General features: G+C 52.9%; 1 protein-coding gene across 1 annotated transcript; it reads left to right on the top strand.

Moving 5' to 3' along the window:
- Positions 1–37,173: 37,173 nt before the first annotated feature.
- PADI1 (peptidyl arginine deiminase 1) lies at positions 37,174–68,556 on the top strand. Its single transcript, XM_084787957.1, has 16 exons — positions 37,174–37,404; positions 50,432–50,612; positions 51,508–51,580; positions 52,185–52,246; positions 53,508–53,625; positions 53,715–53,840; positions 54,726–54,898; positions 54,993–55,096; positions 56,062–56,185; positions 56,501–56,608; positions 57,478–57,629; positions 61,478–61,622; positions 62,464–62,557; positions 63,161–63,240; positions 64,335–64,460; positions 66,673–68,556. The coding sequence occupies exons 1-16, from the start codon at positions 37,313–37,315 to the stop codon at positions 66,904–66,906; spliced, it is 1,992 nt and encodes a 663-aa protein (XP_084644083.1). The 5' UTR covers positions 37,174–37,312; the 3' UTR covers positions 66,907–68,556.
- Positions 68,557–70,500: the final 1,944 nt, after the last annotated feature.

The raw sequence follows: 70,500 nt of genomic DNA, 5'->3' as shown, positions 1-70,500 counted from the left end.
GTCCCAGGCTCTGGCCTTCTGACTCCTGCTGGGTTACTCTGAGCTCCACCAGGGTGTGGCTTCCTTCTCTGGAAAGTAGAAACCAACAATAGTGCATATATATATATATATATATATATATATATATATATATATATATATATATATATATATGTGTGCGCGCGCGCGCGCGCGCGCATATATGCATATATTATATGGGGCCATGGCGAACTGATAGGCTAATACAACCTAAAAATGGAAAAACTATAAACAGAGTGTTGTATCCAAAGTAGAGACTTTACAAATAACTCTGGGACCAAGGGAACCCCGGGTCACCCAGTTCCGTTTGCCCTGCTCGGCTCTTTCCTGGGAAGTAGGCCCCTGTCCTCCCCTCCCCTCTCCCTGTTTGACAAGCTCAATGCTAGGGCTTTTACATGATACCCAGGAGTGGTCAGAGGGGCGACAGTGTGCAGCTGGGGCTCCAGGAGCTGACGGCTGCCTTCCTGGAGCACTCAGTACACTTCTGCTGTGCTAACCCTAGATAACTATTTCCTTTTTGGTTTGTTTGTTTGTTTGTTTGTTTGTTTGAGACATTAAAACATTTTTACCTTTGTTGTATTATCACTAGCAATATTGCTTTTCTTCTCTCTCTCTCTCTTTCTCTCTCTCTCTCTCTCTCTCTTGAGACAGGGCTTCTCTTTGTAGACCAGGCTGGCCTCGAACTCATGTAGATCCATCTGCCTCTTCCTCCCAAGTGCTGGGACTAAAGGCGTGCGCCACTGCCGGCCCTTCATAACTATTTTATGGGATTGTTCACTCGGTGTTTCAGAAACAGCTCTGGGAAGCATGAAGCCCTTTCCTTTATCCTTAGCTCAGCCATAGGGAAGCAGGGGAGGGAGGGGAGGGGGAAGAGTGGGGAGGAAGGGAGGGAGGGAAGGAAGGAGGGAGAGAGCACACATACTGTGATACCATCAGCAACGGTTTCCCCAACTCTGCAGGTTAATAATGGAAGCTGAGCCCATGGGTCACTGTACCCATGGGACCCACAGCCGAAAGCAGATAGTACCCCCTCGAAGCGTTCATTTCTCTCCCCGAGCGGAACTGACCCGGAAGGAATGAAAATACAATTGTCCCCAAGGACTTCAAATTTCCCCTGGCAGTTTCTCTGCTGGAAGAAGGAAAAGGCTGAAGGCTCCTGGGAGGAGATTCTGCACCCTCTGAGAGTTTGTCAGAACACCTTACAGGACTGACAAACTGACCTAAGGATGGGTGGTGCAGGGCCACACCTTGACCAGGACTTTTAGAGACACACTCTGACCACCCACTGTGCACGAGTGAGGGTCAGAGGAGAACTTGCAGGGGTTGGTTCTCTGGTACTGTGAGGGTCCCAGAAATCAGACTCAAGTTGTCTGGATTGCTGGCGAGGGCCTTAACTGCTGGGCCATCTCTCTGCCCTCCACCCCATTTATACCTCATCTTAAGAACCAGAAATGGGCTGGGGCAGTGGGGAGGCAGAGGCAGGCAGATCACTTTGAGTTCAAGGCCAGCCTGGTCTACACAGAGAAACCCTGTCTTGAAAAACCAAAAAAGAAAAAAAAATGCTGGTGAGGATGTAGAGAAAGAGGAACACTCCTCCATTGCTGGTGGGAATGCAAACTTGTACAATCACTTTGGAAATCTATCTGGTGCTTTCTCAGAAAACTGGGAATAGTGCTTCCTCAAGACCCAGCTATTCCACTCCTTGGAATATACCCAGGAAATGCTCCACCACACAACAAGGACATATGCTCAACCATGTTCATAGCAGCCTTACTCATAATAGCCAGAACCTGGAAACAGCCTAAGTGTCCCTCAGTTGAAGAATGGATAAAGAAACTGTGGTACATTTACACTATGGAATACTACTCAGCTATTAAAAACAAGGAAATCCCAAAATTTATGGACAAATGGACGGGACTAGAAATGATCATACTGAGTGAGTTAACCCCGAGGCAGAAAGACTCACATGGTATATACTCACTTATAATTGGACACTAGCCCAAAAGGCATGTCCCACTAAAGTCTTCACTTACCAGAAGATTGCGATAGATGTGAGGGCATCCTACTGAGACTCTAGGTAAGAGAAATATAGGAGATGGGGAAATAGAAAGACCCAGAGGGTCCTAGAAACCTACCAGAAGAACATCGTGATTGGGGCCCAGGGGAGTCTGCTCAAACTATTGCACTAACCAAGGAAAATTGAACTCCTGCTCTGATCTAGCCAATGGACAGGACATTCTCTACAGTTGTGTGGAGAGCAGGGACTGACTCTGACATGAACTCTGGTGCTCCATATTTGACCATCTCCTCTTGGTGGGGAGGCCTGGTGGCACTCAAAGAAAGAATAAGCAGGCTACCAAGATAAGACTTGATAGCTTATGACCATATAGTGGGGGAGGAGGTCTCCCCCCCACCATCTTAGACCTAGGGGAGGGGAATAGGGTGAAAGCGGGAGGAAGGGAGGGAGGAATGGGAGGATACAAGTAATGGGATAACAATTGAGTTGTAATCTGAATAAATTAATAAAATTAAAGGTAAAGAAAGAAAGAAAGAAAGAAAGAAAGAAAAAGAAAACCAGAACTAGACTTCTTAATTCCTCTGCCCAAAGTAGCAAACAGAATAAATCTCCTTTCCCTTTTTTGCTCTGCCATGTCTATGCTTAATTAGCATATTGGGGACAAATGGCTGAGCCCAGCTTGTTAGGGCAGCTGGATTCAGGCTCTCACCCTGACAGATCCAGTTACCCCAGCAGTCTGGCGGCAGCTGGCAGCTGGCCTGGCCCTCAGTTCCTTTCAGTAAGAGCTCTCTCTTAATCCTCACTGTTTCTGCCTGGCCCAAGATCAAGGTCCAAAGGAAGAATGAGGCAGCGCTGGCCTCCAATGGCTGGTCCAGGCAGAGACCGCACCCTTGGGCCCGCCTGGCAGCAAGTGCCTGCTGGAAGCCTGGGTTTGAACTTCAGGCTCGGTGGAGTGGGGCTGAGCTCACGTGGGCCCTGTAGGATTCCCCGTAAGGGTCTCCTCTTTCCCAAGTGAGGAAGGGGACCCTGGGTACCCGTGCCAGTTTCCGTGGCCGCTGTAATAAATAGCCACATATTTGGGGGCTCCGCAGTGGTCCTGGAGGTCAGAATTCCAACCTGGGTCTCTCGCTGAGCTTAAAAAATCAGCATCGCCTCTTGTCTGCTCCCAGAGACCCCTCCTCCCCTGGTATGGAGCCTCCCTCTGCGAACAAACGCAGCGAAGTCACACTGGTACCTGACTTGCGGTCGCTCTCTCTACCACACCCTGAAAGGGACTCTACTTTTAAAACCTCCTGTGGTTGGACTGGGCCCATTTGGTGCTCTCTCCTGCATCAAGGTACTGAGTCTTTTTGTTTGTTTGGTTGTTTTTTTTTTTTTCCTTTCCTGTTTTGTTTTGGTTTTTTGTTTTTGAGACAGAGTATCCTTGGCTGTCCTGGACTCGCTCTGTAGACCAGGCTGGCTTAGAACTCGCTTGCTTCTGCCTCCGGAGGGCTGGGATTAAAGGCGTGTGCCACCACTGCCAGGCAAAGGTACTGAGGCTTAATCCCAATCCCAAAATCCCCTGAGTTGGCTTCAACGATTCTAGGAACTAGGAGGTAGACATCTTTTTGGGGGCGGGGCAGGGCGGGCGAAAGTAGGATCACGGGTAGCCCAGGCTGGCCTTGAATTCCATAAGGAACCAAGGATGATCTTGAGCTTCTGACTCCCCCCCTCCGCCCCGTCCCCCGCCCCCGCCAACCCCTGTCTCCCTTCCCCTAACTCCCCCCTCCCCCAACCCCCCCAGCCCCCCCCACCCCCCACCCCCCACCCCCGCGCACTGGCACCTCCGAAGCTCTGACGTTTGTGGTTTGCGCTCAGATCCAGCGGAAGTGCAGCTAGGGTTCGAACCCTGGGCTTCATTTAGGCTAGGCAAGGAGTCTACCAACTTAGCTGGGGGTGGGCCTCTTTGGGGCTATTGTTCTGCCTAGGACAGGGAGATCAACCAATCCGCCCTCCTCTCACCCTCCCATGGATACCCTCACACGGACAGCCCAGAAAGCGGTGCAGCCAGCGGGCCCCTTTCCCCAGGTTCTTCCATTCTGCCTCTGATAGCTACAGACTGGGTCGGCCTCACCGGGAAGTGCTCACAGGAGTTGTCTTACTTGACAGTTAACTTCCCCAAACTCACACACCATCATAGATGTCCTAGAGATAGGAGATCAGTGGAGAGACATGCTGAAGACAGGTTGGCTGTCCTGGGCTTTGGGCATTGGTTGCCCTGAGCCAAGGAGGGAGGTGGCAGTGGAGGAAAACAGGGTCCCCTCCTGTTATTTTACCTTGTATTCAGACAGGAAGAGGAGTCTTGAAGTCAGGCAGTGGTGGTGGCACACACCTTACATCCCAGCAGGTGCATCTCTGAATTCAAGGCCAGGCTGGTCTATGAGTGAATTCCAGGACAGCCAGGGCTACACAGAGAAAGCCTACCTTGAAAAACAACAACAATAACAACAACAAAATCAACAACAACAACAACAAAAAAGAGAAACCTTGAGACCCGTTGAGACAGTCATCATGTTTGGTGCAGAGTCAGGCTTGAAGTCACTTAGGTTTGTTAGGTGCGTTCATCAGGAGCTGAGTTTAGAAAATGCTGCTCAACTTCGGAGGGGGTATTTATTGTCTCCCAGGACTGAAAAGCCAGACTCTGAGGCACAGCTCATGCATACCCAGTTTTATGACTTTAATGTCAGCTTTTTTGTTTTGTTTGGTTTTGTTTTTTGTTTTTGTTTTTTGAGACAAGGTTTCTCTGTGTAGCCTTGGCTGTCCTGGACTCGCTTTGTAGACCAGGCTGGCCTTGAACTCACAACGATCCACCTGCCTCTGTCTCTGGAGTGCTGGGATTAAAGGCGTGTGCCACTACCGTCCGGCTAATGTCAGCTTTTTCCTTAGGCAGCTTTTCCTCTTGTATTCCTAAAACAAGAAGCCCTGACCAAGACTCTGCCTCTATACTCAAAAACAAAAACAAAACCAACCAAACAAAAAACTTTACCTCATTGGTGGCTCAAAAAATTTTGGAATGAGACCATGTTGGTCCCACTTAGCCTTTGCCCTGCCTCAAGACATCTGTCCATTTCCCAGAGGGACTGGGCTATGTGGCCTGATCAGAGTCACTCAGCACTGGGCTGAGGTTGAGGGGGTGGGTCCGTTCCTTACAAAATACCAAGCTGGTGAGTTTAGGATCTGCTTGGTAAGACAGAAGTGGTAGCCTTGCGTCCTTCCATCCGTCACTTCCCGCTGGGAAGTCACCCCAGCTCTGATGGCTCCTTCTGAGCATGAAAGTTCTGGGTGTTTAATGTCACATAAGATTAACAGCTTGGTTTCTGGGGCAACATTGTTGGGACAGATGAGTTTTTGTTTTGTTTTGTTTTGTTTTTGTTTTTGTTTTTTGAGATAGGATTTCTCTGTGTAGCCTTGGCTGTGCTGTCCTGGACTCACTTTGTAGACCAGGCTAGCCTCAAACACACAGCAATCTGTCTGCCTCTGCCTCCCGAGTGCTGGAACTAAAGGTGTGCACCACCACGCCATGGGAGGCCCTTCCTCTTTACAAGTGGGTTTCTTGGTTTCTCGGTTATAAGAAGGAAACCTGACTGGCCCTACCTGTTGACAGTGACGTGTGAGTTCAGACAGTAAGGACATGGGGAGGGGACAGGGAGGTTGGGAGGATAAAACCCAGGACAGCCAGCTCACGGTTAAGTAGTGCATGTGCGTGACTTGACTGAGCCGGCTCCCTCATCTATTAGGGATGAGAAGTCAAATCTCTGGAGTGAAATCAAGGCTAGAGGTTCCTAAAAGTAAACAAAAGGGGACAGCTGCCCACGCAGCACCCTTTCTTAAGTGCCTACTGTGTGCCAGGCCTCATCCTGGGGACCCAGTGATGGGCCAGGCAGATACTGGTCTTTGTATCTGGGGACCTAAAGGGATTTTCACAGTACCTGAAGGACACTGGTATCATAGGAACATCTGAGGCTGCCACAGACGGCCTTCGCAAAGCTGCTTAAAGGCGGAGGACCTGGGACCTGAACCCAGAAGCCCCGGGGGTTCTTGGGTGGGTCCCACAGCCTCTCCCATCACACACGGCAGCATAGCACAGTAGCTGCTGCGCTTGCCTGTGGTTTTTGTTTGAAGTTGCCTCTTCCGGGCTCCGAGAGAGACAAGCCCTTCCCAAATTGCTCCTGGTGACCAGGGCGGAGAGTGAGTCAGGCCTCTGTGGTTCTGCTTTCCCCTGCCAGCTGCCCCGAGTGCCTTCCAAGGAGGCAGGTGAGGGCCTCATAATGGTTTTGGGATGAGGCCACAGGGACAGGCAAGGCCAGCTCTGCTTGTGGCTGAGTCCTTCTGAGATGTGCCATGTGGGCAGGTGTGTGTAGAAGGTCTGTGAGGGACCGTGTCACTGGACAGGGACAGGGCCCACTATAAGAGACACCTGAGTCTAGATTTCACCTCAGTAAGGCTGAGCTCCCTCCTCTCTGGGCCTCAGTTTCCCTCCCTGTAAATGGGGGACTGACTGCTCCTTGCCCCATCCATTCTTTGACTTCCTGCATGAGGGAGATGTTCGCTAGTACTTAACGGTGAACTGGCACTGCTCGGGGGTTGAAGAAAGACAGAGCAGGACACTCCAGGGGCAGGTGGCCTTGAGGTTGGGTGATGGTGGCCATGTTGAGGTCCCAGTCTCCTGTCCCCAGTTCAGGGTGTATGACTGTAAGGATGGTGTGAGAATCCAGCTGTGACCCTTCCCCTCTCACAGACACCTACTGAGACACCGTCTGTGCGTCCCCAGCTAACAGACTCCCAGGGGCCAGGATCTCTCTTTGGAGAGGTCAGTTTACATCACCCTGCTCCCTACCCCCCCCCCTTCTCTGCCTCCTATCTGGGAACCAGAGAGCATGGCTACAGACTTGTGCTATAAAAACCTCTCCTAAAAAACAAACAAACAAACAAACAAACAAACTCAATAATCACAATTTGATTGGCCCCAGGGGAAAACAAAAACAAAAACAAAAAAACCTCTCCTATCCTCAGGAGAGACCCGCCGCCACCCTCCCCACCACAGTCGACAGACAAGCACTATTGTGAGTACTACAAATAAGGATGCTGGACAAGGAACGCAGCTCAGTTGGTAGAAAGACTGCCTAGCATGCACAAGGACCGGGGTTCAAGCCCAGGTGGTGGTGCTTGTCTGCGATCCCTTCACTCAGAGGTGGAAGCCAGAAGATCAGCTGATCAAGACCATCCTTGGCTGTGTAGTGAGTTTGGGCTAGCCTGGGCTACGTGAGACTGGTTGGGTTTTGTTTGTTTGTTTGTTTGTTTGTTTGTGAGGCAGGTCACAAACCACATGCCATGGGCCTCTGAGTCCATTTGGCTACAGATGTCCCCAGATCCATTCGGTGACACTGTGAAGTCACTAACTCGAACCTGGAAGCTTCGCTGAATTGAGGAAGGAGCTGAGGACAGGAGTACCCTCCTCCCTCCGGCCACAATGGTTTCCTCAAAGGCAAACGCACCCAGAGGAAACAAGGGCTCGACCTATACCTGCACGCGTCCTTTCTCCCAAACCGGAGATCGTGTCCTGGGAAACCCAAGCCCACCACACATTATTATCTGCTGTGCTAACAATGATTTTGGTTGGTGACAGACTGTAAGTAGGATGGCAATGCCCCCCCAGATTAGACTTCCTGGTTGTGCCATTGCTGGCTAATGCTTTTCCACATGGACATAATAGCCTAACACTGTGGGTTTTTTTTATACCCACATCTGTCAGGAAGTGATGTAGAGCAGAAGACGGGTGAATGGGTGGGCACCGGTGTGGGTGCCCGGGTGGAGCCCTGCCTTCATCTCCATGGGAGATATCTTGTAGCCATACTACAAACACTGAGACACAAACAGGTGGCTTCCTTTGTGAAACACTGTCATTCGTGCCTTGGGTTTAGCCCTCAAACATCCCTGTGAAGACTGAAGACGATAAGGTATCTTGTCTTAGTCAGGGTTACTATTGCTATGTGAAACACCATAACCCAAAAGCAAGTTGAGGTATGGGGGAAGGGTTCATTTGGCTTATGCTTCCACATTGTAGTCCATCACTGAAGGAAGTCAGGACAGGAACTCAAACAGGGCAGGAACCTGGAGGCAGGAGCTGATGCAGAGGCCATGGAAGGATGCTGCTTACTGGCTTGCTCCTCATGGCTTGCTCAGCCTGCTTTCTTATAGAAGCCGGGACCACCAGGCCAGGGATGACCCCCCACCCTACAGTGGGCAGGGCCCTCCCACAACCATCACTCATCAAGAAAACGCTCTACCATCTTGCCTATAGCCTGATCTTATGGGGATATTTTCTCAATGGAGGCTCCTCGCTCTCAAACAGACTCGTTTGTGTAAAGTTGACATAAATCTGGCCAACACACATCTCTAGATGGTTTAGGCTACCAAGCACAGGGTGGACTCTGTGGGGAGAGCTGCTGCACTGCACTGCTTAGGGAATACAAGAAAAACCTGTACATGTCCAGCACAGATACTTCCCCCCCCCCCCCCGACCTAAGGAGAAGCAGCAAGTCATCCTTCCAAATGGGTTGTCAGTCATCTGTAAGTGCTTTCACAAAGATCAGAAAGGAAATGGCTTTAGTAAGAGAGAACACAACGGAGTGGGACATGTGTTGTCTAGAACTACAAGGGACCTGATTGATGTGCTAGGGACCCAGGCTCCTTCTCTCTTGTTGCTCCTCCCACCTAGTACGTGGCTCCTACCTCAGGATCTAAAGTGGATGCCTAGGTCCCTTTGTCACATCTGCATCCTAGCTAATGAGGAGGGAGAAAAGAGGGAAGGTGACATGACTTCCTTCCTTCCTTTGTTCCTTCCTTCCTTCCTTTCCTCTCTCCTTCCTTTCTTCCTTTCTTGGACACAAAGGAGACACCATACTTGTCACTTCCTCTCATACATCTTGGGTATACCCTGGTTATACCAGTTGTCACAGATGTGGAAAGGGGGATTCTCAATGGGACAGCCATGTGCATTCCTTCCTGCAGGCCACTCTAGGGGAAGGCAGCCCCAGTGTGACTGAGGCCTCTGTTGGAGTCCCCAGTGCCGGCTTCCTCCCACACACACCCAAGCTGTTCCCCCTGTCTCCTGCGTGAGGATTCTGAGTACACCTACCAATTACTGTCCTTTTCATCTTCTTCCCAGGAACCCAGGCTGAAACGTGGCTCCCTCCGTCTGTGACAATATCATCACAGGCGGAAACATGACAGATTCAGTCAAACACGCAGCACAGACCAGTCGCTCAGCAAACAACGATTCCGTGAGCACCTTCCGTGGAAGGCAAGGCGGAATGGGTCTGGCTCCGCCCATCACCTGCCCTGTGGTGAGAGCTGTTCTCTCCCTTGACAGATGAGGTGGGGGTAAGGTGTTCCAGGTACAGCACAGACCTGTCACCTGCCGGCTTGGGAGCCGGACACTATGCCAGGCCAGAAGTGTGTGTGTCTGGGAGTCTGCAGAAAGCCTCCATCCCTGTCACTTCCCAGGCCTCCTCAAGGCTCCCATGCTCTACGCTGTTCTTTGTAAACTAGAGCTCTGGGCACCTCTGAGGTGTGGCCCTCTCTCATGATTCCTTTTTAATGATAATAACAGCTCCCATTTGAGGTCCACTCACCAGGGGCTGGCCTGACTTAAACATTCCACAAACACAGCAGCCAGTCCCTTAAGGCAGGTGGTGGTAATAGGCTCTGGGGGGGAGGGGGGGTGTGAGGAGGATGGTAGCAGAGTGCCTGGGGTCCCATGGCTGAATGTCAGAGTTTGTCTCTGGCCTTGTGCCCTATAGCTGTACTCGGGTCCCCACGGTGACTCCGAACAGGAGAAGCTTAGCTTAGAAGTCTCAGGGCAGGAGCCTGGAACATTCCTGGGGCTATTGGGGGCAGGACTTCCCTGCTCACTTCTGCCTACGCAGAGTTCTGGGGTGCCAGTATAAAGGAAGGGATCGCTCCTGCCTGAGGGTGGACCCCTCTAACCACAGAGACTGGGCCCTGTTCTAGTGAGGAAAGAAGAAATGACAATGGGGGAGGTAGCTGAGGCAGAGTTGCCTTTGAGGGGGGATGATGGAGGGCAGCAAGGTCAAAGCTACCTCCACTGCTGTGGGGGGGGGCAGCCTCTAACTAGATGATGAGTCACTGCTTAGTGGCTAAGTGGCTAGTCACGAGGATGTGATGGGGCCTCATAAGGAAGCTGCAAGGGGCCCCTGGCAGGGGCTGACTCAACACTACCCAGCAGGGCTGTGCCTGGGGCTGGAGGGTCTTTCACCAGCTGCTGGAGCTATCCCAGATGCTGTGTGGTCCAGGCCACTCCTTCCCAGCCCCCTGGAGGATGTCCTTGCTGTCAAAAGCCAAAGCGCCCTCCCTCCATGAGGCTTTGACCTGTGTTCTTCCTGGGTTAGCGGTGTTACAGGATGCCCAAACGCCACCTTCTTCATGTTGGCAGGGTCAGGGCTGGGGGGGGAGGGGTCAGGACTGGGGGGGGAGCGGGCGGGGGGGGGCAGGCACTAGGCTGGACTCACCTGTCTCTCTTAGCCACTCATCGACTTTGCCTCTGGCCTCTCTCATTCCAAATATCTACCAGGACAAGTCATCCAGATGTGGTGGGTTGATTTGTTTAGGTCCAGACCCACATCCCATCGTGACCGAAGCCTTTTGAGTGTCTCTACCCAAGGAGGCCCATGGCCAGGCACCTCTGGGATACTGTGCTAAGGACCTAGTATTGTGTGTATCTCATAGGCCTGTCCAGACATGGCATGTTCTAGGTCTTCAGTAAATATCTATGGACTGTAGGTGCCTGCATGACAGAATCAGTGCCTTGGGCATCTTCATGTATACAGAGGGCCCATGGGGAGGAGAGGAGAGAAGTTCTGCGTGGGTTGGGACCAAATGTTGCCTATTACGCTGTTGTCTGCGTTGACTGTAGTCTGGCAGGGAAGAGTGGCAGAGACTCTTGGGACCTTGATTTAGACGTGGCCTTGAGGATGAGTCTGGACTAGGATCTGCCAGACCCACTAGTTCCCTGAAAACTCATGGGCCACACAGGCCGCAGGGCTGTCAGGTAGTGTTCACCGCAGTCATGGAAAGGACCCTAGCGCCCCTGTTACAAGACCCCCGTCCTAAAGAACAGAGCTGCACAGGACTGTCCCTAGTGGTGAGTCCTGAGCCCTGGCGGTGTCTGGGTTTCTACCAAGCAGCTGCTGTTTGCTGCCTGGGAGGGGTTTCTGGTCAGCTGAGAGAAACGACTACCTGTGTGAACCAGAATCTGTCAGACTTGATGCCAGCTCCAGACCTGATGACTGTGGAGAAATCTCTTCAAACTACAGATCCTCAGGCTTGCCAAGTGGCAAGGTGCCCATGAGGAGAGGGTGAGGGGATGCCTCCATGTTCCTGAGACTGGCCCATCTCTGCAGTGCCCAGCCCTACTTTTAATTATAAGGTTTGGTTTTGGCCCTGAAGGAACTCACGGGACACCTGAGAGCTGGGCCAGCAGGAAGAGAGCAGGGTCCGTCACTCCCACTATGATGTATGAGAGCAACAGGGAGTAGCTATGCTAGCAGCTCATCGGGGTGGGCCTGACGTGGGAGATAAGTGAGTGTGAGGAGGGGTGTTCCTGGAAGCCAGTGTCTCTGAGAGGATCCCTGGGGAAGGGAGGAGCTGGGGACAAGTTGACCGGGAACTGAGAGCCCATGGGGAGAGCAATGAAGGGCATGGCCATGGGAGAAGGGACACTCTGAGCCTGGGAGCAGTGTGAGGGGTGGCAGTGGGAAGGTCTTGGGGTGTGACAAGAGTTGAGATGAGAGCCTCGTGTGCCACCTGGAAAATTTCAAGTCCCTAAGCCTAGGCTGGTATAGCCTCCGTCCTGATGTGTTTCCCAGTCTATGCAGAAGGTAGACAATCCTATTCCTCAGAGTTCCTGGCAACTCCTATCTACAGCCAGCAGAGTGTACGAGCTCAAATAACTGGCTGGGAGACCTCAGGTGAGCTGTTAAATTTCCCTGTTTCCTCACCTGTAATCCAGAGTGTCTAATGGCTCTTGCCTTCAATGGGTTGACACTTGTAAGCTCTTCTGAGAATGCCTGCTATGCACTAAGTGGTAAACATTACCCATTATTAACACAATTACTCTTACCTCATACGGCTGGCATGGGGATTGGTGTCAAAGGGCTTAGTGCTGCACTAAGGATGGTGGCAAGCCCTCACAAAGGCAGCGTGATCCCTCCCTCATCACTGTCACCATCCCCCCCACCCCCCACTCCCCCACCCCCGCTCTCGTATTCGTATCCTCATCAACCCACCTGTGTCATTACCCTCACCCCCCACCTCCACCCCTACCACCATTACAGTTCATCGATCCCCTTTTCTTCTTCTTCTTCTTCTTCTTCTTCTTCTTCTTCTTCTTCTTCTTCTTCTTCTTCTTCTTCTTCTTCTTCTTCTTCTTCTTCTTCTTCTTCTTTTTGTGACAGGGTTTCTCTGTGTAGCCTTGACTGTCCTGGACTTGCTTTGTAGACCAGGCTGGCCTCGAACTCACAGCGAACCACCTGCTTCTGCCCTCCAAGTGCTGGGATTAAAGGCGTGCGCCATCACCGCCCGGCTCACCCATTCCTTTTTCCAGCTGGGAGCCCTGGGGACAGAGCTGTGCTTGGTTCTTTGTTCTTGGGGGGGCAAGCTTGGGACTGAGCTCAGGAACATTAAGGAAGCAGGTGGTAGGAGAAGATTGTGTGACAGAACCATTACCTCTGTGGCCGGAGGGGCACCAAGCTGCCGCTAATCTGGGGACAGGAACAGAAGCTTTAGCTTTACAGAGGTCTCATGTAGCCAGCTCAGGCTGGCCTTCAACTTGCTTTGTAGCTGAGGATGACTTTGAACCACTGATCCTTCTGCCTCTACTTCCTGAGTGCTGGGATGACAGACGTGGTCCACCATGCCTGGTTGATGCAGGGCTGGAGACAGAACCTAGGGGCTCCTGATGTGACGTAAGCCCCCTGCTAAGGAATCTGTGGAAAATAGGGTCCCTCTGGACTCAGCTTGTCCTAAACCCCTGATCTGAGGCATTTTCTCCGATCTCAACTCCACCCTTGGCTGAAGCTATTAATCCTGTAGTTGGGAGGGTGGCGCCGGGCAACAGGGTGTGTGAAGTTCCGGGAGAGCCTCCTCTGAGGCAGGGGGTATGGAGAACTATGGAATTAATATGGAGGAGGGCCAGTGTTTCTGGTGAGCAGAGGAACCCTGGGTCCTCATGAGCACAGCAGCTCACCTCCTGCCGCCTCACTGACCTCATCCCATCCCAGGGCCACCAGGACCTGCACCGCCCTCTTTCCTGTCATCCTTCTCAGCATCCTGTGTGGTCTGCAGAAGCCACTTCACCGAGGCCCTACTCCCTGGACTCAAGCCTCAGGCCTCAGCTGGGGGCAAGGCTGCTTGTGGTCCAGGCTTGGCCTGTTGCTAATCCCCTGCCTCTTCTTGCCTCACCTTCGCTGGTCCTGGGGTCTCATGTAACCTCTAAGACCTCAAGTTGGTTTTCCACCCCAAGACTGTGCAGAATTTCTTCTCCCCAACAGGCAGTATTGCTGACACTGTTTGGGGCTTCTTATCCAGAGGCCTCAGCTTCCACGTGTGCCTATCTAGGAGGCTTCTCATCAGGCTCTATTTGCCTCTTTCACAGATGGAGTCACAGTTGGAAGCTGAGCTTCCTGCCTCAAATGTTAGCACTCCTCACGGCTACTAGAACATCGGCTGCATGAGGGGACAAGAGTCACGGGGTCCTGCCACTGCTACATAACCGAAGCCCCTGTGCTTTGAAATGAGATAGGTTGGGGGAGGGACCAAGCAGGGCTCTCTGGGGGAGGTGTTCAGTGTGGGGAGCAAGTCTGAAAGAGGGTTGGTAGCAGTGAGAAGGGTGGGGGAGCAGTGAGGAGAGGGTGGGGGAGCAGTGTGGAGAGGCGAGGGGGCTAGCAACAGGGAGGAGAGGATAGAGGTGCTCAGAGCCCTGCTGGGCAGCTGTCCGGTCCTTCCTGTGAACTGGAGCCTTGATGTTTAAAATCATGGCCAGACTTACATGTGGGAGGTATGCAGTGGGGGGGGGGGGGAGGCACAGTGACACCCTTGTAATATTTTTAGTCCCATCTAGGTCTAGAAACTTCTATCAGAACAAGCCATCTTGTGAGGTTTGAGACCATGGCATGCCCATTTCACAACCCAGTGGCAGTGTGACTCTGGATGGTCCCTCATTAGCATCCCGGTTACTTCACCTGTAAATGGGTGGGGGTGGGCTAATGATAATGGCGGGCAGGTGCTAAGTGCCTTTTACACTGTGCCTAATTGGACCTTCCCACTGCCCCAGGAGACAGGTGAGGCTTGGGAGGTGTCTGCATGGTCAGTCCTGTGGGTAAAGGGCTGGGTTCCATGTCTGGTCTCCCAGAGGGAGCGCCCCACCTGGTCAGCTGCCAGTGAAACTGCTGTTGTGGATTTTGTTCCCTGGCATAGGCCTGAGTCCCTGTGGATGCTGACTAGGCCTGGGTTCCTGTGGATGCTGACTAGGCATGAGTTCCTGTGGATGTTGACTGACTAGGCCTAAGTCCCTGTGGGTGCTGACTGGGCTGGAGCCCCGATGGATGCTGACTAGGCCTGAGTTCCTGTGGATGTATGTTGACTAGGCCTGAGTTCCTGAGGATGCTGACTAGGCCAGAGTCCCTGTGGATGCTGACTGACATGGGCCTGAGTCCCTGTGGATGCTGACTGGGCCAGAGTCCCTATGGATGCTGACTGACTGGGCCTGAGTCCCTGTAGATGCTGACTGGGCCTGAGTCCCTGTGGATGCTGACTAGGCTGGAGTCCCTGTGGATGCTAACTATGCCTGAGTCTCTGTGGAGGCTGGATAGGCCTACATCCTTGTATATGCTGACTAGAACTGAGTCAAGCCCTTTCTCAAAGATCTGACCTTGATACTGCCTACTCTGGGGACATCTTCAGATCTGCTGGGTTCTCTCAGGAGTCTGGCCAGCCACAGACCCCATGGGCCAGGCCTACTGCTCCCCAGCAGTGTAGTGAGTCACAGTATACACCTCTCTGCCTGTGGGCTGGCTGCCCTCTGTGCATCCCATTTTTATACCAGCTAATTACAGCCATTGGTGTCACTCTAGAAAAGTGATGGGATCTCCAGAAAGCTGGGGAGCAGCTATGTGTGGGGGCCTAAAGAGGGAGGTGCTTCTTTCTACCTACTATCTTCTCTTTGAGGTGATTGGCTTGGAACTCTGTACAAAGTGTCTGAAAGTGCATGGCCAGGTAGGCAGGAGAGCGGAGGCATGTTCTATGTGAGTGTGTGTGTGTGTGTGTGTGTGTGTGTGTGTGTGTGTGTGTGTGTGCACATAGACACATACCTGCATGCACACACAGGAATGCATGTCCAAATCAAGAGAAGTAAATAAGCCTTGGACTGGCAGCTGCCCCATCTTTCCTGTGAACCAGAGCCTTGGTGTTTAAAACCACAGCCAAGCCTGGTCTACAAAGAGAGTCCAGGACAGCCAAGGCTACACAGAGAGACCCTGTCTCGAAAAACAAAACAACACAACAACAACAACAACAAAATAAAACCAGCCAATTTACATAGAGTTGAACCCACTTCTTCTAGTGAACTCTTTGGGGTTTTAAGTCTGTTGCTGTTATTATTATTTGTTGGAGACAGGGCCTCATAGGCCTGGCTTGTTTCAACTTCTCTACACAGCCCAGGCTGACCTTTAGTATAACACTCTCTTGCCTCAGCCTCCCTAACGCTGGAATTCCAGGCACGTGCCACCACACTTGGTGTGTGCGCTAGGCAAGAAAGAACGCTGCTGCTGCTGCTGCTGTCTCCGGCTGTCCTGAGCTCAGGTCCTCAGCCTCCCCTCCAAGTTGTGGGCGGGGTGGTGGGGGCTACCCATCGTCACAGCTAAGGTAGTTCTCCTCCCTAACCTGTTTCCCTGCATCTTTGTAGCCTCTCCCTTTCCCAGCTCCAGCTTTGTCTTCCTGGTTTGCTTTTCCTAGGATTCTACACAAATGGACCCAGATAGCTCCCCCTCTTCGGAACCTGGTTCTCCTCAGTGTGTTATGGACTCCTGCACGCGCAAGCACACGCATGCACTCACTCACTCACTCGCGCTGGCACTGTGTGGACTGATGGTGATGTGACCGGTCACTTGTTGAAGGATGTGGGGTGTTCTCTGTTCTTTATGGAGTGAGACTGCCACCATGTTCATACTCAGGTGGTAGACTTGGGGTAACAGCTGGTTGGGAGAATGCTGGGAACACTGTTGGACTTTAGAAGAAACTGACAGACTGGTTTCTAAAGAGGACATGCCATCTTGAGTCCCTTCTCCCATGCTGGTGGATCCTCATTTTCAGTAGACACCCAGGAGACAGGATGGTGGCTCAGGTCTGAGAAAGAGTCATCTGAGGCCTCTCTTGTTACCAATTGCTTTCCTCACTGCAACCGAAGGGAGGAAGGGTTTGAAGGCGCATGGCCCGCCCGCCGTCGTTGCGAGGAAGTTATGCTGACAGGAGCATGAGGCAGCCGGTCGCCTTGCATCTGCAGCCATCTCTCTAGGTATAAATGCTGGCTGGCTCAGCTCACTTTCTCCCAGCCTAGGGGATGGTGCCGCCCACATTCAGGACAGGTCACCCTTCCTCAGTCCAGCATTTCTAGAAATGCCTAGAGCTGTGAGTGTCTCCTAGGCAGCTACAAATCCTGTCAAGTTGATGGTGAGGATCGTACTCCCTAAAGGTGGAAGTTACACGGCCGGGTGGGGGAGGGGTGTCTGTATGAAGACATAAGCGTGAGAGATGTCTAACGGAGGAAGGCAGACACACCCTGAATGTGGGCCACACATCCCCAGGGCTGAGGCCTGGAAAGCGAGCTCTGCCTGGAACCATCCTTCAGGGACCCAGAGCTCAGATGCATACTTCCTTCGTGGTCTTGAAGCCTGAAACTGATGGTTTATTAAAGGAATCCCTTCCTCAGTTTCCCCTGTCCTTCTATCTGGCCGCAGTACCACAAAAAGGCTCAGAAGTGTATACACTTGGCAAGTTAGATGAAATGGGCTAATTTCTTAAAAGACACACACACACAGAGTTAAAAATGTAAGTAAATAAAGCTAAAAATTGACTAGTCCAGTTCTTGTGAGAAAAGTAGGAGAAACCATACTTGATGTGCCTCAATAACTGAAAAGTCAAGAGTTCAGTAAAACAGAAGTTATTACCAGAGGATTTTATGGACACATGTAACAAGTTCCACCCAGTCCACATGAGGGTGATTCGGAGTCAGCCACGAGTAGGGTGTGGCACAGCCCTGAAAGCCCAAACGAGTTCCAACCAAACTGAAATAAATCATGTCATCCCAACCACACTGAAATAAATCATGTCATCCCAACCACATCCTCTGATCCAATTAGCCCGGAGCAGGATGGCCAGAAACCCCATCCACCTGGAAATGGCAAGAGCAGCCTTTGAAACAGCTCACTCTTCTTTGAAGAGAGCAGGTGAAGAGGCCAAACAGGTACTCAGCAAAACCAGCCAGGAGTACAGAAGTGCGGGGGTGGGAGGGTCGGCAGGGATGCTGCTGTAGAGGGGCGGGGGCGGGGCAAGGGGGCGGGGCAAGGGGCGGGGCGGGCGGGGAAGCCATAGGCCCGGCATTTGGGAAAGATGAACCCAGAGAAGAGAGTGCCGGTTGTTAAAACGGAAATAAAGCTGTTTAGTTGTTGTTGTTGTTGTTGTTGTTGTTGTTGTTGTTTCTTTTACAGCCAAAGATTTAGGAGATTGGTGAAACTGATGACTATCTAGAATGGGTCCCTGGGCAAAAAGAGAAAGTCCAAATAAAAGAAACCTTCCGAGAGAGGGCACAAGCCGGGATGTAGCTCAGTAGTCCCGCGCTTGCCTAGCACACACCAGGCCATGAGTTTAATCCCCAGCACCGAAGAACATATAACCAGGGACTGGAGAGATGGCTCAGCTGTTATGAGCCCTTGCTGCTCCTACAAATGACCTAGGTTCTCTTCTCATGAAGCTCTAGGCCCAGGGCATTTGGTCCTGCCTCTGACCTCCCCAGGCATCAGGCATGTAAAGTGCTGTAACACAGACATAAATACAGGCAAAAATATTCACACACACAAAGTAAAATAATCTAAAATCTTTTTAAAAGCAAATACAAACGACATCAAATCCCTTGGGGCTGGTGCCACGGCTTGCTTGATAAAGTGCATGCCTACCACGCACGAAGCCCTGGGTCCTCTGCCCAGCACTCTATAAAACTGGGTGTGGTGGCACATGCCTGTCATCCCCGCACTTTGGATTTGGAGGTAGAAGGACTGGGAGTTCAAGGTCACCCCTGGTGAGTTCCAGGCCAGCCTGGGATACAGGAGCCTGAGAGAAAAGGAAAGGGTGGGTTATAGAGACATGAAACTGAGAGATAAAAGAACTGCTGTGTCACCAGTTGGGACCAGAGACACGGACATACCTATGAGGGTTCCCAGAGAAGTTTAGCTGAGAAAAGAAAACCCACCTTCCCACCCCAGGGGAGCATCAGCCTGTGGGCTGGGGTCCTGGCCTGAATACAAAGGAGAAGGCGAGCTGAGCATCTGCATCCATCTCTCTCTCTGCTTCCCGACTGTGGGATGAGATGTGACCAGCCGCCTCATCCTCCTGCCGCTGTGTCTTCCCTGCCGTGATGGACTGTGCACCCTCAAACTGTGAGCCAAACAAACCCTTTCTTCCTTCAGCTACTTTTGTCAGGTATTTTTGCTGCCGTGATAATAAAAGGAACAAATACCCATGGACACGTTTCTGGAACAGTGCCTTGTAAATGTTAGCTTCTGAGATATCCAGCCCAATGCACTGATGTCAGTCATGATGTGCGGTGTTGACCAATTCCCACGGATCGATATCCTAATCATGGCAGTTTCCAGCTACCCATGTGTCTTTGCTGTGTGCGATGTTCAGAAGCAATAGACATGGTTGGTTCCCCCGGAGCACAGTTCTGCATGCTGCTGCTGCCCTATGATGCAAAATTCACACACAGGCACACACCTCTGGGCATGAACGCACGCACACATACCCCCAGGCAGAGTCTTAAAACTCACTCTGTAGCCACAGATGACCACAATCTTCTTAGCCTTTTCGAAATCTCACCTTCCAAGAGCTGGGATTTCAGGCGTGCACCACCATGCCTGATGTATGTGATGTTGGAGATCGCACCAGGAACTTCACGCATGTTAGCCAAGCACTCTACCGAACTGAGCTGCATTCCCCGACCTCCATTCCTGCAGCTCCTGAGCTCCCAAGGCTCTTGTCTATCTATAGAAGAGCCCCCCTCCAAGCTGCCTTCTACCCCAAGGTCAAGTGCATCTCTGCAACTGGGAGATGTCACACATGTGACCTTGCCACATAGTCACCTTTGGCCCAATTCTCTCCCTGTCTCCTCTTCTTCTTCTTCTTCTTTTTTTTTAATTCACTTTACAGCCTGATTGTAGCCCACCCTCCCTCCTCTCCTCCCAGTCTCACCCTCCCAGACCCCTCCCTCACTCTCTTATTCCCTTATCCTTAGAGTAGGGGAGGCCCCCATGGGTACCAACCCACCCTCATACATCAAGTGGCAGCAGGACTAGGCGCATCTCCTCCCACTGATTCTGGACAAGGAGGCCCAGCTACGTGAAAGGGATCCAAAGGCAGGCAACAGAGGCAGAGATAGGCCCCCGCTCTAGTTGTTAGGAGACCCACATCTGCTACATATGTGTTGGGGCCTAGGTCCAGCCCATGCATGCTCTTTGGTGCATAGTTCAGTCTCTGTGAGCCCCAATGGGCCCAGGTTAGATGACTCTGTAGGTCTTCTTGTGGTGGCCTTGATCCCTCTGGCCATCCCTCAATCCTTTCCCCCACTCCTCCGCAAGACTCCCCGAGCTCCGTCTAATGTTTGGCTGTGGGTCTCTGCACTGTCTCCTCTTTTCAATTCCTCCCCCTCCCCGAGACAGGGTTTCTCTGTGTAGCCTTGACTGTCCTGGACTCTGCTTTGTAGACCAGGCTGGCCTTGAATTCACAGAGATCCGCCTGCCTCTGCCTCCCGAGTGCTCGGATTAAAGATGTGCGCCACCACGCCCGGCTAAAATGTCATTCATTCTTGTGAATGAGTGACAGGGTTTCACCATGGAGCCTAGGCTGGCCTAGAACTTGTGATCCCTCAGCTACTACCTTACAAGGGCTGGGATTGCGGGGGTGTGCTGCTATGCCCAATTTCCCCCCTTTTCTTCCCTCCCTGAGTACAGATAGGCTCGTCCTTCTTCCACAAGGCTTAGAGAGAATCAACCACACACCCAGCGTCGTCACACAGCAGGTCATACAGGGCAGTGTTCAATTAAGCCAAGTGTCTGATTCCTTCCCTGGCCTGTGCATTCTGGCCCACAAATCAACCCCCCCCCCCGCCCCCCACCCCACTCCCACACTCCAAGGACCTGAGCTTCCCTGGGAATCTCTGGCTTCTCAGGGGTCCAGGGAAAAGGGGACAAGGCCAGCTGTGAGAATGTGCCCATGCAGGACCGGGCCAGTGAGCAGGTGGTAGGATGCTTGGAGCCTTCTGTGCAGGATGCAGGCAGCCCCGGGGGGGAGGAGCTAAGGGGGAGTTGGAGTAATAAGTGTGGTCTTTAGAAGCAGACAAGAGCGCTCACCTCCCTACCCAGATGCTATGCCACCTCAGGTGGCGCGCTGGTCATCTCTGAACAACCGTGTCCTCTTGCATATGTGTATGGTCTTCCGGCGGCTACAGACTCCAGAAGCTAATGAGTGGCGTTCCAGAGCCCTGCTCTGGCTGTGTGTCCAGAGGGGCTCAGTACATAGTATGGTCCTTATCTTCCCCCCCCCCCCCCGTTTCACACATTGGCCATCTTAGAGGATCCTGGTAACTGGGTAAGGGGAGGGTTGGTGTGATCCTCCTAGTCCCCCAAACCCTGCCTTGCCAAGGTCCTGAAGCTGCCTCCGACAGGACCAGGAATTCAGCCCCATAAAAAGCAAAGCCCCTACTGCCGTCACTATAGATCTTATTGACACCCTGAGCTGTCCCTAACACATAAAGACCTTCTAGCCTTAGCACTGTGAGAGTCCTGGCCAGAGACCAGGGGAGCAGTACGAGGCCAAGGTCTGCTCCTGGTGAGCTGTGTGACCTCAGTAAAGTTACTAACTGTCTCTGGTCCTTCCTGTTTCTTTCACGCACTGACTCATCCCTAATCTTGGCTTTCAGAGGTGCTCAGGGTAGAGCACAGGCTGCACCTCAGTGGGTACTTTTGTTGTTAGCGCTTGCCAAAGCTGTGCCCCAGGCTCTCTGGACCAGACCCATAAACCGGGCTCGTAAATTCCTGGTGAGGCAGCAGGCTTCCTTCAAATAAAAGAACGTTTTCCAAACAGGGTTGGGAAAGGCCAGCTCTGGGTAGCCCAAGGCAGGCAATCTCCAGGACACTGGGGCAGAGGGTGCCCAGAGGCAGCCTGAGCCTTCTGGGCCAAGGGCATGGGGAACCAGCTTCCTGAGTCACCGGCGGCTCCTTTCCACCGCGCTGTGGTGATAAAACTAGGCCCCAGTCTGGCCTTGGTGTGTGGCCTTGGCTTTGTGTTTTCCCCTTCGAGGTCTCGTTCCTGTGTCAAGAAACAGGAAAATGGATACCTGGCTGACCATGTGCTTGGGAGAGCGTGGGGCAACTAGTTGCGCACAGTCAGCGAGGGACTTTCTGTCCTGGAGGTAGCCCCCAGCATGTCTCCCATGGCAATTCTGATTTGCACTTGCCCCCAGACTTCACCACACTTACTCAGAGGGAGCCTGCAGGCATGAAGAGAGACAGCCTGGACCGTGGCTGTCTAGAGACACCTCCCCCACCCTGCTGTGTGACTGTCTCCTCTCAGCCAGGAGGGTTCCAAAGGACCAGGCTTGAGTCCTGTCCATTGGACCAAGAATCTCGAAGAGGACCATGGGGCTTTGTTATCTCAGAGAGGAGGCTCCTAGGCTGGACACTGAGCCTGAGATCTCACAGAGGCTCTGCCTCTACCATCAGGCTGCCACCCCCACCCCCACCCCCATCTGTGAGAACAGCACACAGGAGGCCTGCATACAGTGTAGGGGGCTGGCACTTGGGACCAGCGCTTGGATGTCTGGGAGAAGGGCGCCATACATGCACTGGAGGAAGTGGGACAGGAAACAGTAGTTCTGAGCCAAGTGCTACCCTGCCCAGCCCAGCCAGGCTGGCAACCCCAGCTCCAGCGCTGGAGGCCAAGATCAAGTGGGATGATTCAGCCCTGGGTTGGGCTGTGGGTACTCAGACCCAGCCCCACTCTGACTAGCCTCATTCTGGTAAGTGGTGCTGAGGCTGGGGTGGTGCAACAGAAAGGGTGAGGAAGGGTCTCCCTCAGTCTCACGGAGTCTAAGCCAGACAGGTCTCAGAGCGGTAGCCACCCAATGCTTCCCTGGGCACAGACTCAAAGAAAGATAAGTTTAAAGAAAGAGAGAGCCAGAGGACCCCATCAGTCTGTGGGCACCTCACAAGTAGGACCCAGGGCTTCCTATATTCTGCCCAGCTACCTCTTGGAGACACCCAGTTTGGACTGAAGGAGCCTCCTCCAGTCTCGGGGTGGACAGAATCCTTCCTTCACACCCTTGGATACTCAGCTTTCCATGGCTGTGATAAACAGCCTTTGAGAAAGGAGCTTCCATGATGGCAGGTTTATTTTAGCTTAGGGCTCTGGAGCGTTCCCCTCCTGGTCACCTTGACATCACAAGGAGGGAGCCTATGACCAAGCTAGCTTCTCTCTTCGGGCTGGCAGAGAACCAAAGAGAGAGGCTGGGGGCCGGGGCAACTGTCCCCATTCAAAGGCACACTCTCAGCAGCCCATTTCCTCCAGTTGGGCCCCACCCCCTGAAGCAAGTCCATCTATGGGCTAATCAATCAACTAGGTAAGAGTCTCATTGACCCATCACTCCCAGAGGCCCCGCCTCTGAAACACACACACACACACACACACACACACACACATACATATACACATACACACGCACATGCACAGAGCTTTTAGAGGACACTTAAGAGCCAAACCACAATGCTTTAAACCTAGCACTCAGAAGGCAGAGGTAGGTGTTATCTCTGTGAGTTGGAAGCCAGCTTAGTCTACAGGGCTGCACAGAGAAGCCCTGTGTATCCCCACCCACCCACCCCAAAAAAGCAGCCTTTGCACTTTGAATCCCACCCCATCATGCACCACGAAGGGTCCTCTGAATGGCTGAGCAGCTTGCTCACTGCACACACGTATCCGAGCAGGAGTTGGTGTTACCTTCTTGTCTGAACTGCTCTTGCATTCCCCAAGCTCAAGCTCAAAGGGTTCATTTGCATTCCCTTAAGGAGATTTCATTAAAGCTCAGCTCAGAGGCGAGCTTTCATGCCTTCACATATCTTATAGAGAGCTCTGGTTACCTACTGTTCACTTTTTTCAACCAGGGGGATGGAGGCAGGCCTCACCAGGTGGAAGCCTTAGCCATAGAACCTGGTGTCTGGGGCTCGGTGAAGCTGAGTCAGAAGAGCTGAGGAGGCTGGAGGCTTTGCAGGGGTGCAGCGGGCCCCACCTGTGCAGGCTCTGGGGAGCTGGCGCCATGCTCAGCGCAGATGAGGGCCGGACCGTCTTAGAACCTCTGTGGCTGCCCTTGCTGAAGAGGGCCGAGGAGGCTAGGCACCACACAGGCTACAGAGGGCAGACACATTCGCCCTGTGATGCCAGCCAGGCCAGCCAGTAACTGAGTGACAAGCATCCGGGCAGATGTTGGAGGACCCTGCACCTGGAGCCACAGACCCTAGGGTTCTTGTCTGGCCCCTTTCTAATGAGCCGATGCCACCAACGCACTTCTGTGTGCCGAGTGTCACTAGGGGACTGTAGTTTACTGAAGGGAGAGGCAGTGTAGACACCTGGGTAGGTGAAGTAGGGCCAACATTGAGCATACTGAGGGAGGACAGGGGAGCAAGGGGCATGCCTGACATAGGTCCCAAACCCTCTCTTGCTCAGGCTACCATCCCAGTGCCACCTCCCACAGAAAGGCCCCACCCTGAGCAGGACCTGGCACCCCTCTCTATACATGCCTGTGATGAGCTTTTCTTTTCTTTCTTTCTTTCTTTTTTTTTTTAATGAGCTATCTTAAAGCTGTAAGTCTGCAACAGGTCACAAGAGGCCTCTTAGGCATTCAGTTCTCAGCCCCCCCTGGGGTCAGGAGAGTCAGGTGGGTCACAGAACCCTTGCCTAAATGACCCCTTCCCCTCAGGCGTGCTATCCCTTGAAGAGAAGGGAGCTCTCTAAGCCCAGCAAGGTGAAGAGCAAGGGAGGCTAGCCCATGGCTCTGAGGCCGTTGAGGCTCCCCTCTACTTGTGAGATGTGGGCAAGAGAATTGAGGCCCAGGAGAAGCTTGTGGTGTCTGAGGAGACATTGCTGGAGAGTCCTTGGCCCAGCCCAGTGTACCTTGGGGGTGTGGAGGGGGAGGGGCTGCAGGTCAGCTGCTTCACACTTTGATAGCAGAACACAAGAGGCACTTGGGCCACTTCCTGGGGAGCTCAGGAAGTGGCAATGGGTTGGAGTGTGATGACTGCTCCATGTCACCCATATGAGCCAGTGAAGGCACCCTGTGTCTCCTGCTACATGCATGTAGACACATTTGTTTTGTCTATTTGATTGGGTTTTTTGTTTGTTTGTTTGTTTGTTTGTTTGTTTGTTTTTTGAGACAGGGTTTCTCTGTGTAGCCTTGGCTGTCCTGGACCCGCTTTGTAGACCAGGCTGGCCTCGAACTCACAGCGATCCACCTGCCTCTGCCTCCCGAGTGCTGGGATTAAAGGCGTGCGCCACCACGCCCGGCTGATTGGGTATTTTTTAAAAATAATTTTTATTTAATTTTAATTTATGTGCGTTGGTTTCAGATCTTGGAGTTACAGACAGTCGTGAGCTGCCATGTGGGTGCTGGGAATTGAACCTGGGTCAATTCCCAGTGCTCTTTGGAAGAGCAGGCAGTGCTCTTAACCACTGAGCCATCTCTCCAGCCCCCTTTGATTGGTTCTTATACCTCAACTTCCCTTCCAGCCTTTATCCATCTTAACCCCTTCCAAACCGCACCCCCCCAACACTAGGTAGGAGAGAAAGAAAATTAGAGGGGGAAAGGGGGTGGGGACCTCTATAGGCTACTTCCTGCTGAATAGGGACATAGTTCCTTGGGGGCAAGTCCAATGTTCTTTGTCAGGACACCCAGCAGTCCAGCAAACCAGCAATAACAAATATAGCAGCAGGACAAACCAGCAGCAGCAGGGGGATCAGCAGCCTCTGCTCCCCCAACCCCGTCCCTCTCGGGGCTCTCGAATTTATATCCTCTCAAGAGTCCCCAGAATTCGAAGCATGAACTATCTGCAGCTGGCCAAATCACGTCTCTGCTAGAGCACTAGGCAATCATAGTTTGAGATACCAGAAGAACTAAAATTGGATTTCAGGGTTACTGGGGCAAAGGTTAAGAAATAAGCCTACAGGAGATAATCTGGCCAGCTGCAGAGAAGAGCCCCACTAGAGATAGCATTGCCTAGCGACTGACCCGAAGGGTCTCACCAGAGATAGAGTTGATAAGAGACCCAGTTTTATGGCCACATTCCTTCCTGCCCATTGGAGATAGGGATAATAAGAAACCAGACACTTCACTGGACAAAGTAGTGAACAAATAAAGCTAAGCCATGGGTGGTCATAGAGTCTTTTTCTATAGCTTACCACTTTAGACATTAGACCTTTTTATATATATATATAAGATTTATTTATTATGTATACAGTATTCTACCTGCATGTGTGTCTGCATGCCAGAAGAGAACACCAGATCTCAGTGTGGATGGTTGTGAGCCACCATGTGGTTGCTGGGAATTGAACTCAAGACCTCTGAAAGAGCAGACAGTGCTCTTAATCTCTGAGCCATCTCTCCAGCCCCTAGACCTCTTTATGTTACTCAACCAATAGATGCTTGCCAGGTTGGAGCTCCCCTGCTTTGGGGCACTGGGAGGGATAGGACCCCTCAGCCCAGAGAGGAAGGCTCTTTCTGGATACCACTGTGTTGATGACTGGTCAGAGCCCAGCTCTGAGTCGATTAAAGATCCTCATATATATTGCATCGGTATCGAGTCCTGGCGGGTTTTTTTGGGGTCTCGTGATCTGGGTACAGCAAGTTAACTGCTCTGGACAAATAGAAACAGCCCCATATCCCACACCTGGAATTAAAACAAAAATCTGGTGATACATGCCTTTAATCCCAGCCAGCACTTAGGAGGCAGAAACAGGTGAATCTCTGTGAGTTCGAGACCAGCCTGGACTACAGAGCGAGTTCCAGGACAGCCAGAGCTGTTACACAGAGAAACTCTGTCTCAAAAAAAAAACAAAAACAAACCATCAAACAAAACCACACAGACACACAAAAAAACAAACCAATTCACATAACATAACTGGGTTTTAAAAGAAACTGAAATCTTCACTCCATATGTACCTACCTGTGGAGTGCCAGAGACTTTGGCCCCAGGCAGATGCCTAAGGCAGACCAGGCCCTTCTCTGCCTCCAGAAGACAGTAGCAGGAGAGCTGAGGCGTACCCACTGATGCCACTGTTGAGGGTGTTAATAACAGCCACCAGCCTCTCAGCCTTTCTGCATGGGTGGCCTAGCTTGGACAGCAGGGGTGGGGAGGTGTCCCTGCCATGAGCTGGGACCCAGCTCCAGTTCCACAGGGAGAGGACAAGTCTGGGCAGTCCCTAGGTGTTCATTCCAGAAAGTGAGCAGAGGGAGGCCACAGGTGGGGAGGAGGAACGTGTGGCCGGATGTGTTGACAGATCTGAGGTGTTAGCCGTTCCCATCTGATAAGATGACCTGCCAGAGACTTAGTGACATTTACCTTGTTTCCCTCTGGAGCCAGGCACTGTGCCAGGGGAGGTGGCTCTGCAGCTGCCTACTGTGTGACCCAGAGCCAGCCACCGCCTCTCTCTGAGCCTCACTCTTTCCGGCATGACTTTCCAGTGGCTGTCTGCCTCTGCCTAGACGGCTTGGTTGGCATAGTGGTTGCCACGCAAGCACTATGTCCTTAGTTTAGGTCACCAGTACCCAGGGGAAAAGCCAGACACAATGGCACATGTCTGAAATCGCAGCCCTGGGAACTGAGACAGCCTATATTGATGGCTAATTAGCCGATCAGGGAGCTCCACATTTGGTGAGAGACCCTGTCTCAAAAATTAACTCATGCCTCAGCAGAGGCAGGCGGATCACTGTGAGTTCAAGACCAGCCTGACCTACAAAGTGAGTCCAGGCCAGCCAAGGCTACACAGAGAAACCCTGCCTCAAAAACCAAACCAAAACAAAACAAAAAACTCAGGACAGGTGAGGTAACCCACGCCTCTAATACCAGAACTCTGGGAAGCAGAAGTGGATGGATTTCTGTTAGTTCAAGGCCAGCCTGGTCTACAGAATGAGTCCAGGACAGCCAAGGCTACACAGAGAAACCCAGTCTCAAAAAACAAAAACAAAACAAAAAGTCAGAAAATGACTGAGGAGTTAACCCAGAAGCAGAAAGACTCAAATGGTATATACTCACTTATATCTGCATATTAGCCCAACGGGCATGTCCCACGAAAGCCTTCACTTACCAGGAAACTGCGACAGAGGAGAGGACATTCTAGTGGGACTCTAGATGAGAGAATCATGGGAGAAAGGCAAAGTAGAAGAACCCAGAGGGTCCTAGAAGCCTACAAGTAGAACATTATGATAGGCAGATTTGGGCCCAGGGGTCCCGCTCAAACTAAGGCACCAGCCAAGGACAATACAGGCAGTAAACCTTAAACCCCTACCCAGATCTAGCCAATGGACAGAACACTCTCCACAGTAGAGTGGAGAGTGGGATATTACTTTCTCACATACTCTGGTGCCTCACCTTTAACCATGTCCCCTGGATGGGGAGACCTGGTGGCAATCAGAGGAAGGACAGCAGGTTAACAAGAAGAGACTTGATACCCTATGATCATATAGAGGGGGAGGTAATCCCCCTCAGGAACAGTCATAGGGGAGGGAAATAAGGGGAAAATGGGAGGGAGGGAAGAATGGGAGGATACAAGGGATGGGATAACCATTGAGATGTAACAAGAATAAATTAATAAAGGAGAAAAAAAAAGAAAAGAAAATGACTGAGGAAGACAGCTGACATCAGCCCCCGCCCTTCATAGGTGCATGTGTGCATACAAACACCACACACACATACACAAATGTACCAGTATTTATACCCAAAACCCCCATGGGACACCCTCATACTCTGAAAGCATGCTGTCACCAGCTCTCACTCATCAACTTCTTGTCTGGCTCAAGGCAGGTGCCCAAGAAATACCCACTGGATAGGTGGACAGTAGCTCCAGAAGAGGGCAGCCGGACCCTCTGTGCACTGGGGACTTGGGGAGTCACTGTCCTGCCTAGGTGGACACCGGTGAGAGCAATGGGCTCTGAGTTACATTGTGGTGGATTCCAAGCTGGTTTTGTTCTCGGTTATCACGGTTTACAAAGCAGCGGTTCAGAACTGAGCTACTCCACACTGAGTGCAAGTGCCAAGGTGGAAGGGTTCCGCCTTGTTTACCTAGGCAAACAGCCGCCATCTGCCAGCACACCAGGAGCTACAAAGTGATAAATGATTTATCTAGGCCAATAAACAGCACCTGTGAGCTCATCAAAAATCACACAGAAACGCCAGGCACGAGGGCTTGTCTATGGGCCCGGTGCCACCCCTCACACTAGGGCTGTCATGAAACATGGCAAGACTGCCATGTGGCCTTGCATGCCAGCCCCTCGTTCAGGCAGCCACTTCCCAGGAAAACCATCACCTGAGAAAAAAAACTCCCTCATCGTCTCTGTCCCTTGGCAGCTTAAGATCAGGTGGGATGGATCTTTGACGGGGCCATGTGTGACACAGGGCCCTCTTTAGACTGACATCTGAGTTGCCACCTAGTCAGCATTGACAGCCTTGTGCCCAGGTTGTTAGATCTCTCATCTGGAGAGGCTCCGCTATCTGAACCCTGAAGCTTCCTGAACTGTGCCCTGGCCATTCTGTAGCCTGGATATCGTTACCTGAAGTGTGACCTGGGATCTGAGAGCGTTTGATATTAATAATTATGGTTGGGATGGAATAAAAGACACTGTGATCACCCACGGACATGGTCACTCTCCTTGTTGCCTTGGCCAAACACTTAACAAGAAGCCGCTTAAGAAAGAGAGGCTCAGCTGGGCGTGGTGGCGCACACCTTTAATCCCAGCACTTGGGAGGCAGAGGCAGGTGGATCACTGTGAGTTCAAGGCCAGCCTGGTCTACAAAGCGAGTCCAGGACAGTCAAGGCTAACACAGAGAGACTTTGTCTTGAAAAACAAAAACAAAAACAAAAACAAAAGAAAGAGAGGCTCAACTGGATGGTGGCCCTGCACACCTTTAATCCCAGCACTCAGGAAGCAGAGGCAGGCGGATCTCTGAGTTAAAGGCCAGCCTGGTCTACAGAGTGAGTTCTAGGATGGCCAAGGCTACACAGAGAAACCCTGTCTCAAAAGACAAAACAAAATAAATTAAAAGGTATGGAAGGAAGGAGAGGCCGGCTTTATTTCAGCTCACACTTTGAGGGTGCATTCCACCATGGCAGGGTGGGCATGGCAGCCGAAATGTGAGGCTGCTGTCATGGGGCATCTGTGTGAGACTCAGCTCCCTCTCTCTCCTTTTTACTCCATCTGGGACTCCAGCTCAGGGAGGAGTGACACCTACGCTCAGAGTGAGTGTTCCGAGTTTAACTAACCCAATCTAGCTAATCCCTAACAGTTGATAATCAATATTAATGGGCCCAACGAGCCGATCAGGAGTGGTTGATTGTTTGGTCTTGTTTTGTTTTGTTTTTCAAGACAGGGTTTCTCTGTGTAGCCTTGACTATCCCGGACTTGCTTTGTAGACCAGGCTGGCCTCGAACTCACAGCGATCCACCTGCCTTTGCCTCCCGAGTGCTGGGATTAAAGGCATGCGCCACCACTGCCAGGCAGGAGTGATTGATAACACGGGCAAAGCTCGTGGATTTGTCCTGGCGATGTAGACACAGATGAGTCTGTCCAGGAGGCTGGCATAATGTATAGATGACAAGAGCCGAGACCTCCACAGGAAGTGGAGAGGCAGAGCCACCCCCACTCACACCCCCATGGAATTCTCCATGGAACCTAGTGTACCAAATGCCTCGGAGGGAACCCAGGGCTTCATATATCCTAGGCAAGTGCCCTTGCCCTAGGCAAGAACCACATGCCCAGCTTCCTTGCTGTGTGATTTGTGTCAAGTCACACAGCCCTCCTGTGTCCATGTGGCCCGTGAGGCAGGTGGGTAGGTTCCACGGAAGGGCCAGGTGAGACCGGAAGCCTTATGTAGAAGAGATGCAGAGATGCCCAGAAGAGGCCGTGTGATTCGGAATGACGGTCCAGCTGAGCGAGGCAGTGGGAGGTGCTGGACCTGGCCTAATGTTTCAGAGGGTGTCCCTCGAGCCTAGACCAGCTTCAGGGAAGAGCCAGCCTCAGGACAGACTCTCCAGGGTCTCTGCCATATTCTCCTTACCCAGGAGTTTGCTTAAAACAAAAACCGTCATGGAGAAGACTTAACAAAGGCAGAGCATGTGTCTATGAGCCTGGGGGTCAGGGCAGATGCAATTGGACAGCTCCATCAATCATATGGTTCTACCTTTGACCCATTTAAAACCCCACCCAGAGTCAGTTGTCCAGGTCAGCTGGCTTAGTTTTACCTTGTGAGTACCATGATTCACAAAGTCCATGCTGCTTTCTCTTTTTCCTGGTCTACTAGGGAACTCATAGCTAAATCTACCATACAGATAGACTCCATAACTAATTCATTCTGCCTCTGCCTTTCTCTGTCTCTCTCTGTCTCTGTCTGTCTGTCTGTCTGTCTCTGTCTCTGTCTCTGTCTCTGTCTCTGTCTCTGTCTCTGTCTCTCTCTCTCTCTCTCTCTCTCTCTCTCTCTCTCTCTCTCTCTCTCTGTGTGTGTGTGTGTGTGTGTGTGTGTGTGTGTGTGTGTGTGTAAGACTTAATGTCCTCTCACATGGGGGGGAGCCTGTGTGGGTGTGTTCTCAGTCTTAGTTAAGGTTTCTATTGCTGTGACAAAACACCAGGACCCAAAAGCAAGTTCAGGAGGAAAGGATTTATTTGGCTTATGCTTCCACATCACTGTTCATCACTGAAGGAAGTCAGGACAGGAACTCAAGCAGGGCAGGAACCTGGAGGCAGGAGCTGATGCAGAGGCCACGGAAGGATGCTGCTTACTGGCTTGCTCCTCATGGCTTGCTCAGCCTACCATGGGCTGGTCCCTCCCCCACACTGATCACTAATTGAGAAAATGCCATGGAGGATTTCCTTAACTGAGGCTCCTTTCCTCTCTGATGACTCCAGCTTCTGCCAGGTGGACACCAAAGCCAGGCAGCACACACCCACCGAGGTGGTGGGTGCACTGAGTCTTCTGGGACGTGTGAAGGGCTGAGAAAAGGAAGTGGGGTAGGGGGAGGCTCTGGGGACCGGAAGGCACGAAACTCATAGGAACCTCAGGTCAGCAAGCAGGTCCCTAGCTTCAGGAAGGGCCCAGAGAGATTTAGATCAGTCCCCAGTCAGGAGGGTCATTGAAGGGACTGGTCTTGGGGGCCTTGAATGCCAGGTCAAGCTTGTATTTCCCAATTTCCCGAGCCTCAGCAATAAGCTAGCCACTACTAGTGTGTGTTTCTAAACTTGTACCTTATTGAAGATTTTGGGAATTAGGAAACTGGGAAATTTAGAAGATGAGGAGCCATGGAGAAGTCCAGTCTTGTGTTCAGGACCCTGGCTTGGCCAAGCCCAGGGTAGAACAGAAGGGCCCAGCCCCAAAGTCTCTCTGCTTTCCCGTTCAGCCACCTTCTCCATCATGGGGGTTTGGGGAGCTAGGGAAGGATTTTATTTTTTTAATGTTTGTTCATTTTGTTAAGATAGGCTCTCATGTAGTCCAGGCTGGCCTCAAATTCCCTATGTAGCTGAGGATGACCTTGAACTCCTGATCTTCCTGCCTCCACCTCCTGGATGCTGGGATTACAGGTGTGTACTATCATGGCCTGTTTAACTGGTGCTGGGGATTGAACCTCGGACTTCAGGCATGGTGGGCGAGCATTCTACCAACTGACTCACATCTGAGGCTACACAGGAGGCTTTCAGTGGAGGAATGACATGACTGGACGACAGCAAGCCAGGGTCTGGGATGCCAGGAGCTGCTGAGGTCTCCACAAAGAGATAGTGGTATCCGTGTCAGGGTGATGGTGATGGATGTGTGTGTGTGTGTGTGTGTGTGTGTGTGTGTGTGTGTAGGGGAAGGCTCTGTGACCAAGAGAACCTGGAAGGCAGAGAAGATGGGCTGCAAGGCGACTGCTTAGAGTGCAGAGAAGGGGAGCCTGAAGATGCGGCCCAGGTGTTCCTTAAGCACCATTTTTCGAGACGTGGAGGCCAAGTGTGGCCAGGACGAGGCTGATTGATCTGAGGTCGCTGAGTTGGCCACCTGTGGGGTGGTACTCTTGATCCTAAGCCCCTGAGGTCAGCAGCCTCGTGCCTGCTCAGCTGGTGCCCAAGCCTGACCCAACCCCAGCAAAGGTATCATTTAGCCCTGCTCATACTGTCCCATGGCCTCAGGTGTCCGTCAGCAGAGTGCTGGGCCTGGGGTTTCACCTCTGTGGGAAGAGGGCTGACAGAGTCACATGGCTTGTGACCCTTACCCCTTCCAGCCATTACAGCTATTGGCCTGTAATGGGTCCCTGCTCTGAGGGAATTGGTGGGTACCCTGCTTTCTCATGACTGGAGAGTCAGAGCACCCAAGGACACTCCGCAGTCCACCAGCAGGTCCTGAATCCTGCCTTGGATGGCAGTGGCACAGAAAGTGGTTAGGGGGTATCTGGAGACCCTGACAAGAGTTGAGAATGCTCACCCACTGTCTGGAACTCTGCGCTATAAATAGCAAGTTCCCCTGGATGAATGAGGGAGGGAGGGAGTGAATGAATGAAGCCACTGGGTCCTGACTCAGCTTCCTGGGATTTCTCCCATGTCACCTTGGGTAAAGTCATTGCTCCCTTCAAGCTTTGACTAAGCTGACTGGGAAATGATCTCAGAGACCACGGTCTATCAGAGGGCCTTTCCAGAGCAAAGGTAGCGTGGAAAGAAGCAGATGCAACTGTTCCTGAGGCTCCAGGGAGGGCAGGGGACAAGGGGAAGGGGGGAGGGTCTGTAGCTAGGGACTCTACAGATGCCCTTCCCTGCAGGCTGCCCTGGGTAAGTCCAAACACAACCAGGGGTGTGACCCTCAGGCTGGAAGAGGCCAAGGCTGGGCTTGGCAGGGAACCTAACCTCACAGACATCCATTGACTTCTTGAAACATATTTAACCCTATCCTTACCTTGAACCCACACCATGTCTGCCTGTAGTGTAACAGGGTTTGTTCTTAGGGAATAACTACTGTGGTCAGCTCACTCAGTCTGTGTCCCTGGGCCACAGTTGCCACCTAGCTCTGTCATATCACTTCTGACAACTCCTCTCATTTGAACAGCTTGTCTGACCCCTGAAAGGTATCCTGGGTGAGAATCATGATCTAGTTCCACACACAGGAGCTGGGGGCTGGGGGCTGGGGCCCTATAGGGCCTAGTATCATGTTCTCTGAACTTAGCAACATCGTGGAACTTACTAAGACAGTGTGTGTGTGTGTGTGTGTGTGTGTGTCTTTGTTGTTGTTGTTTTTCTGACTTATTCTATAGCCAAGCCTCCTCTGACCACCATCCTCCCACCTTCCGTATAAAGTTCCCCTCCCTGGGCTGGAGAGCTGGCTCAGAGGTTAAGAGCACTGTCTGTTCTTCTGAAGGTCCTGAGTTCAATTCCCAGCAACCATATGGTGGCTCACAACCATCTATAATGAGATCTGGTACCCTCTTCTGGCTTGCAGGCACACATGGGGGCAGAATACTGTATAAATAATAAATAAATAAATAAATAAATAAATCTTTAAAAAAAGTTTCCCTCCCTTTTTGCTCTTCACCCTCCTCACTTGCTGCCTGGCTGTCACTGTGTGTACAGTTTGATGCTGTCTGTGTCCCACAAGGGCAGGGTCTTCTTAGTCTGGCTCCCCAGCACCAAGACAAATACTCAGCATCCCATAAAGCTAGTGACAAAGCAGGGTGGGGAAATGGGATATGGGGGTCAGAGCTCCTGCTGCCGTATCTCCGGCTTGTTCAGCAGGGCATCCTGGAAGAATCTCTTAGTCCCACAGTTCCTGGGTAGCTGCCCCGGCAAGGATCATTCTAGAAAGAGGAGTCAAATAAAAGTGTACGGCATTTTTTGTTTGTTTGTTTGTTTCCTGGCTTCCTAACTAGGCTAGCAGTTCCTGGGATAGCAGCCTACCATGGGCTGACAGGCAGGCCTCCTGCAGGAAATGAGTGTCTCCTGCCTGTCTTTGCTGTCCGTGTCCCACCCCCCCCCACCCCCCCCACCCCACCCCCACCCCAGTGCAGGACAGGAGATTCTTGGTTGTGTTTGCTGCTTCGGAGGCACACCCTGTGGCTCCAGACCCTGATCCTCATCACGAAGGGACATGTTACCCACCCTCTCCAATCTGCAGTCTGGCAGCCTCTTCATGTTTGCAATGGAATAGCCAAGCCCTGGACCCACCCCCAGCCTTCTCCATCCATCTAACCAAGATGCCCTCCTTTTAGTTCCCCGGGCCCCAAACACTGTGGCCATCCTTGCATTCTTCCTCCTACGCCACTTCCAGTTCGTCTGCCGGTGTCATCACCTGCATTGTCTTCAAGACATGAACAGAGTCCCAGTCCTTTCTCCACTGACATTCAGGACCAAGGCACTGTCTGTCCCCTCTGCCCAGAGGACGGCGAGCCTGCAACCCTCTAATGTCACGTGCCTCTCTCTTGGCTCTGGGAGGCATCTGTTTCCTAGACCATCAAGCCCTCAGAGCAAGGCACCTGGACGGCTCTGCTTCTCCCAGGGGGCTGAGCGCAGGAGCTCAACAGCACCTGTGTGGGCACAGGCCCTTCCGGGGACGTCACTCCACACAGTCAGAACCTGCCTTGTGAGCTCAGACCAGAGATTTTCTATATCCTCCCTCCCTCCCTCCCTCCCTCCATCCCTCCCTCCTTCCCTTTCTTGTTAAAAGTCCAGCCTTAAACCCACTGTACAGCTCGGGATGATCTTGAACTCCCGGTCCTCCTGTTGCGGTTGCAGACGTTCACGGCCGTGACACCCAGTTGTATGTGATAGGAAGGAAGGAAGGAAGGAAAGAAGGAAAATGATAAAACCATTTCAATAGTCTTCATGTCTATGCGCATGTCTCTCTCATGCTCACAGATAACATACGTAATCGGAAGAATCTGCATCAAAATTAACAGGATCATGCTCTGTGTAACTTATTTTCTTCATGATTCCCCATAGGTCATCTTCAAGTTTAAAGAAATACATTTCCTCAAATAAGAAAACGATGTTTGGGGGGCTGGAGAGATGGCTCAGTGGTTAAGAGTGCTGCCTGCTCTTCCAAAGGTCGTGAGTTCAATTCCCAGCAACCACATGGTGGTTCACAACCATCTGTAATGTGATTTAATACCCTCTTCTGGCCTGCAGATATACATGCAGTCAGAGCACTGTATACATAATAATAAATAAATAAATAAATCTTTTTTTAAAAAAAGAAGAAGAAAAGAAAAAGAAAACAATGTTCAGCTGGGTGGTGGTGGCACACATCTTTAATCCCAGCACTCGGGAGGCAGAAGCAGGTGGATTGCTGTGGGTTCAAGGCCAGCCTGGTCTACAAAGCAAGTCCAGGACAGCCAAGGCTACACAGAGAAACCCTGTGTTGAAAAACCAAAAAAAGATAAAAAGAAGAAGAAAACAACATTCAGGACAGTACACAAACAGTTTTGTGTAGATCCTGGCTTTGCTGTTTGCTTATGAGAAGGCTGGGTAAAAGACCTGAGAAAGCCTCCATTCTCCACAATGCTGACCCTCCTCACAGGGCCACTGTAGGAATGAAAAACAAGTGAGCTAGGTGGTGCTGGTGCATGCCTTTAATCCCAGCATTTGGGAGGCAGAGGCAGGCGGAGTTCTGAGTTCAAGGCCAGCCTGGTCTACAAAGTGAGTTCCAGGACAGCCAGGTCTGTTACACAGAGAAACCCTGTCTTGAAAAACAACAAGACACATATGTGAAGAGATGACAGGACATCTGAACCTAACACTTTGAGAGTCTGGTCAAGTCCCTCCCGCCCTGTGGCTGGTCAGAGGTGATCACCCACTGACTTGTACCCTCTGAAGTCTGGGCACCAGGGCATCACTTCACCATATGGTGGATTTGTGTGCAGGCAGCTCTGTCACTCACTAGCAATGTGCTCAGACACCCGAATAGCCGCCAGCACGTCTTTTAGACCAGGCTAGCTCTTGTCCACTGCCCTGAACTCTTACCCCACAGACGAAGTCCCTGTTACAGGAACTGTCATGAGCACGCGCAAGCACGAGCACACGCGCGCGCACACACACACACACACACACACACACACACACACACACACACACGGGTGCATCTGAGTTTAAATGTCTGTTTGCCCTCAGTGGCTCTGAGTGTCAGGGCCGGGATTTGAACTACACAATGCTCATCCACTGAGCTGACCTTGAAGACTGGATTGGACCAGATCTACGAGTTGTTTAGCTGGTACCTGGTGCGAGCCCTCAGAAAGGCTATCACTGGGTGGGCTGAGGCACTGAGCATCTACAAGTGAGAAGGCTAGGTTCCCCCTGAGTTTCCTGTTGGCAGCTGAACCCCACTATGCTCAGGCCTTCTTCACATCCCCAGAGAGCTTTAGACACCTCCCTCCCTGCCTCCTAGATTGACAGCCCGTGACTTAGGTGACTGGGCGTGGTGCCAGGAGGTGGGGACTAGGCTCAGGCAGGCTCCCCAGGTTGCAAGGTGAAATTAAAAGGGAGGAGAGAGAGCAACAGCCCATCAGAACTCACGCTCCGACCCGGCAGCCGGGTGTCCCCAAGAAAAGCTGGGGAGCCTGGGAGGCAGCCGGGGCTTGTGGCTGCTGGGCACCCAAGCTGACCCGACCAGGAGGCTGAGATCTGGGCACAGAATGGCCCCACGGCGAGCTGTACGGCTGTCTCTGAAGAAGCCCACTCATGCTGTGTGTGTGGTAGGCGTGGAGACGCTGGTGGATGTCTACAGGTACGAGCTGGGATGCTTTCTTGTGCTTAGGTTAGGAGTGAGGGATCCCCAGGCAAAAGAGGATGCTGGCAGGATGGGGTTTGTACATCATTGAAGGTGGAGCTGGCTTCAGAGCTCAGGAAGGAAGGGACTAGGGTCTGTTCAGGTGCACTGGGGGCAGAGCATTGGGTCCAATCCCTGGGTGAGGGTGTCCTCAAAAGATGACCCTGCGTCCTGGGACCAAGCTCTGTTTGGGTTCCACATGCCAGTCTTCAAATGGAGCAGTAGAAGGAACTAGGGCTTGAGCCAGCGAAGAGGGTTGGGCCCTCCCCCTCCCCCTCCCCCCTTCCTCCCTCCGTGCCTTGCCAATTTTCCACCTCTCTGCGGTTAGGGGTGTGCATGTGACATCTTGACCCTTGGAGGCCAGCCAGGGACAACCAGAGTGACTGGGATTAAGAGGGAGTGGCCAAGGGATAACTCAATGACTTAATCTAAGAAGCAATTCTGGAGCAAAGCCTGGGACTCCAGCTGGCAAGAGATGATGATGGTGATGATGATAATGGTGGCAGTGACGATGGTGATGGTGACTGTCACAGCAGCCATGATGGCGGTTGTGATAGTGGCGATAGTGACATCTAAATAAGATAGCCATGACATCAGTTTCCCCTGTTGACCCCAATCTCCCCAGTTGTGGCTCTGCTTGAAGAGGGATGTGGGGACCTGGTGCAGCCTCTGTTGTTTACCTGGTCACTGGGAAAGTTGTCTGTGGTGATCTCTGGGGCCTGTGGAGCTCTAGGTGGGGTGTCTTATCTAGTGATTTGGGGGCTGGGGAGTCCCAGGCACCATCTGAACTCAGGTCACCTTTGGGGTTCATTCCCTGTGCCTGTCCAGCCAGGTCGGGGAATGCTGTCCCTGCTGCCTGCCTGAACCCTACTGATGTTTCCTGTCTTCTTTCCAAGTAGTGGTATAGGGCCCCCGGTGACAGGGATGAGAGGAACAGATGTGAGCTCTAGAGGCCAGGACTTGACTACCTACTGCTGGGGACCGGAGGTCAGGCTGGATTCATCAGACCTATGTGGCTGGTGGGATCATAGCCATTCCTGCCCACTCAGCATAGGATTCCAGATTTAATGAACACCGAGTCCACTGAGCAGAGGGAGGGAGAGAGTCGGGAGAAGGGAGAGGGAAAGAAACCAGAGAGAGAGAATGTTTTGGTACTTCCCAGGGCCTTACCCATCCTAGGCAAATGTTCTACTCTGGGACCAGTGCCCCCCACCCCCCAAAAAAATTTTTTTTAGTGGTGGCATGAACAGTGTCCTTCAGCCTCCAGTTTAGCTGAAGGTCACCTGAGACCAGTGTGGATCTGGCCGTTCTGATTTGACCCTGATGTCAGGGAAGGAGAGCCTATGGGTCCCACATGCCTGGTTCCAAGACCCTGCTCTCACCAAGGAACAAAGTTGTTTTGAGAGGTTCTTTGAAACCTCAGTCCCGTGTTACCGTATTTTTCAGACCAGAAGACACACTTCCCTGCCACCAGAAGTGTGTGGGGTGGGGGGGAGAATTAGGGCGTGCCTTATGGTCCCGATTGCTATTTTTATTGTTTTTCTCGTTTTACTGCTCTAAAAACTGGGTACGTCTTATGGTCCTAAAAAAAACCACGGTACTGTGCTAGGCAGGGAGCTTACCTACAGAGTCCTTGGCTCTTCGCGGCCCTGAGCTCTGAATGCTGATTGGATGAACAGGGTACCCTCTAAGGTGTGGAGGTCACGTAAGCAGCTGGTATATCTTCTTGGTCCTGTAGGTCCCTGGCTGTGTGAGCTTGGGCCTGCCACTGCCCGTCTGTGAGCCTGGCTCTGTCTCTGGGAGTCAGTGGGGGTGCAATAGTACCACCATCGTGGGTTAGGGGTAAATGAGACACACATGTGCAGAACCCTTTCCTTGGTAGGTGATTGAGGGGCTGTGCCAGTTGCAGGCACCCCTCCCCCCAACATCTGTTCTTCCAAAGACAGCACAGGGGATGTGGTAGGAGCACCAAGCCTTTAGAACCCTTCAGTCTTGCCAACCGAGATAAAAAAAAAAAAACAGAGGGAGCTGCCTTGGATGAGCTGTCCCTTGAAGTGGCTTTCGGAGAGGCTGAGGTATCACTCTCTACCCTGAGTGGTGACCAGCCGCACAGCTACCCAGAGTTTACTGGGGGGGCACAGGAGTTGGCTTTGTGACATGAGAAGGACCAGAAGGCAGTGGCAGTGGCGAAAGGTACCTTGGATAGGCTTCTAGGAGCCTGAGGTTCCCCCAGGGGCTGGGTTGGTTCCAGGCCACAGTTGATGATGAGTGATGAACTTGGGGCTCCCCCGCCCCTTTGCTTGGTGACTGGCTCCAGATGAGGCCAACCAAGGGGCTCAGAACTGGTCTTGCTTGCTGATAAGACTGGGGAAGGCCCCCCCAAGTATGAGGTGTGCCAGTCACCTGAGCTGCCCAGAGTTTGAGCCTCCAGGTGATGGTGGGTGCGTAAGGTGACATCAAAGGAAGTGGTTAACCCCCCAGGGGACACATGGCCTGGCTATCTGGAAAAAAAATGTTGCTATGTGGGGTTAATTGTGTGTCATGGGGTAACCAGACTCAGCAGGTGCTGTAGATTGTCCCCCAACTGGGCTATCTCAGCACCCTTACCCCAGTGTCTTCATGGGCTATCTCAGTACTCTGATGCCTATCCTGCAGTGGGCTATCTCACCACCTTGACTCCTATTCCCAGGAGGCTACTTCAGAACCCTGACACACTCACTCCAGTGGGCTACATCAACACTCTCACTTCCCTCTCCACAAAGCAAAACAGGATCCTCAGCTCTGGGATTTAGGGTGCAGAAACATGGGGCACCATGAGCATCTCTGATGAGCTATAGGAAGGACCAGGCCTGAGCATCCCCTGGGCTTCCTGAGTTCCAGAACCAGCAATGCCCCGCAGTGTGTCTGGCTGGCTATAGATGAGGGCTTTCAGCGCTCACTAGAACACTGGGAGGCAGAGCTGGGCTGGGCTGCCAGGGAAGTAATTATAGGATTGAAGAGATCCTAATTCGAGGGACTGACAGGCTGCAGGCGCCTCTGGGACCAGGCTGGGCGCCCTCTCTCACCGCTCCAGCCTGTTGTCCTTGTATACCTGCAGAAGGAAGAATGCCCTTATTTGGAGGTGACGTTCAAATGCTTACATCTTTGAGTTCCCAGACTATATGAGGCCAGCGAGAGGAAGCCCTGTTTGGGTTCCCTGGTGGCCTGAGAGCTATCAGATGTGGGACAGTGAGTGGACAGTGGGCATCCTCACAGCATAAAGTGTTGGCATCGGTCAGGACGTGGGGACAACCTGTCATTCTACCACTTAACCCCACAGGGGACTGAGGCAGGAGGACCCGTAAATCCGAGGCTAGTTTGGACAACAGAGGGAGACTCTGTCTCAAAATTAAAGGTAAATAGAGACTTGGTTGGGGGGTGGGGCACAGATAGCTCAGTAGCAGAGCATGTGCCTAGTGTTCGGGAGGCCCTGGTTCAATCCCCAGTGCCGCCAAAATGGAAGCCCGGGTCTTGGTATTGACCTCAAAGTTCTGATCCTTCGGTTCCACAAACATAGTCCCTCAGTGCCAGCTGCCACCTACTGTGCTGAGCTGCCTGGGGGGGGAGGTCCATCTCTCTGACACCACCAGGCCTCTTCTTTCTGTCACTTGGGTTCTGGTCTGTGATTTGTTCCTTGGGTCCTCTCCTCTTGGGTTCTCAGCATCCTCCTGGTGGGTGTGCCTTCCACCTGTGGTCCTGCCCCCCTCCTCAGGATGTGTGTGCTGGGGAGATTCCCAAGCTGCAAGAGGACCCTGCACACTTGGAGGGGATAGGGATGGAAGCCAGCTCCAAGAGGGAAAGGCCAAAGCAAAGCTGCTAGGCAGTACCACTGAAGCCTGGGACTAGCACTGAGAAAAAGCTGGGACCTGAGGACATGGACAAACTTAGCCTCAAAGAAGAGACAGATCTCTGTTTGGGCATCTGTAGGCTCAATTTTCTTATCCAGTATATTTTATTATAACTTATTAACCGAGCGTATGCCACTTATAACCCGACTAACCAAAACAATAGTAAAAGAGGATTATCGGACACAATAGCAAAACCGTAAGGATATCAGTTCCGAGGAATGATTCTCCTGATGTAGTTAGCAAGATTTCTTCTGCTGGAAGCTGGAGTAACCAGAACCCAGAACCTCAGCAGGAGCCAGAGCCCCTAAGCCTTCCCTCGAGCAGTCCTCTCTAGAAGCATCTCCGAAGTGCAGCAACGAACAGCCAAAACTATCCGAAGTCTCCAAAAATCTCACCTCCAGTCCTGGGCTCACTTAGGTAGCTCCTCCCACAGTCCGTTCATGGGATCTTTTCAGCTGGCAGCAATCAAGCCCCCACACAAAGTGGTGGTTTTCTAGTGGATTAACCTCACCTGTTCTCTCACAAGGCCATGCCAATCCCATACTTGGGATCATTTAAAAAAAAAAAATCAGGTTTTTCTCTCCTTCAGGCATCCAAGTGCACCCTGGGCCCCAGAGCAGGACCGACCGCAGTCATTCTGTGTTAGGGTTCAACACTTGAAACACTACTAGCAAATTGCTTCCACCGAGCCCTTTGGGGACATACATCCGACCGAAATGTTCCTAGCTTAGGTCTCTGGCCCAGTATTATCTGGGCTGGAGGGAAGATAGGTCACTAACCCTACAGGGGACTCTGCAGAGGGGCAGGCATGCTGTGAGCCAGGTGTTCAGGACATGGATGAGTGTGGGGGGCCCAACCTCTGGACTTAGTGAGGAGATAGGCAGGCTAAACTCTCCCCTCCCCCACTCCTACCAACACTTGCCGGGCTGCACAGATAGGACAAAGCACCCAGAGGTAGCCAATCTAGTGGCTTCTGAGAACAGGATAGCCGAGGGGGTCTCATTGGTCCTTACTTACGGGCTGTGTGATGACCTTGAGCCAATCACTTAGGCTCTCTGAGCTCGCTTTCTCTCAGGCTAGCTGAGTGGGGGTGACGTCACCTATTGTGTGCCTGTACAGTTGGCATCCTTAGGTCTCCCATTTTGCTAATGAGGAATTTCATCACCCACAGGCCCCAGGTCTACTTTGGCAAGAGGAAATATGACTCGTTGCACTGACTTTAAATCAGGGCCTTTTGTCTTGGGGTGCTTTGGTCTCAGGCTCCAGTTTTCCTCTGCTACGAAGAATAAGGCATAACAGCTGTCACTTGAGCCCCCTGTATCCACTGTGGGGAGGCTGCCTGTCTTGGGCCATCCATCCTCCTGGGCTTGCCAGGCAGCCTACACTGAGCAATGACAGGGTGTTGCCCGTGATCCACCGATCTCTATCTCTGGGAAGGAGAGGTCACAGCCACGCCCATGTGGTGCAGGCCTTAGGGAAACGTGTACATATGGTGCCGGGACAGCCACGGCTCTTCTTGACCCCTGTCAGCTACAAACAGCTAAAGGGGAACAGAGGGAGAGCACACAGGCTGGCTGGCATTGGAGTGGCACCTTCCCGCTGAGTGTCCCCCACCCCAAACCTGGTTGAAGAGCGACCTGCTTACACCCCTGCCTTGTCACTCAGCACACACTCACCCCTGCTTTTCTGAGCTCTGCTGCACTGAGTCCACCTGGCTTGTGCCTGCTGTGGGGACTCACTGAAAGACAGCATACTGGATGCTGTGTGTGTGTGTGTGTGTGTGTGTGTGTGTGCATACTGGATGCTCTGTGTGTGTGTGTGTGTGTGTGTGTGTGTGTGTGTATGTGTGTGTGTCCCTGTATGTGCATGTGCATGTGCATGTGGAGGCCAGAGAATAATCTTAGATATATTTCCTTAATTAGAATCGACTCTGGCCAGTGATCTCTAGGGATCTCCCTGCCGGCTCCTGGCTGTATGAGCTACCACATGCAGGTTTTGAATTTATTTTATTTTTATTCTTATGAGTGATAAGGGAAGGAGTGTGTGTGTGTGTGTGTGTGTGTGTGTGTGTGTGCACTACATGCATGCAGGACCCAAGAAGATCAGAAGAGGGCATCAGATCCGCTGGAACTGGAGTTACAGGCAGTTGTGAGCTGCTTAGTGGGTGCTGGGAATTGAACCCAGGTCCTCTGCAAGAGCAGTAAGCACTCTTAACCACTAAGCCATCTCTCCAGCCCACATCCAGTTTTTTAATTTGTTTGTTTGTTTTGTTTTTGTTTGGCTGGTTTTGTTTGTTTGTTTTTTCAAGACAAAGTTTCTCTGTGTAGCCTTAATTGTCCTGAACTTGCTTTGTAGACCAGGCTGGCCTTGAATGTTTGTTTGCTTGTTTGGTTGGTTGGTTTTTGGTTTTTCAAGACAGGATTTCTCTGTGTAACCCTGGCTGTCCTGGACTCACTTTGTAGACCAGGCTTGCCTCAAACTCAAAGAGATCTGCCTGCCTCTGCCTCCCGAGTGCTGGGATTAAAGGTGTGTGCCACCACTGCTCGCCTAATGCAGATTAAAAAAAGAAGATTTATTATGTATACAGTGTTCTGCCTGCATGTACATCTGTACACCAGAAGAAGGTACCAGATCTCATTATAGATGGTTGTGAGCCACCATGTCATTGCTGGGAATTGAACTCAGGACCTTTGGAAGAGCAGACAGTGCTCTTAACCACTGAGCCATCTCTCCAGCCCCTAATGCAGATTTTTGTTGTTGTTGTTGTTGTTGTTGTTGTTTTTGTTTTTCGAGACAGGGTTTCTCTGTGTAGCCTTGGGTGTTCTGGTCTTGCTTTGTAGACCAGGCTGGCCTCAAACTCACAGCGATCCACCTGCCTCTGCCTCCTGAGTGCTGGGATTAAAGGCATGTGCCACCACACCCAGCTAATGCACATTTTTTTTTTCTGTTTCAAAAGGCTTTATTTTTACTTGGTCCAAGACTTGGAAGAGGCTCCAGGGCAGTTACAAAGCTGCCTAGTGGCTTGAGAGGTTCATTCAGGTGGAGGTCCTAAGGCTGGCTGGTACAGAGCTGAGGTTTTTAATGTGAGTTTTGGGCACTGAATTCTGGTGCTCATAGTTGCAAGGATTTACTAATGGAGCCGTCTCCCCAGTCCCTGGTTTTATTTGCTTATTTATTTTAAGTGGTTCTTGCTACATAATCCAGGCTAGCCTTGAACTCCTAATCCCCTTACCTCTGTGTCCTGCATGCGAGCATCTTAGGCATCAGCACCCTGTAAATGCTACTTTGTGGGGAGGCACACCTAGTCTGGGTCCTTGGTCTTCTGAGAGTGAATGGGTCACAGCCGCATTCTCCTCCATGGGTCTCTGACTCTCCTCTTGTGTGATGCTCACTCGTCCACAACTCTCAGAACCTTTCTTAGCAGCCGTGGCCATGGAACCTAGTGAAAGTGCTTCGCACGATAGGACTGTGAACTCCCACAGTGAGCTTGCAAGGCAGAGAAGGCGATGGTCTCCATGTTGCAAAGAAACTAAGACACAGAGAGATTGAGAGACTTCCTGAAGTCATAAAGCTGGCAACTGCCGGGGCTGGGATTTGAACCCATGCTTGCCTGATTCCAGGTTCTGTAAACTCTGCCACAGGAGATCCTGATCTCTGGGAACTCTATTTGCTGCAGGGTCTGTCTGTATGAGGAGTGGGGACAGGCCAGTGGGCATGCTCTCGGCTTGAATCTCATCTCTGTGCTGTGTAGCCCCCTATGTGACTTCTTGGGGGTTTCTTCTCTGCTCTGTAAACTCAGGTGTTACCCCTGTTCTGCAAGTGGCTGGCTTAAATAGTCAGAGAGCAGAGCAGGGACCATGGTGTCTCTTCCAGGTGCCATGCTTTACTGTGTCCTGTGATGCCCGCACCACGCAGAGCAACAAGGGTGTTCATGTTGAGCCTCGAGCAGCTCTAAAAGGAGCATCACTGGCTCTCAGGGTCAGAGAGTTTGGGGGCCCAGGCCAGCCTGGGAGACTGCCAGTGGGTGACACTGTCTGGCCTGCCACCGGTCTTCAGCTCCCAGCCACCTGGACCTGTGGCCTTCCCTGTTTTAGTGTCTGAGACGGCATGTGCATCCTGCTTCTTCAGGGCCACTACTGCCCAGCGCAGGCCTCTCACAAGCCTTCCCTACCCAGCTCCTGCCCCAGGTCCTGGTGATGCCCAAGTGTGAGTAGGTGACACAGAGGTCATTTTCCTCCTCGTTGTCCTCCTCTTGAGACCAGGAGGCAGGCTTCCTAGCTGCAGGGCTTCTAGGTGGAGGGCTGCAGCCTAGCGGAAGAAAATGCTTTGTAACTGTAGGAAAAGGTGTGGGGAGTGCTCAGGCTGAGTCTGGTCCTGATGGGGGCTGGCCAAGGTGAGGCAGGGGTGGGGGCGGGGATGGGGGGCATGGAGGAGTAGGAGGGCAGGGGATAGGAGGGTAGGGGGATGGGAGGGTCGGGTGACCGGCTGTGACCCAGAGTATATGCTCACTGTTCTCGGAACCAGAAAGTCACAGTCACCATGTTCTGGCCTGTACTGACCTGGAGAGGATCAGGTGGGTGGTTGGGGACAGAGACAGGTACGGTGGTTTTCCTGTTCGGTCCCCTAGCCTTGCTCACAAGGAAACCCTCTGAGGAGCTTGCAGGGAAACTTCGCCATTTCCATGTCCTTCCTACATCCTTTTGTGTGATTTCATCCCTCCTTTTAGCGGGATATGCTCCCTGTAACATCAGCCCACATGGCTGGGGGAGGGGTGCGATGGGGGATAGCTGCTGCTCCCTGCTATGTGGCTGAGGGAGGTTCACCTCACTGAGAAAAATAGATGAATTTACCTATGAAATAGAGACAGAAACGCCTGCCTGAGAGGGTTGCTGTGAATGAAGTAGAGATGAGGTCAAGAGTATCACAAACTTCACTAAATGAGGTGCTTGAACCCCAACTTCCCTACCTCCAGCAGTTCAGACAGATGTCCCCAGAAGGCAGGCAGGCAGGAGCACCTTGATTGAGTGTGCAGGCAGACTGGGGGGGGGGGCAGCAGTCGGGGGGGGGCAGCAGGGGGTGGGGCTTAGCCTCTGTGGAGAAGATTGGCAACAGCAACCACCAATCAAAGCACACTTTACAACATTTTCCCCCCAGGCCCCCCACCTCTGAGCCCTCACGGGCCCTAGATGTGGCTCTGTGGAGAAAAACCAAGGGACCAGAGGTCACACTCCAAGGAGGCTACTCCTTACCTCAAGGAAAACAGTGGGAATGGGTTCTCTAGACTTTACGTGGCACTCGCCAATAAGGAGTGACAAACTGCGGGACGATTGTAGGGTATACCTTGTTTATGTTGATGAATATTATAATAAGTGTGTATGCATATAAGTGTCCCCAGAAAGTTGTTACACCAGAGCCTGGAGGTAGGGCAGCGAAGGATACATTGGTGAGGCTGGGGTGGGGGTGGGGGTGCAGGGGGGTGGTGGGAAGCAAGGAAAGCCCCTGGGAGCTCACAGCCCCCTGAGGGTGGTATTTGAAGAAAAAGGGATAAAGGTCTAGGGATGGAGCGACTCTAGTAGCCTCAGTAGGGGAGGAGGGCTGAGGCCTGGAGGTGGGGGTGTTCCAGAGGCCATGGGGTACCCGGGTGGGAACCTTGTAGAGGCTGCCCAGCAGGTAGGTGAGAGGGAGGGGAGCAGTGATTATCAAAGCGGGTGACATCTGCAGTCTACATTAGTTGGGTATGAAGGAGAAGGGAAGGTAGGGAACCAGATGACACCCCTTGTCCAATCCAGGGACAGGCTTGAGGTGGGGCCAGGTGTGATAGGGTATAGGCGATCTGCCCTCAGGGAGAAGGAGAAGGTGACAGTGGCAATAGTTCCCAGAGGGGGTGGGGGAAGAAAGCTCAACAGTCAGGCAGTGTCAAAGGTCATTCTCAAGGCCAGCGTCCCCAGACCCTGACAACCCATTGTCTCTAGTACACAGCTCAGAAGTTGAGTGGGGCCTTGGCCTTGGCAGCTGCGGGAGTTGCCAAGCAGCCGGCATAGGCAAAGCTGAGCCAGATACACCCAGGGACCAAAGCTTTGAAGGCTGAGAGGGCCAGGTGCTGAAGGCCCAGGGGATTGGGGCCTGGCATGGGAGTGCTGGGATTCAGGAAAGGTCCCTGTGGGTGCTGGCACGGCAGATCACAGCTGGTTGGTTCTTAGTAATGACACAGTGTCTGGGACTTACCCCAGAGAGAGGCCTGAGGTCAGGTGCAGGCAGCTACATTAGAAGCAAGTAAGGAGATGTCAAGGGTGCTAGTGCCTCTGATGACAAATAAAGCCTGGGAGCAAGCCAGGTGTGGTGGCGCACACCTTTAATTCCAGCACTTGGGAGACAGAGGCAGGTAGATCTCTGTGAGTTCGAGGTCAGCCTGGTCTACAAAGCGAGTCTAGGACAGACAAGGCTACACAGAGAAACCCTGTCTGGAAAAAAAATAAATAATAAACAAACAAACAAACAAACCTGGGGGCAGTAGACTGCAGGTGGTTCAGAGCTGGTACTGTCCAGGGACAAGGTCAGAGTGACAGCCAACAAGAAGGGAAGAGGTCTTGTACACGCCAATATCTGAACAGTTCATTTCAAAGGCTGGAGGCTCAGGAATTCAAGGTTATCCTTGAAGAGTGAGTTCAAGGCCAGTGAGGAAGAAGGAGCACCCGGGGCCCCAAGCCATGTGAGTAGAATGGCAGGAGGTAACCATGGGGAAAAGGCTTCAGAAGGACATGGCCATTGTGGGGACAGGACTCTAAATCAAAAGATGCAGACACCTGGAAGAAGGAGCGCGAATAGGATGCGTAAGGTTGCCATGGCAACGGGTGCACAGACTGATGGGAGCTCTGAGGGTCATCAAGGGAGTGGGGGGCTTACGGTGCTCTGGCCCTCCCCCTATGTGTCTGCCCTATCAGTAGAGTGGGCCTGTGGTGAGCCACAGAGTGTGACAGAATTGCGGCCATCATGGCTATTGTCAATGAAGACAGTTACATGGTGGGCACAGGATGACTATGAAGAGGGCTGTGGGAGGGTCTTTTCCAGAGGTGTGCTTGGATGTGATTCTCAGGGGCCAGGAAAGGGTAGAGGCAGGAGAATAAGAGACTAGGTAGACCCCTCCCCCTCATCTATGTGGTCAGGGCAACCTCTGTAAGTGGACTTGTCTTCAGTGTCCTCATCAGCGGGGAAGCACTATGCTAGAGCCCTGAGCGCTGATGGGTTGGGAGGGCCCCAGTGCACATGTGGCCCCCTCTTCTGATGTCTCCTCAGGACAGCAGCTTCTCAGGGAGGAAGGCTTTGCACTACCTGCCTAATGAGCTTGCGTTTGTCAAGGTGATGGAAAGTACATCTCCCCAGGACAGGACCCTGCTTGAGTTTGGGTGCCCCATAGGCCAAGTCTGCCCCAACTAAAGCTGTGGCTGCAAATGGACCCCAAGCAAGTGGTCCAACAGCTGAGGGGCCCAGCAGGTTGATGGCTCCCTGTCTCTCCAGAACCAAGAGACCTGGGGCTCCAGCAGAGTATGGGGTGTCAGGCAAACAGAGAGAAGATGCTTTGTGGGACCCACATCAGTGGGCACCATTGCCCCACTGCAGGGCAGATGGGCCTGAGAGACCCCTGAGGGCTGACAGAAGGTGGAAATCCATTCCTTCCTTCTCACACATCTGCTGAGGGCCCTGAGCACACTCTAAGGGTCTAGTAGCAAACTAGGCAAAACTGGCTGCCCTCTGGAACTGAGCTAGCAGGACAGTGGGACAGTGACACACTGTTGATAAGGCAGGGAAAGGCAGAAGGTGACTGGCCTTAGCTGGAGGGATGAGGGTGGGCCTTTTCCCAACACTGTGATAAAACAACATGGCTAGTGAATCACCTAAAGAGGGAGGGGTTTACTGGGGTCACAGTTCAAGGTGCAACCAATCATAGGGGAAGTCAAGGCAACAAGGGCTTGAAGGAGCTAGCCCCGTATGTCCAGAGTCAGAAGAGAGCCATGAACACACACTGCTGCTCAGCCCTCCCCCTCCCCTGTACAGTCCAGGAGTTCCTGGCAAGGAAACAGCCGCACTGATAACTAAGTTGGGTCTTCCCACATCAACCAATGTGTTATGTTAAAAGACACGCCTTTAATGCCAGCACTCAGGAGGCAGAGGCTGGCAGATCTCTGTGAGTTTGAGGCCAGCCTGGTCTACAAAGTGAACCTAGGACAGGCAAGATACACAGGGAAACCCTGTCTTGAAAAACAAAACAGCCGGGTGGTGGTGGTGCACGCCTTTAATTCCAGCACTTGGGAGGCAGAGGCAGGCGGATTGCTGTGAGTTTGAGGCTAGCCTGGTCTACAAAGTGAGTCCAGGATAGTCAAGGCTACACAGAGAAACCCTGTCTTGGGAAAGAAAACAAAAAACAAAAACAAAAACAAAAAAAAAAAAAGAAAAGAAAAGAAAAAGAAAACAAACAAAGACGTATCTGTGTAAGCTGGGAGCAGTGGTGCACGCCTGTAATCCCAGCACTGGAGGAGGCAGAGGCAGGTGATCTCTGTGAGTTCAATACCAACCTGGTCTACAGAGTGAGTCCAGGACAGCCAAGACTACACAGAGAAACCCTGTCTCAAAAAAACCATCAGGCTTGGCATCAAGCACCTTCACCTGCTGAGCCATCTCACTAACTCATCCATCTGTATCAACTAATGTGATGGAGACAATTCCCCTTAGGCAAGCTCTAAGGCCCAGACTCCCACCCAGATCAGTCTAGGTGCTGTCAAGTGGACAATTAACCCTAACCACCTGAGGGGGATTATTGAAAAGGGGGCATTTAAACAGCATTAAAGTCAGGGGATGTGAGTCATGTGGATGTGCATGTGGGGCTGGGGTGGGGGGGTACATCTGGCTATATAAAGGTCCTGAGGCAGGACAACTTGGTGTCTTCATGCATCAGCAGGAAGGACCATGTGGCTTGGAAGCAGGGGCATCCCTCCCCAGCCGCACTGGTAAGGGGTGCCTCTTAAACAACTGACACTCCCAGCCTCTACCTCACCTGGCCGCTCTCTGAGATTTTCAATCTCTTCCTCTCTCCCTTTCCACAGTGATGTGCCCAAGGGTGCCAAGACCTTTGGGGTGTCTGGGAGCTCTGAGGTGAAGATCTACATGGTATATGACCCCGTACGGGTGCCGGAGCCTGCAGGCCGGGCCCACTGGCCCCTGGATGCCAATGTGGATGTGGTGGCGGTGGCAGACACAGCCAGTAAGGACTTAAATGACATCAAGGTAAGTACCACTCAGTGTCTGCGCACGCCCTGTCGTCATCTCTCACATCTCCACAGAGACCCAGCCCCACAGCCCCACAGCCCACCTCACCCACCCCAACACCACCCAGCTCAAGGTACCAACCTGCTCACCCTTCAGATCCACACACTGTTATGTTGCTCCCTCCAGCTGCCTCCCCCCCCACCCCAAACCTCTGTGATCCCCAAGCAGGATTCCATGGCCACACTCAGATGTACTCGTGCAGGGCCCCAGCACACCCATGCAAGCCTCCACATCTAGCCAGCAAAGCCACCTCTGACTGACAGTTCCCAGCTGGACATTGACACCTCCCTGCTGGCCCTGGTGTCTTCCCCCATACTGTGTTCCCTCAACTGCTGGCCCAGTGCTTCCTCCGGGATGAGGCGAGCTAGGGTCTGTGTGCAGCTCTGCACGGGACTGGTGACAGGGCCAGTGACAACGTTCCCTGGGAGGAATCCTGTCAAGCGGGGCAAGTGGGGGTAGGGGTGGGAGTCTGGCCTTTGGCAAAAGTCCGGACACTCACTGTGACTCTGGGACCAGGGTGGTCATTCCTTCTGTATGAACGATTGAAAGGGAAAGTCAAAAGGAATGAGTGGTGCCAAGGAAGGTCAAGCTGCCTAGGCCAGTAGGGACAGTGGCCTCTCTCTCTCTCTGTCCCTCTCATATCCCAGAATTCCCTGGGGCCGCCATATCCCACTTTGTAGCCATCCTTTCTCCTCAAAGTTCTCAGGGCCTTGGAACAGTACCCCAGGTTGCAATTGCTAAAAAGCTTTGCCTCCACCCTGAGCCTGGAGCCTTTAGCCTCAAAAATAGAGCTGTAGGAGTGGCCTCTTTGTTCTCTGCCTTGCCTTCTCTTAGGGTTGACTTTCTATCCCAGGTGAAAGTGTCATATTTCGAATCACAAGAGGCTGGCGCCCTGGGCCACAGCGTGCTATTCCTCACTGCTGTTGGTGAGTCCTGCTTCTGCCCGGCTGTGGAAACAGCAGCTATTGGAGTGTGGTGAAGGTGACTGAAGGTTGTGGAGCCTTGGAGGGGAAGGCCTGAGCCAGCTGCCTCTCCCCTCTGCCTCCTGGGAACACCAAACTTCTCTGGGACCTAGGGATTGAGACTCAGCCATGCTTAGGACCACATCCACATTGGCATCCAGGGGCCACAATGGCTTCCTCATGGGAGTCCCACGTATCCCTGAAACTCAACCTAGAACCATAAAGACCCATGTGCCTCTTTCACCCCAGAGCCCATGGCAGCATCCTCTGAGGACCACAGATCCTGATCATAGGCCCCCAGTGGCTACAGTTAAGGGCTCCCTGCATTTGACATAGAAACCTAGGGTCACCAAGACAGTCACCCAATGCACATGGCCAAGCCAGTGACTTGTGTCCCTCCAACACCAGAACTACCAGTGTCACTCTAGCCAGAGCCCCAGGGCTGGTACATGGGCTCTTGAATGTCAAGTCTCTGGAGCTGAGCTTTTGGGGTCCTTATCAGCTGGGGTGGGAAACATGCTGGCTGGGCTACCATGACAGAGACAGGTGACCTGTCTTCCCTTTGCAGATGTGTCCCTTGACGTCGACACGGGCCGCACAGGCAAGGTGAAGAAAGGCTCGGGTGACAAGGTGAGACCCTGGATACCCCAAGAGTGTGACGCTGACAGGCAGAGACCTGGGTGATCTTGGCAGCAGACAGCCCTCCTTCTAGAAGAGCGGCCAATTCCAGGATCTGTTCTGTCCGTGGAAGGATGGCCAAACTGGCTCAAGTGAGCAGTGGCTTAGGCCATGTGACAGACATGCTGTGTGATTGTTGGGAGACACTCTTTCTGGTCTGTCTTATTCTGCTTGCTGCAGTTTCTGTTGCGGGGGAGGGGGGCTTGCATCTGGATCTCTGCGCATGGCCAGGTGTTTCATGGAAGGTTGTTGAACATCTGGTAGAGGGGGTATCAGCTACAACTAGGCCACAAAGAATGAAGAGTTCACACAGGGGCAGGAGGCACAGTTTATAGGGAAAGAGTCAGAGGCAGCCTGGATCTCAAGGCTTTGTAGACAGGGTGTGACAGGACACCTGAATGGTTGTCTGGGTTACTTGCTGCACAAAGGGTTTTTTTTTTAGGGTGTTGTAGCTTACGGCTACAGTGAAACCATGTCTTGGGCCCCAGCACAAGGTGGTGTCCAGTCAGAAGTGTGGGCAAGAATGTGCCCCATTGGGGGCTGGAGAGATGGCTCAGCGGTTAAGAGCACCGTCTGCTCTTCCAGAGGTCCTGAGTTCAATTCCCAGCAACCACATGGTGGCTCACAACCATCTATCATGAGATCTGGTGCCCTCTTCTGGTGTGCAGGCAGAACACTGTATATGTAATAAAGAAATAAATAAATCTTTAAAAAAAAAAAAAAAAAAGAATGTGCCCCACAGAGTGCCAAGGAAGCAAACCCGGGACCTGGGAAGTCGGTCCCAGAATGTTCTGGGTTTGGGCAGTAATTGTGCCGCCTAAGGGTTTCCTCCTGGAGTTTCTGTTTGCTTTCTTGCAAAATGGAAAAAAGGCATAGGGTATTGGGGACAGCAGTGACCCAGAGGCAGGCAGCTTGGTGCTCAGCCTGGAAGGACCTGCAGGACCCTCACGAATGTCAAGCCCAGGAGACTTCTGGGATGGGGGCGTCTTCTTCATGGAGATCAGAGTGGGTCTTGGGCACATGAATGGCTGTTACTGGGTCTGAGCCTTACTAAAAGTTCTGTTCCTCATGTCCGTGGTCCCTCTTGAAATCTTTAAGAGAAGCCAGAATCTAAAAGCTTCTTAAGCTAAACACAGAGCCAACCCAGGCCATGCCTAGTTCCCTTCCCAGAATCCCCAGGCTTGACTAACCCAAGCCTTCCCATGTATCACAGAAAACATGGCGCTGGGGCTCCGGGGGCTCCGGGGCCATATTGTTGGTAAACTGTGACAGAGACATCAACCATGGGTCCGGGGAGGACCTGCACGACAGCCATTTGAGGTCCCTGGAGGGTGAGTGATGGAAGCGTGGAAGAGGAGGAGGGAGGGAAAAAGGAAACCTCCTTGGTTGGGGGCGTTTGTCTCAGGAGCCACTCTCCCAGACCTGCAGGACATGTCCCCAATGGTGCTGAGCTGCGGTGGCCCCGATGCACTCTTTGAGAACCACAAGCTGGTCTTGAAGGTGTCTTTGCCTGATTCCAGAAGACTGAGGGTCTTCTGTGCCCGGGGTGAGTAGTGGGTGGCCTGTCACATCTGCCCTCCCTTCCACGGCTCTCTGTCTCTCTCACCTTTTGGAAACTCGTGGCTTGTATGGCTTCTCCCTTAGGGAACAGCATGAGAGCCAAGCCTGGGACCCGACTGCTGGCCCCATTGCACAGGGGGAGAAACTGAAGCTGAGACCCAGTCACTGTCACATAGCCACAAAGGGGTAGAGTGAGAGTTCCGAGCCAGGTTTCCCAAGGTCCCTCCCCGACCCCACATAACTTGTTAGCGCCTCAAGCCAGGCTGCCTGCCCTGAACTCTTGCTGTCTGAGTGGCTCCTCCCAAGCAGCCAGGGAGAGTCAGGGGCCCTCAGAGACTGGGGCCCAGGTCCTGGCTTCAAATCCGACTGAACTGGTAGAATTCATTAACCAGAAGCTGCAGTTTTAGGGGACCGGGGTGCAGCTCAGTGGTGGTATATCCAATCACCTGAAATAAAACCCAGCCCCACCCGAAGCCACTCCCATTGGCTGCCACCACAAATGAGATTCATCCGTTGTGTGGTACGGCACCGTCACTTCCTTGCTTCTTGTGGTGTGATCATTCATCTACGGATGTTCCTTACTTGGCATAACTTGTTTATAAGAGCCAAAATGGACAGACATTTGGATCATCATCACCTTTTGGGCCAGATGATTTTTTCCGTTCACCTTGACATACAGTTCACCTGAGGCTCAGAGAGGTTGAGGCGTTGAGCCAAGGTCACACAGCTTCCGTATCGTAGGGCTAAAACAGAACTCAAGCAGAGCTTCCCAGAGATGTTTCTGGCCGAGATCCCAGCCACAGGTTTTCTGTCTTTCTGTCCTGTCAGCCCTGACCCTGTCCCCACATCGGCCTGACCCTGTTCTCCTTAGGTGGGACCTCCGTCTCCAACTACAAACAGGTCCTAGGACCCCGTCATCAGTCCTATGAGGTGGAGCGGCATCCTGGCGAAAAGGACATCCGGTTTTACGTAGAGGGGCTTACTTTCCCTGACGCCAATTTCTCAGGGCTGGTCTCTCTCAGCATCAACCTGGTGGACACAGAGGTAGGTACAACTTGAGGGCTGTGTCAAGGGAGGGGTGTGGGGGACAGAGGGCAGCTGGGAACCCACAAAGCCACTGAGCACTCCTCTCCCCTAGCCCCTCTCCGAGGTGTCACTCTTCACAGACAGCGTGACCTTCCGTGTGGCCCCCTGGATCATGACCCCCAACACCCAGCCTCCTCTGGAGCTGTACGTGTGCAGGTGAGCCCCCCAGATCCTGCTTTGCCAAAACCAGAGGAGTCGGCAGGAATGCTGTGTGGCTGGCCAGCCCTTATTTAGGGAAGCTGTCACAAAGCCCTAAACTGCCACAGGACCACAGTCACCACTGCCACCAGCGCCAGCTCTAAGTCAGCTGGCTCCTTGCCTGCTACGGAGGCCCCAACACTTTAAATTCTGTCTGGGTAGAGTGAGGCCAGGGTGTGGTGATGCAGACCTGTCATGTCTCGTTTGGGAGGTACAAGGAGGAAGATGAGGAGTTCAAATCCAGCCTCTGCTACATGAGACCCTGTCTTAAAAAAACAAAACAAACAAAAAAAACTGGATGGCAGGGCTCAGCTCTGCATGTGTGCCTGGGACTGTAGGGACCTGGCCTCACCCTTCTGTGGTCACTTCTGCATCTTCTGAGGACCTAGGTAGGGACCCAGCCACAGAGTCTACTGTGAGCCTAGCCTTCTGGCTGTGCTGGTTCTCCTGCCATGGCCTGGGATTTGGTGACCTCTGCTGGCCAACCTTTGAGATTCCCACAAGTAAGAGTGGAAGAAGCTCCGAAGAGGTAGATGCAAACTCTTAGGAAGAGGATGTGACCAAGCAGGGTGATCTATCTGCCTGGAGCCAAGAGTGTCCCAGCCTCCTGTCTGCTCAGAATCCCCACCTTTTACCCTCTGCTCTGAGAAGACAAGGCTAGCCCACTTACTGACATTCCATCGGTGACATCAACCCCATGTCGACTCCATAGCCACCCTGGACCACCTGGGTTGGTTCAGATACCCTGACTTTGGGCTCCACAGCCTGGCTTTGCCCTCTGTTCATGCACCAGTCACTTTATGTGATCTAGGGCCCCTCCCCCTGCCCCTCCAGGGTAGGGATGGATCTGCAGCTCAGCATTCAGGGACACTGGGCCTGGCACAGCTGGATTCTGGTCCCAGTTGCCGTCACTGTCCTTGCAGCGTGACAGATGCTCATGGGCGCAATGACAAGTTCCTAGAGGACATGGCCCAGCTGGCTCTGAAGGCCAACTGCAAACTAGTGGTCTGTCCCCGGGCGGAGAATCGCAACGATCGCTGGATCCAGGTGGGTGCAAGGCTGACCCAGAGAAGAACTGTGTGAGTGGGTGGGGGGGGGGACTGGGGGTGCAAGTGCTAAGTCACATCTACCAGCCAAGCCTGGGGAATATGGGCCTGCCTGGCCCAAGCCAGAACAGCCTGGCACAAGACTAGGGTTCGTCCTCCAGATGCTCTGTCTCTGGGCTGGGTCTTCTAGATGGAGCCCTGGAGGCTTGCCTCATGTCCTCCCCAGGTCCCGGGTGGGATCATCATCTGGGTCCATAAAAGCCCACCCCCACCCCCGCCGCGGGAGGCCTGCTATAGACCTTTCTTCTTCACACAGGATGAGATGGAATTTGGCTACATTGATGCCCCTCATAAATCCTTCCCTGTGGTCTTTGACTCCCCCCGAAACAGAGGCCTAAGGGACTTCGCCCTTAAGAGGATCCTGGTGTGTGGCTAAGTACACGGGGGGGGGGGGGGGGTGTCAAGGGAGTAAGGGGGGAGGACTTTGGTGGCTCCTCTCCTGGGAGGCCTAGTGGAGCCTCATCTGGTCTTCCAGGGTCCACAGACCGGTGGGGGTGGTGACAGCAACCCGGGGAATGGGTGGAAGGGTCCAGCTGAAAATGCAAATGAAACGCAAATCACATGCAAATACACAGCCCTCTTATGACACCTTTCCATCCTGAGAGAGACAGAAACACTCTAGGTCAGGGGCTCATTCTCAGTGGGGAGTCATCAGACTTTGAGGAGCAATGTACCTAAAGTGAGCATGGCATGCCAGGGACTGCACTGTCCCCTATGCACGGCGATGGTGGCAGCTGCCAAGGAGACTGGGGCTCAGGCAGGTTAAGCAACTTGCCCAAGTCAGTGAGCCAACTGGGGCACCCATGCACAAATCCTAACTGGTGCCTGCCCAGCAGCCCCTGTACCTGAAAGTTGGCTGTACTTTCTCCCAAGGTGGCCCAGTTTCTGTGGGTTTGTGGGCCCCAAGTTGCTTCCTGCAGGGTAAGTGTGTGTGTGTGTGTGTGTGTGTGTGTGTGTGTGTGTGTGTGTCCTCCTGAGCCATCTTTTCACCCCCTTCTCACTTCCCTCACTTCCTATCCATGTCTGTCTGTCCACGAGAGCTTTAGACATACACTGCTTGATCAAGGGCCTGGTGACTCTGCTCACCTCCAGGCCAGAGTATAGAGAGCGCCTTGGTAGGTTTGGCTGGAAGCCGACTTTCAGAAGAGAGCCAAGGAGCAGGTTTCCCTGTCGTGGCTCCTTCCCACCTGACTGTCCCTCCTGCATGGGGGGACACTGATGGTGCCTCTTTAGGGTCCTGACTTCGGCTATGTGACCCGGGAGATCCAGTACGCAGGCGCCTCTGGCCTGGATTCCTTCGGCAACCTGGATGTGAGCCCGCCAGTGAGGGTGGGTAACAAAGAGTACCCCCTCGGCAGAATCCTCATCGGTGGCAGCTTCCCCAAGTGAGTGGCCTGGGAGGGTGGCAGGTGGAGGGGGGTGCCATAAGCTCACCCATGTGGCTCTACAGACTAGGAGGTGCTCTCCAGAGTCCACGGGATGGCTGTCACAGAGTCCAGACTGGGAGGTGTTCTCTAGCCCATGGGAATGACTGTCTCAAAGATTATAAGGTCTCAGGGTCAAATTAGTGGCCCAGAGTCTGATAAGGATAATAGCCACATTAAACCAGCATGTCAGAGGCTGGGGATGAGCTCTGTTGATAGGGCTCGCCTGACAGACATGCTACATGGAGAGTTCAAGGCCAGCCTGGGTTAATGAGAACCTGTCTGAAGTCAGCCAAGCTGAGAGGTGACATGTCCTCTGCCACGTAAGCAGGGACAGACATGGGGAAACCAAAGTCACTGCCACCTTGTCCTGGAAGGGCCCAGAGGCTACCCAGGGCAGAACAGGCAGCTGGAATTGAGCAAGTAGATGGCTGGGTACCCTCATGACAGAGCATCCCACTGTGACAGAGAACAAGGTGGCTAGGGCGCAGTTAATGCTTAGACAGATGCAGGTGTCCGTCCACTATGCTGAGTGGGTCCCTCTCTGCCTCAGGTAGCCCCAGGAGGGTGTGCTCCTGGAAATCCCACAAGAGCGTCATCCTACCACAAACCTTGGATAACCCCTTTCATTTGTGGAGGTTGGTGTGGAGCCTGGGGTGTACCCCAACTTGCCTTCTGAGCCCCATCTGGCCTCTGACAGTGGAAGGGCCACAAGGCCTCAGGTGGAGAGCCTGAGGCTTCTAAGCCAGACAAGGCAGGGTTTGCTGATACCAAGTGGGGCACAAAGTTAGGTGTCCAGACCCCGCTGCACTGAGCTGAGGGTGTCTGGAGATGCTGCTGCACATCCACCTCAGATAGTGCACCGGGGCTGGTCCTACCACAGCCTGGAGGTCCTCAGGGAGGGATCTGTGGTCTCCGAAGTCCGATGCCAGTGCTCCAATGCTCCAGCCAGTGCTCACCACAGTGTCTGGCAAATAGTCAGTGGCCAATCTGTTCATTCAGCTTAGGGTCACGTGACAGGCATGGGTGCAGAGCAGAGTGGTGCCACCGAATAACCCCAGGACTCAGGAGGCTGAAGCAGGAAGATCATGAGTTCAAGGCCAGCGTTGGCTGCAGAGTGAGGTTCTGTCTCCAAAACAAAACAAACGAAAACCCAAACAAATGAAACAAAACCTAAACAAAAATAACAAACTAATAGGAAAAAGAAACTAAGCAAAACAAACAAAAAAAATAGCATACAGAAAAGGAAGCTCTAAGAATGTGGGGTGAGCAATGCTTGTGCACTTTATCAGGTTTTTTCCCCCAAGACAGGATTTCTTTGGGTAGCCTGGGCTGTCCTGGACTCACTTTGTAGACCAGCCTGCCTCTGCCTACCAAGTGCTGGGATTAAAGGTGTGTGCCACTATGCCTGGTGCTGGTGCACTTTAAATAAATGATATATCTTACATTCTATGCCTCATTTTCTTCAGCTGTAAAGTGGGCCTAATAAAAGGCCCTCTTCCTTGAGACTGGCCAGATGGCTTAGTGGGTAAGGTGCCTGCTTCCCAAGCATGAGCTTGGACCCTCAGCACCCACATAACAAGCCAGCATTGCAACCCACATCTGTGATCCCAGAAATCTGAGGAGGAGCAGAGACAGGATCCCAGGGGCTCACTGAGCAGCCAACCTAGCTAAAACAGTAAGCCCCAAGTTCAGTGAGAGACCCTGTCCCTCAAAATAAGGTAGAGAGCCACAGAGGAAGGAAGACACACACACATACACACACACACACACACACACACACACAGAGAGAGAGAGAGGGGGGGGGAGCTCGGGTGGGGGGCAAAAGGGATACACCTGCTCCAATCCGGAGCTTTTCTCCCACTCAAGCTGCGGAGACTCTTTCTGGAGCCTCTAGGTTCACGTCAAGGACCCCCGCAAGGGAGGCAGGGGTCTCCAGGTGTCCGTTGGCTGTGGCCTACTGAGGAGCTGCACATCAGCCTAGGGATTGCTAAAACAAAACAGAATAGACTGGGCTTGGTGGCGCACACCTTTAATCCCAGCACTTGGGAGGCAGAGGCAGGTAGATCTCTGTGAGTTTGAGGCCAGCCTGGTCTACAAAGAGAACTCAGGATAGCCAAAGCTACACAGAGAAACCCTGTCTCAAAAAACCAAACCCAAACCCAAACCAGGAATAAGGCCCTTAATGGACAGACAGCAACCGTGCTAAAGCTACACAGGATTAGTGATGTGATCCAAATCCAGGAGTCCTCTGTAGGTCCCAATGTAGAATTTGTCAAGTTGGGCTGCAGGCCTCTGTCCTTCCTGGCTTCCATCCTTGTCAGTGACCAGAACGGGCCACTTTCAAGATCCCAGCAGGTGGCACACACCTTTAATCCCAGTACTCAGGAGGTGGCAGAGGCAGATAGAACTCCATGAATTCCAGGCCAGCCTGGTCTACATAGCCAGTTCCAGGCTAGCCAGGGCTACACAGGGAGACCCTGTCATGACAAACAAAATAAATCCCAGTCGCTCATATGAGCCACAGCATCCATGTCTGTAAAATGGGGACAGTGCCAGCCCCAGCCTCATGGGTCTGCTGTGTAGACACGGCCTGGGAAAGGACTCCATGGATGACACATAAGGGGTAGTCAGTACCTGTGTCCTCCGCCTTGGTAAGAATCCGACAATGAGATCAAGTCTTCAGGGAAGAGAGTTACAGGCCTGACCATTCAGAAGGAGACTGTCCCGGGGAAAGACAAGAGCTTTACAAAGGTCATGAGGCACAAGATGAGCAAGAGGGTAGGGTGACCCTCACACATGACATTGCTAATATGTGTGCATCTCAGGGTGATCGTGTTGGTTGTTTGGCTTCTCGAGACAGGCTTTCTCTGTGTAGCCCTATCTGTCCTGGAACTTATTCTGTAGACCCAGCTGGCCTCAAACTCAGAGATCTACCTGCCTCTGCCTCCTTGGTGCTAGGATTAAAGGTGTGCACCACCACTGGCCAGCTTCAAGATTGTTAAGTGTAGGAGTCTACGCGAAACTCACATTAGGTACTCAACAAACTACACCTTTTCTCTGCCTGGGGTTCTCCACTCATGAGCTCAGATCCTTGAACAATTCCGCCCCCTGGTGGTAGCTTTGCTGAAGCGACAGAGCCGAATCTGCCAAATCTGCCGAATCTGCTGTTTCCTGGGGCTGGGCCCATCTCCTCTTTGCCCCACCCTCCGGAAACAAAATGTACGCTGTGCTAACCGAGCTACCTCCGAAGCCTCTAGACCTGGGACTATTTGTCACGCAAGCTGCTCCAAAGCGTTTGCGTCATTCTCCAGAGTTTCTGAAACAGAGGTTATGTGAGAGGGGCTGGGGCCTCGGCAGGAGTGATTTCTACATTCTGGAATGAGTAAGAGTCAGCCGGTTCCTTAGCACACAGTCTTCAGACTCCAAGGATGATTGGCGGGGGCTCAAAAGGCCTCACTCAAACAAGCTCTGCCCCCCCCCCCCTGCCAAACCTGACCCCTGACCCTGGCCTGGCCTGCATCTGCCATGCCCCCCCCCCCCCGACCTACAGTGTTGCCCTCTCTCCTCCAGTGATGTCTTCCCACCCTTAACTCCCAGTGGCCTCAGTTTGGGCTTCAAATCTCTGGGACTGTAATTAGTGGAGTCTGGCCCTGGCCTTTCTCAGCAGTGTGACCAAGACTGTGTCACCTTTAGCTCTCTGGGCCTCAATTTCCCCTCTGATAAAGAGGAGCCACTCAGAAGGTTATGAGGGTGTAGGAGATGTGCAGACAGCCTAAGGAGACTGACCAAGCCTCTCTCCCTGCCAGGTCCAGCGGGCGGCGGATGGCCACGGTGGTGCGTGACTTCCTGCAGGCCCAGCGAGTGCAGGCTCCTGTGGAACTCTACTCCGACTGGCTTTCCGTGGGCCACGTGGATGAGTTTCTGAGCTTCGTGCCCACCTCTGACCAAAAGGTGTGTCCCCTCTGCCTCGCCAACCCACAGACTTCCAGTTGAGTCACCTCTGCCCCATCTGGGCCTGGTGAGGTGGCTCAGGGCAGCGGCACTGCTGCCAGCTCAGTCCTGTGGGCTCAGCATGCCCTGGGGCTTAGGCCTGGTTAATCAGGGAGTGCTTCCCGGAGGAGTAAAAGCCTCAGGCCAGGAGGATACTGCTGGTTGGTTCAGAACCAGACCACTCCAAAGAGCAAAGAACCACAATGGTAAGAGTTGGACAAATGGCCCGAGCACCTGCTGTACAGGCCAGACTCACACACACTTTCAGCCATGTAACTTTCCAATAAGCCCGTTACTGCCTCAATTATACGGGTAAGGAAACTGAGGCTTAGGAGGGCTCTGTACTCGCTCAGGTCCGTAAAAGCCATGGGCGGCTGGGGAGCGTTTTAAATCGGTGTGGGCCCTGGTCTCGACACTGACCACAGAGCTGCACTGCCTTGGAGAGAGGGCTGGGAAGAAAGTGGCCCTCAGACCTCATGGACAAAACTACCTGGGGTTGTGGGGTGAAGGAGGCAGTGGTTCTGGCCCAGGGTAGTGAGAGCGCTGGTGAGGGTAGAACCAGTGACCAGCTGAAGCAGGGACACCTGGATTAGGCAGAAGGCAGGAATCGAGTTCCCTGAGAGGCAAGGATTCCAGACCCGTGTGGAAACCGGCCTGTAAGTGGGAACACTTGGGTGGTGGGTGGGGTGGGCAGGCAGCAGGAGAATGGAGCCCAGGGCACCTCAGGCTCCTGAATTGTCCTTGGAGGTGTCTGGGATCGAGTGGAACCGTGCTTTGAGTTGTTTGTTCCCCTCTGTGGCAGGGCTTCCGGCTGCTCCTGGCTAGCCCCAATGCCTGCCTGCAGCTCTTCCGGGAGAAGAAGGACCAGGGCTATGGGGAGGCGCTGCAGTTTGACGGTGAGTGCCAGTGACCTGTGACCTCATGAGGCTTCTGCCCTTTCTCACCATCCCTGGCAGACGGAGGGCAATTAAGGAGCCAGAGAGTCGCCCCTGATCCTTTGACGGTAGTGTGGCTCCTAGGCTGCACCTCATAGCCTGGGCTCCACACCTGTACTCTTGCCTCTTGGAACCCCTTGTTCCTTCTCTTAGTTGAAAGTGAAAAATCACCCCTCCTAGCATGGTTTTAAAGACCAACAAGGAAGTAAGCTGGCCTCTCAGTGGGTGTGGGAGGTCGTTATTGGGGCCTGTGAGGAGCCCTGAGGCCTTTCCTTAGGATTCTTTCCCCTCTCCCAGCAAGCCCTCTCCCCCCACCCCCACCCCCACCAAGTCTTGGCTGCAGCTGGAAACCACCTCTCAATGTCTGGCCTTTCTCTTCCCCCTCCCCAATCTCCCCCCCACCCATCCTACTTCTGTCAGTGTTGCTGGCCTGCGCTGGGCTTCTTCAGGCCTTGGGGCTCCAGACAGTATCTCTAAACTCACACACACACACAGTCTGTCTGTGCCCTTGAAGCCCACACAGTCTGTCTGTGTCTCTGAACCCACGCCGTCTGTCCTTCCCAGGCCTCAAGCACAAGACAAAGAGAAGCATCAACGATATCTTAGCCGACAAGCACCTCAGGAGGGACAGCATGCATGTACAGGTGAGGGCAGGACAGTGGCTGGGCGGGTGGCAAGGTCCAGGGTATGGGGGAGAGGGCCCAGCCTCGGTTCGTCCTGCAGGTTTCTGAGAGTGTGGGGGTGAGCCTTATCCTCAGGGGCTGGCAGACTTGGGGACAGGCTGGCCACTCTCAGGCCACAGCAGTCACCTAGAGCTGCTTGGCTCTGGGGGGGGTGCAGTCCACTTCCACAGGAGTGAATCTAAGGCCTCACCCCAGAAGTGTAAATGTGAGTGGCAGAGGCATAGGGGGTCCCTGTGCAGAAAAGAGAGCAAATGGGACAAGTCTGGGAAAGGGTAGGGCTCGCTCACCAGACAGTGCCTGCCCCGTGTGTGTGATGCTCCGCGCAGTGACGGGAGGAGGTCCCTTGGTCCCTCTGAACCAAGCCATGGACTTTACCTAGATGGCTAGGGCAGGTCAGAAGTATTAGCCACATGGCGGTTGGGGCAGTATGCTAAAATGACCAGGTGTCATCAAAGTGACTCAGCAGGTCAAAGCTCCTGCCAAGCCTGATGAGCTGAGTTTGATCCCAGGAATCCATATAGTGGAAAGACTGACTGACCTTCACATTTGCCTATACATACACACACACAACAATTAAAATGTGTACCCAAGGGCTAAAGAGTGGAGCACTGACTGCTCCTCCAGAAGACCCAGGTTCAATTCCCAGCACCCACATGGCAGCTCACAACCATCTATAACGCCAGTTCCAGGGGATCGCCTGGCCCCATCTTCTGGCCTCCTCGACACGAGGCACACACATCATGCAACAGGCACACAATGCAGGCGAAACACCCATACACATAAAATAAAGATAATTTAAAAAAAAACTGTAATCAAGTGTGTCAGGGACATTTGGAACCAAACCTCAACTTTTCTAAGCTCTGTACCATGGGGCAAGCTGGCCTGAGCCTCAGTTTCCCCACTTTGGACAGCTGTGAATTCTTTTGCACAAAGCCATTGAGAGGCTGGGGGTGGGGGTGGGGGTGGGGGCAGGACACCCACAGATGCTCGGGGCTGCACGCAGACACGCGCACTTAGGCTCTTTTGTCCTGGGGCCCGGCTTCCCTCCTCCCCAGGAATGCATCGACTGGAACCGAGAGGTGCTCAAGCGGGAGCTGGGCCTCTCCGAGAGCGACATTGTGGACATCCCTCAGCTCTTCTTCCTGAAGGGAGCCTATGCTGAAGCCTTCTTCCCTGATATGGTGAGAGTCCCTGGTGGGTGCGAGGACAGGTGGACGCACAGCTCGCTTGCGCGGGACAGCTTGGCCAGAGGTTCCTACATGGTGCAGGGGCTTGTGCTTATGGCATCTAGTGGGCAGCAGCCAGGACGGCTGTTAGATATCCCATAGTGGAGAGGCCAGCCCCGCCCACCCCGAGGAGCTTTAATTTTCTGAATGGAAAGGCGGACACAGATGTTTCTGCCTGCTGTCTGAAGGCTCACTGGCTTGCTCAGTTCCCACACTAGAATTCATGTGAGGCTCCCCCCCACCCCCAGGGGCTACTGTGTAGGGGCCTCCTGGCCAGGCAGAACAAACAGTAGTCATCAGGTGGCTGACATGCAGATGAGGCCAAGAGCCTTCAGTTGGGAGAGGCCTGAGAGATGCTACCGGAAGTAGCTGGCCTACCAGCCCATTTCCTGTCAGGAAAGGCTATGGAGTGAGGTCCTCAAGAGGTGGGCTGTAGGGGCATCACAGGGTGTTTAACTGCATCTCTGGTCCCTGGAACAACTACCAGAGCCAGTGGGTAAAACTCTTCCTGGCTGAACAGCACTGCTTGAAACTGTGTCTTCTGCTATTGCTTGCCCCTGCTGGGGTGAGCACTCTGCAGTGTGCCCTGTAACACAGACAGCATCCTCTAAGCTGTTGGGATGACATGGCATGCCACATGTGGCCTGCGGATAACCAGGGACGGGAGATGGTTTTAACCTACACATCCACATGTGGCTAATAGCTGCTCGCATCTGGACACTGAGGGATGGACCACTACTAGGCTTTGGTTCCTGTCGCAGATGGGACGTGGCTGAGATTAAAGGCAGTGACCTTGGGCTGTGACTGTTGACTCCTAGAGCAGAGGCCTGGCCATGGCAATAAACATGGCTTTTTATTCCACTCCCTGCCCTTTGACACTCCCACCCCCCACCCCCCTGCCCTGCCAATCCCAGCATGCACATCCCGGCCCATCTAGTGGCAACCAGCCTTTCCGATCTGGCTAACATTATTTAACCTAACTGAACCACAACCTTGGGGGGTGGGGGGCTACGAGGTTTCGGAGCAGTGTATATGGCACACATAGAGACTGGCGGGACCACTGTGAACAGCGGAGAAAGCTTTGAGCCGCACATGCATTACCACAGTAGGGAGTGAATGAAAAAGAGAAAAAAAAATAAAATAAAGGGAAAGACATGCCTGCTTCTGCTCTGGTGGAGGAGAAAGTATATTATAGATGAAGGGGAGACATAGTCAGAGGCAGACACATCTGGGAGAGTCCAAAGTGAACATGACCCTGAGCTATGTGAGGGGCATGGGGAGAGGAGAGGGGAGAAACAAGACAGTTAAGGGTAGACAAAAAAACAAAACAAAACAACAACAACAAAAAACAACGGGGGGGGGCATGGTCTAGGTAAACAAAATGGCTGGATTATATAGGGAAGGGCAGCCTAGTCCCTGGGCTGGAGAGTTCAGGGTAGGGAGCGGGAGGACCAGTGTAGCAGGAGGTAAGGACCGGAGGATGCTGGGAGGCCCTGGTGGCCAGGTCCATTTTGATATGTTAAATAGGCACCTCAGGTAGCCATTTGTCCTGGGTTTGAGACCTAACTGTGAGGGCTTTCCGCTCTGCATGCTTAATCTCTGGATATAACAAACTTGTTACTACATGACAAGTGTCTGAGAGACGAGGAAGCCGGGCTGTGGTGGCTCAGGCTTTTAATCCCAGTGCTTGGGAGGTAGAGGCAGGTAATCGCTGTGAGTTCGAGGCCAGCCTGGTCGACAGAGTGAATTCCAGGACAGCCAAGGCCACACAGAGAAACCTTGTCTTGAAAAACCAGAGAGAGAGAGAGACAGAGAGAGAGAGAGGAAAGAGTGGAGGATGGTGGTGACTGTTATTGGTAGAATTCTCCAAGCATGGGTTATTAACCAAGGAACCACTCCACCACTGAGCTACAACACCAGCCCACCCTCTCTACCTTTAAAAAAAAAATTTTTTTTAAGGTATATTTTATTTATGCAGCCCAGGCTGACCTCAAAATCACCATCTTCCTGCTTACGACTCCCAAATTACAATGGGCATATGCCCCACCCCCATCTTAAACCTAGTTTCCTCAACAACCTGCCGGCTGAGCCGAAGTCCAGAAGGACGCCAGGGGTGCGTCATACTCTTGGCCAGTGGGGCTCCTCTTCCTCTCTCTCTCTCTTGCAGGTCAACATGGTGGTCCTAGGCAAACACCTGGGCATCCCCAAACCCTTCGGCCCCCTCATCAATGGCCGCTGCTGCCTGGAGGAGAAGGTGCGCTCTCTGCTGGAGCCTCTGGGCCTGCGCTGCATCTTTATCGATGACTTCCTGTTTTACCACCAGTTGCTGGGGGAAATTCACTGTGGCACCAACGTGCGAAGAAAACCTTTCACCTTTAGGTGGTGGAACTCGGTGCCCTGAGCCTGTCCGGCCACCGCCCTTGCTGCCCTGCTGATGGGAGTTCCAGGGCAAGGGACACAGACCAGCCTCCTGGGGCCCCTGAAAGCAGCGGGAGGACACCACACCTCTCTGTTTCTGGAGTGGCCTGCCCTGCTCAGGAGACTCTCATCACTTCTTCCTCTCTCTTCCCAGCCACAGCCCTCAGAGGGTCAAAGGTTGGTGGCTGAGCCTGTTCAAGGCATGGCCTCTGCAGGCACACCCCACTTTGAGTTGCCCCCCCCCCCTCTTTGGACACCTCTCTGGAGCCGGAGAAAAATGGCTTTGGGGCCTTTTCAGAAATGCCCACCATTTCTGTGCCTGGACCCTGGGATGAAAACACTGTGGTTCCATATGACTCCTGGATCGCATAAGATGAAAAGGAAGATTTGGATGTCCTTTTTCCTAAGGGACCTCAGGCCATGGCCCTGTGGCCCCTTCAGCTCTATGAAGGCAAGCCAGGACAGGAAAGCGCAGTCCTTGAAAACAAGCAGGCACGAAAGCCCCTCTAATGGCTGACTCCATCCGCGCGGTCCTCCACGGATGCGTGTTACTTGTCGGGGGTAGCCTTTAATTACGAGACCTGGTGCTTCCTGTTGGAAGACGCTAAAGGGCATTGGGAGGCCCTCGGAAGTCTGCAAGGGAGGGTGGGAATGGGGAGGGGTGGCCAGGAAGGCGAAGAGGTTGCCCACCTTGGGTGGGGAATCTGGAAGCCTGGGGCTCTTGGCTGGGCATTTGGGGCCCCTGAACCTGAAGGCTGCTGATCCAGATGTGAAGGGGGTGGGGCCCAAGATGTTAGGAGAGGGTGGGGGCAGGCCATTAAGTTACATCTGGAGGTGGGGCTTAATTTCCTCTAATAGTCTCTAATTACTCCCTAACCTGCTGCGGGCAGTGGGAGGGGAAGGCTCACACTCCCCCAGCAGCCTGGGACCCTACACAACACTTGCACTGCCCTAGTAAACCCCATGGCAGGCTGGTGTCCCCTGCCTCCCACGGTAGCACAGACAGCTGCCCTGAAGGCTAATAGGCAGTGGGTGAGGTCACAGAGGCGTGTGGAGGCAAGCAGGCAGGCAGACCGGGCTGCAGGGCATGGCTGGCAGTAGCTAAGCTGTCTTCCTCCTCTGGTCAAGGAGCCACAACAGGCCACTGGATTCTGCCTTTGGTTTTTGTTGTTGTTGATGTTGTTTTTGTTTTTGTTTGTTTTTTATTTTTTTTAAAGTAGCTTCTGCTGTGATCCCAGACCTGAGACACTTATTGTCTCTCTGTAGCCATTGGACACTCAGTTAGCAAAGGCTTCCGTGGAACTGTTAGGATGGACATGGCCAGGTGGGAATTGGCGCTTGTCCCTTCAGAAGGTTCCATGCGACCGGAACCCCATCTGTAGGCTCCCTACGGCGACACCCTCTTCTATGATCATGACCGAGCTGAGGCCAAGCCATGGAGACGGAGAGGAGGAAAAGGAAGACGAGGAAGAGAAGGGCCAGGCCTGGTCCCTGATGAGGAGAGGAGACCACAGACTTCCGGCGAGCATGCTTCGCAGCCACATGAGGGCCACTCTGGAGCTGCTGCCCAGGCTGTTTGGGGTCCTGGGTGACTGGCCACCCTCTTTCTGGTCAATAAAAAGAAAAAAAAAAATCAGTGTGCATTCTTTAAGTGGCTGCCTCATTTGTCCCTGGGCTGACGAAGGGGGAGGGAAATGAGGGGCCCTGTCTCCCTGTTCCACACACAAGTCCCTAAGCTCGGCAGCGGCGTCAGCAGGCCGCAGGCCCTGTCAGCTGAGCAGCTTCCTGGGCTGAGGCAGGTGAGTGCCAGGCAAGCAGCTGATTCAACAGAATGCTTGGCACATGCCTACTCCCACCCCTGTCGCCTGCTTGAGATGCTATCTGGGAAGAGGGACAGGCCTTTTCCCTCCTCATCTTCCCTCGGCTTTATTGTGCATCTGTCAGGGAGGATGGGAAGAAGGGTGGGGGAGGGGGGCCTTGGGACGATGCTCCAACAGTGCTGAGGCCCAGGACTTAGGTCAACGGAATTCTGTAGCCCTGATTCTCGTGCTGAATTCCCCAACCTTGGTGTCCTGATCTCAGGAGCCTGGGCATGCCACTCTCATCTTACTTGCTCTGTCCTCACACTTTACCCTTTGACACACCCTTTTAGCTTTTTTTTTTTCAGACAGGGTTTCTCTGTGTAGCCTTGGCTTTCCTGCACTCGCTTTGTAGACCAGGCTGGCCTCGAACTCAAAGTGATCCGCCTGCCTCTGCCTCCCAAGTGCTGGGATTAAAATTGTGCACCACAGCTGTCTGGCCCTTTTAGCTTTTTTTTTTTTTAATGAGCTAAGAAGCTGTCTACAATCATCAGCATGTAAAAGCATGAATGAACCATGGCACTGTTTCTAAAAGCTGGTACTGGGCTAGCTATACGGCTCAGTGAGTAAAGATGCTTGGTGCCAACATGACGGAAGGAGAGAAAGAACAGACTCCCACAAATCGGCCTCCGACTTCCATACTTGCACCGTGGCATGGATATGTCCATATACACTGAGCAAATGGATAACAATCACAAAAATAAAATGCTGTTTAAAAGCTGATACCATCCGGAGAGATTTGATGGCCAGAACCTTCTTCCAAAGGGAGGTGTAGACTCTGGATACGAGACCCATTCTGCCCCCAGCAGAAAGTCAGCACTCTTAGAGGAGGGGGTCCCCCACTCTTTCCGCCATTCCCCCACAGTTCCAGAGGCCATCAGGGACTTTATCAAGAGTGCTGGTTCTCAGCTGGGCATGGTGGCGCACGCCTTTAATCCCAGCACTTGGGAGGCAGAGGCAGGAGGATCGTTGTAAGTTCGAGGCCAGCCTGGTCTACAAAGTGAGTCCGGGATAGCCACGATAACATAGAGAAACCCTGTCTCGAAAAAGAGTGCTGGTTCTCACCTAAAGCTGAATCCACAGCCCAGCCATCTGACAGCTGCAAACAAGCTGTCCCCAGCCCTAGCTGCTTTGGGGAATGCCCTTCCCGGACACTGAGCTAAGGCTGAAGAGGGACAGTCATTGACTCCAAATGTCATCCTCCAACTGGGATCCTAGGAAGTAGATCCTGGTCCCTGCCCTGCCCTGAAGGGGCAGCAGCCATGGGGAGAAGGGAGGGGCCTCTGCCCAGCTCTTCTGAGCCTCCACAGCCATTATCTCTGCCAGGGCAGGTGTCTGGCTGCATTTTCTACACGTGAGGAAACTGAGGCAGCAGGAGGAAGAGATGCGACCTCATCGGTACACGGTTCAGCCTGCCCCGAATCCAGACTCCTCTTCCCGAAGACCTTGTTCTTGTTGTTCTAGACACCTCTTGGCCTCAGTTTCCCCACCTACAGGAGGGCCTCCTACTCTGGCATTCTTGGCTCCCGACATTCGCTTTTGTATCACTTACCAACCCTTGGGAGGTTTTGACCTCCAACATCAGTAGTGGCAGTACTCAGGAGAGTAAGCCCAGTCCATGTGAGTCCATCACCCCATGGCACACCAGTTGCTCAAAGCGCTGCCAGGAAGCCCCTGAGTCAGGGAGGAAGCCCAGTCCTGTCTTACAAGCCAGGCTT

The sequence above is a fragment of the Acomys minous genome (assembly GCF_964271855.1).
Source record: "Acomys minous genome assembly, chromosome: 6".
Lineage (NCBI taxonomy): Eukaryota > Metazoa > Chordata > Mammalia > Rodentia > Muridae > Acomys > Acomys minous.
The sequence above is the reverse complement of the archived record's forward strand: the minus strand, read 5'-3'. Positions and strand labels throughout refer to the sequence as shown.

What these genes read in the sequence shown, in the direction of transcription:
- PADI1 (XM_084787957.1), top strand. Translation starts at nt 37,313, where the DNA reads ATGGCCCCACGGCGAGCTGTACGGCTGTCTCTGAAGAAGCCCACTCAT. An exon ending in AGGACTTAAATGACATCAAG is followed by an intron (nt 50,613 to 51,507) that starts GTAAGTACCACT and finishes TTTCTATCCCAG; the next exon opens with GTGAAAGTGTCATATTTCGA. An exon ending in GGAGGCGCTGCAGTTTGACG is followed by an intron (nt 62,558 to 63,160) that starts GTGAGTGCCAGT and finishes TGTCCTTCCCAG; the next exon opens with GCCTCAAGCACAAGACAAAG.